This window comes from Podarcis vaucheri (assembly GCF_965113315.1).
Source record: "Podarcis vaucheri genome assembly, chromosome: 17".
Classification (NCBI taxonomy): Eukaryota; Metazoa; Chordata; class Lepidosauria; order Squamata; family Lacertidae; genus Podarcis; species Podarcis vaucheri.
In genome coordinates, this window is record NC_138755.1 from 36,329,164 (window position 1) to 36,401,252 (window position 72,089).

General features: G+C 45.4%; 1 long non-coding RNA gene across 1 annotated transcript; it reads right to left on the reverse strand.

Moving 5' to 3' along the window:
- Window positions 1-16,652: 16,652 nt before the first annotated feature.
- Window positions 16,653-44,054, reverse strand: LOC309522213. Its single transcript, XR_014214985.1, has 2 exons — window positions 43,858-44,054; window positions 16,653-16,815 (listed from the first exon to the last, which is right to left on the reverse strand). It is a non-coding gene; the product is annotated as an uncharacterized lncRNA (long non-coding RNA).
- Between the last annotated feature and the right edge of the window lie 28,035 nt (window positions 44,055-72,089).

A 72,089-nucleotide genomic window follows, 5' to 3' on the forward strand; every position in this document is an offset into this window, starting at 1 on the left:
ACCCACGTCCTGGTTTGAGTGCCACTACACCAATGGGACTCAGCACATATGCCCTCCCCTGTCCTGAGAAAAACACCTAATCCCAATTTTATTTTATATTGTGGTAGATTTGCAAAAAGAAAAGCACATAACAATAAGGAAGTTTCTGAAAGGGGCAAGATTAGACTTGAAACATAGAACTGCAGAGTTGGAAATAACATTTGTGGAAAAACCAGAGGCTTTTTTGTTAGGCATTGTAGGTACAGAGATTCTGAGAGAGCAGAAAAGATTATTCATGTATGTGATGACAGCAGCGAGAATATTACTGGCCCAGAGATGGAAAGAAGACAAAGTTCCAGCCAGAGAGGAATGCCTGGTGAAGATGATGGACTATGCCGAAATGGCGAAACTGACTGGGAAAATCAGAAACTAGGAAGAGGAATTTTTTAAGAAGGAATGGGAAAAAATTATAATGAACTTAAGAGAACACTGCAAACAACTAAAAGCTTTGGCAGGATTTGTGCAATGCTTGTAATGTACAAAAAATAATGGACAAAATGGAAAAATGGACAATATACTTTTAATAACTTAGAGAAAATAAGATAAGCAGATAGAAAATTGGATTGTTAATGATAACCATGGAAGGGCAGAGGGAAGTCATGGGATTCAGAGAATCCTAAATGAGGAGGTGATGGATGGATGTGAATTTAAATTTGTTATGTAAAAACCAAAAAAAGTATTATTTTAAAAAAGAAGGTACCCTGAGGGTCATCTAGTCCAACCCTTTGCAATGGAGGAATATTTTGCTCAAGGTGGGGCTCGAACCCACAACCTTGAGATTAAGAGAAGCATTAAGGGGGGAAAACCAAGACCCCTGCCGCTTAAACTCTGCTCCCTCTTTCTTCTTGCCCACGGAGGCCCTGCCCTCTGTCTGCCCCTCAGAGCTGGCACATCACACAGGGCGGGGTCTTGGTGATGGCAGCCTAACCTCCTCCTCACCCTCCAGCCGCTGCTACAAGCTGCCCAGGTGAATAGGCTGGCAGCAGCAGGCATGGAGAGGCAATGAGGTGGTCCCTCACAGCCACCGTTTTCATCTCAGCTCTGGCAGCCTCCTCTGAATCTTCGACTCTCCAAAGGAGCTCAGATCCTGGTTGAGGACCAAGACCCCTGGAATCCTGTGCATGGCTCACCAGGGATTTGGGGCACATGCTTGTAGCAATACCATGGAATGGTAGGGTTGCCATATGTCTTCTTTTTCTAGGACATGTCCTCTTTGCCATGAGAGTTATCATAGAAATCCACAGTTACCAAAACTTTAACAAAGAATGGGGGGAAATTATAATTTATCTTGGAGACCACAGTAAGCAGATGAAAACATTAGCAGGATTGCAATAACACTTGAGATAATGAGATAATGGAGTCATATAAAATATTGGGAAAGATGCAGTAGAAAAGGTTTAATAATAGGACCCACGGAGGGGAGGGGAAAAGTCCAGAGATTCGGAGGACTCTGTCAATATGGATGTGTATGGTTCTTTTGTTATAATTTGATACTTGTGAAATCAAATAAAAATTATTTCATTAAAAAGAAAAGAACAGAAATCCATAGTTAAAAGTAGAAGTTGGCAAATGTGTCCTCTTTTTTTGCTCTTCAAAATATGGCAGCCCTACCATTGACTATGCTATCCTTGTGGACTGCCTTGCTGGGTTAGGTCTGGAGTTAGCATGGGATAGAAATTCATTTCGGTCGCCTTCATTGCTCTCCTGTCTTCCCAATGCCAGGCATTACTACTGCTTACTGAGCATGGGAGGGGCAAGGCATTCTGACACACCCACTGACGTGCCCATACTGAGGTCCTACTGCATTTTCCCTCCCTCTCTCAGTGACGGGCAGTGACAGAGCCAGTGTGGTGTAGTGGTTAGGAGCAGTAGACTCGTAATCTGGTGAACCGGGTTCGCTTCTCTGCTCCTCCACATGCAGCTGCTGGGTGACCTTGGGTTAGTTACACTTCTCTGAAGTCTCTCGGCCCCACTCACCTCAGAGTGTTTGTTGTGGGGGAGGAAGGGAAAAAGGAGAATGTTAGCTGCTTTGAGACTCCTTAAAGGTAAAGGGATCCCTGAACATTAGGTCCAGTTGTGACCGATTCTGGAGTTGCGGCGCTCATCTTGCTGTATTGGCCGAGGGAGCCAGCGTACAGTTTCCGGGTCATGTGGCCAGCATGACTAAGCTGCTTCTGGCGAACCAGAGCAGCGCACAGAAACACCGTTTACCTTCCCGCTGGAGTGGTACCTATTTATCTACTTGCACTTTGACGTGCTTTCGAACTGCCAGGTTGGCAGGAGCAGGGACCGAGCAACGGGAGCTCACCCCGTAGCGGGGATTTGAACCGCCGACCTTCTGATCAGCAAGTCCTAGGCTCTGTGGTTTAACCCACAGCGCCACCCGTGTCCCTTGAGACTCCTTAGGGTAGTGATAAAGCAGGGTATCAAGTTCAAACTCTTCTTCATTGGGAAGATGGGACAGCAACATAGCCCCACCAGGGCAACCCCATTGGCCCTACTGCTCATGCCCCAAAGAGCTTCTGATCTGAATTTTGCTGCTATGGGAAGACACTGGAGAGGATATTGGATGAAGGTAACAAAAACAGAGAGAGGTGAATGAACAGGAGAGGCAAGAAAGGACCATTGTAAGATAATTCAGTTTCTTGCATTCCAGGAAGGATGTGTGGATATTATCCATGCAAAACACTGCACAGAGACCCAGAGGCAAGGCAGTGCCATCCTTTGGGGTGGGTTGCGGGCAACTGGTGCAAAGGAACCCAAAGTGATTCAGGAAATTAGAAAGGATGGGGAGACAGATGGGCAGATAAGGGATGCAGCTTTGCTAATAATAAGGACCATTTCTCAACTCATCGCTAAAAGTCATAAAGTCTGTTAAAAATGGAGCCTTGGTGCTAGTCAAAAAGCACACACACAAAACAAAACACCAAATTGCTATTCATGGCTTGGAAAGACAAGATTCTCCCATCTGTTAGCCAAAGCAGCCTTAATTAATGCATTTGTACAGAATGTACTCTGCCTGCTCCGCGCAGACAAAGGAAGGCGTGCTAGCCACACAAATCAACCTGTGAATGGGCCGCAGAGAGGGACATGGATTTTATTGTGTCTCGCTAATGAATTTAGATTGCATCTGGTAGCATCAAGTAATAGGTACAAGGCAGCATGGCCAAAGGACTTTTTTGTGTGCTCAGAAGTGGTTAGCAAACACATGTTCCGAGGCTGGGGTAGAGTAGGGAGGGGAGGGGAGGTAAAATGGGTCGCAGGAAAAGCAGCAGCGACAACAAGCAGTTGAGAAAGGCTTGATGCAACTGCAAAGGTTGTTTGGCACTTCAATAAGAGTGGCTGGGAATACTCTGCCTAGGACATGGGTAGGCAAACTAAGGCACGGGGGCCGAATCCGGCCCAATCGCCTTCTCAATCCGGCCCGCAGATGGTCCAGGAATCAGCGTGTTTTTACATGAGTAGAATGTCCTTTTATTTCAAATGCATCTCTGGGTTATTTGTGGGGCCTGCCTGGTGTTTTTACATGAGCAGAATGTGTGCTTTTATTTAAAACACACCTCCGGGTTATTTGTGGGGCTTGGGAATTCGATCTTTTTTTCTTTCTTTTCAAAATATAGTCCAGCCCCCCACAAGGACTGAGGGACAGTGGACCAGCCCACTGCTAGAAAAGTTTGCTGACCCCTGGCCTGGGATTTAGAAAAGGCCCACCACTGCATGATGGAGAGAAGATTGCCCTATATATTTATTAAGGCAGCAGTGGGGAATCTCAGGCCCAGTGGTAAAATGTGGTCATCAGAATTCTCCCCTCTCTGCCTCTGTTTTGTACCCCAACTATTTTTGCCTGGCTGGAATTGAACTCGGACCCTGTTTCCTGTCCGGCTGAGTGGAGGATACAGAGGGGTGTAGGAGTGTGTACAGAAACTAGCCTACTGTACTAAGGTAGCATTTACATCCCTGGCTCCACCCACTTTTGCCTCTGGCTCCACCCACCACTGGCATTTGGCCCCCAGAAGGCTGCTTAGAAGAGATGTGGCCCTTAGGTTGAAAATTGTTGCGCACTCCTGATGTATTGAGGAGCGCAGGGTCATCAGTGCATTTCCATATGTTCCAAACTGGGCTGTTTAATGGGCCCTGAGATAAAAGGAAGCATTAAGAGAGCCAGTGTGGTGTAGTGGTTAAGAGCGATAGACTTGTAATCTGGTGAACTGGGTTCGCTTCCCCGCTCCTCCACATGCAGCTGCTGGGTGACCTTGGGCCAGTCACGCTTCTCTGAAGTCTCTCAGCCTCACTCACTTCACAGAGTGTTTGTTGTGGGGGAGGAAGGGAAAGGAGAATGTTAGCCGCTTTGAGACTCCTTAGGGTAGTGATAAAGCAGGATATCAAATCCAAACTCTTCTTCATTAGCCTAAATGGGAGAAAATAAAGGGGATGGGTGTTGAAACTGCTATGGTGAGCCAGAATGAGCGATGCGTTTAGCAGCCCTTCCAACTGTCCCAAATCGAATTCCCATTCTTTTAATGGTCAGATGGAGAAAGGCAATTCTCAGTGCAATAAACAGCCATTGCCCATTGACAAAGCATAGCTCATTGATTGGCTGGAACCTCATTGGCAAGCCTGTCAGTCCTCTATTGTTTCAAATTTAACTAAGGAACGAATCTGCCTAGTCCGGCCGCCTCTTCTGTTTCATACATACAAGACCCATTCCTCTAAGATGAGGGTCAGTCGCTTCCACTCAACCAAACGTACCTCACAGGGTTGTTGCAAGGGCCACCTTGAGTTTATTAGAGGAAGGGGGAAATGAAAATGAAATAGCTAAAAATAAGCATTTGGATGCAAAACCCATGATACAGGTGTGGGCCTAAGAGAGAGTTTCTTCCCTCCCCTCCTGACAAGGCAGAAATACTGTTTTGGAGGACAGGGGGCGGGCAGGTGTGGAGGGCTCCCTCGTCCTGAATGGGGTAACTGGGCACTGAAGGACCAGGCCCCCAGCCTAGGAGTCATTTTGGACTCACAGCTGTCCATGGAGGTGCAGGTCAATTCTGTGTCCATGGCAGCTGTCTACTAGCTCCATGTGGTATGCGGGCTGAGACCCTCCCTGCCCGCAGACGGTCTTGCCAGAGTGGTGCATGCTCTCGTTATCTCCTGCTTGGACTACTGCAATGCACTCTACGTGGGGCTACCTTTGAAAGTGACCTGGAAACTGCAGTTAATCCAGAATGCGGCAGCTAGACTGGTGACTGAGAGTGGCCGCCAAGACCATATAATACTGGTCCTGAAAGACCTACATTGGCTCCCAGTACGTTTCCAAGCACAATTCAAAGTGTTGGTGCTGACCTTTAAAGCCCTAAGTGGCTTTGGCCCATTATACCTGAAGGAGCGTCTCCACCCCCATCATTCAGCCTGGACACTGAGGTCCAACTCTGAGGGCCTTCTGGAGGTTCCCTCCCTGCAAGAAGTGAAGCTACAGGGAACCAAGCAGAGGGCCTTCTCGGTGGTGGCACCCGCCCTGTGGAACACCCTCCCATCAGACATAAAGGAAATAAACAACTATCTGACTTTTAGAAGACATCTGAAGGCAGCCCTGCTTAGGGACGTTTTTAATTTTTGATGTTTTATGTGTTTTTAGTGTTCTGTTGGGAGCCACCCAGAGTCGCTAGGGAAACCCAGCCAGATGGGCAGGGTATAAATAATAAATTAGTATTACTACTACTACTAGTAGTAGTAGTAGTAGTAGTAGTAGAGTAACAATGAACATATACACTTGGCCCTTAGTGATGTTATAGTGCAGCATTTTTCAAACGGAGACCAGGGACTCCTTGGAAGTTTATCAGGGGATCCTCAGTGATTGGTAATGACAAGCAAGTTCCCCCATATTCCTTCAGGCTCTGTTCAGATTGGGACTGGCATGTACCTTACATATGTCACCAAATAATTCTTGGGGAGAGGAGTGCTTTTTGACAGTTCTAAATATGCTCACAATCATTGGCTGTCATCACCCTGGGTCAGTCTTTATTTCTTTGGCGGGCAAGTCCAAGGACTCAAAGTGGGCAATGGAATTGTCTTCACAACCAGCCCCAGATGTCTATACAGATCGAGAGGCACTGGAGACAGAGGAGTCATTAGAGCAGAGGCTCTCCAGTTCAAAGAGGTTGCCCTGATCTGCTCAGAAACTCAAATGTAACAATAGGGGCCCCCCTATTCTGTTGGAGTCTCTGGACGGGATTCAACTATCTGGTTCCATTAGCAGAAACCAGTACAAAGGCTTCCACTAGCACAGTGAGATTTCTCCACTATCTTCCCTCCCTTATTCCACATTCTGGAAGAACCACCTAGATTAGAAGAGCAGGAAGCAGGAGGAGAGGAGAGATAATTCTGTTGAGCAAGCATTTCTGCTTGCAATGATCTCCATAGCTCTCCATAGCTCTACTCTATGGAGTGATCTCCATAGCTCTACATTGAATTCCACCCCATGACTGTTAAAGCAGACTGGGCCACTTTAAACATAACTTTTCCTCTTACAGTCTACTGCAATGCACTCTACGTGGGGCTACCTTTGAAGGTGACCCGGAAACTACAATTTATCCAGAATGCAGCAGCTAGACTTGTGACTGGGAGTGTCCGCCAAGACCATATAGCACCTGTCCTGAAAGACCTACATTGGCTCCCAGTACGTTTTCGAGCACAGTTCAAAGTGTTGGTGCTGATCTTTAAAGCCTTAAACAGCCTTGGCCCAGTATACCTGAAGGAGCGTCTCCACCCCCATTGTTCTGCACTGAGGTCCACCTCTGAGGCCCTTCTAGTGGTTCCCTCACTGTGAGAAGTGAGGTTACAGGGAACCAGGCAGAGGGCCTTCTCGGTAGTGGTGCCCACCCTGTGGAACACCCTCCCATCAGATGTGAAGGAAATAAACAACTATCTGAATTTTAGAAGACATCTGAAGACAACCCTGTTTAGGGAAGTTTTTAATGTTTGAAGTTCTATTGTGTTTTTAGTGTTCTGTTAGGAGCCACCCAGAGTGGCTGGGAAAACCCAAACTGATTGGCAGGGTATAAATAATAAAATTATGATATTATTATTAAGACAGGGCTAGAACTTCAGCTCCTATTTCAGGCTCCATCTGAGGATACACAGAGATTTATTGTGGTCCATAGACCCAAAATACACATTGCAGCAATGGTATATACTAAGAGTTATTAAGGTGTAAATATATTTTATTGTGTTTTTAGTGTTCTGTTGGGAGCCACCCAGAGTGGCTGGGAAAAAGAGTTATTAAGGTGTAAATATATAAAAGGATGCCACATAGAGGAGGGAGAAAGGTTGTTTTCTGCTGCTCCGGAGAAGCGGACACGGAGCAATGGATCCAAACTACAAGAAAGAAGATTCCACCTAAACATTAGGAAGAACTTCCTGACAGTAAGAGCTGTTTGACAGTGGAATTTGCTGCCAAGGAGTGTGGTGGAGTCTCCTCCTTTGGAGGTCTTTAAGCAGAGGCTTGACATCCATATGTCAGGAGTGCTCTGATGGTGTTTCCTGCTTGGCAGGGGGTTGGACTCGATGGCCCTTGTGGTCTCTTCCAACTCTATGATTCTATGATTCTATGAATGGCTGCTGCTGAACCAACATTTGAGCTCTGCTTCTATGGAGTCTCTAACCTAGAGCCTTGCATGGAGCTGTCCAAGGTGCTACTGAAACTTTGCTACATCTCTATTTATTGCTGAAACCATTGTTCACAGCAGAATGCTAAAGAACTGTTCCCAGTCAGAGGAGATAGGACCATGTATGTCTGAATCAATGTACAGTGGTACCTCGGGGCAAACCACCCGGTAGCACATGTGCAAGTGTCGTACGCACAGTGCATGCATGGCACCGCCACGTAGGCTGCATGCACATGCACTGCCATACGTAGCACTGCTACGCATGCACCGCTGCGTGGTTTGTCAACGGCGCTGCTCAAGTGCCATACAGACAGCAGCAGAGGGTGCAGCCACAAGCAGAGGCTCCTCCACACACGGCTGTGGCGGGGCGATGGTGGCGGCTTCTGCCGCCGTGCCTGGGAGCGGTGGGGCGAGCCCCCCACGGGGTGCCTTCTTGTCACCCCCCCTCAGAGATGGCACCGGGGCGAGCCGCCCCCCTTCCTCTGCCACCGCCTGTGCCTGTAACAACTACAGGCCTGGAAGGATCGGGTTTACAGTGGTGCCTCGGGTTACAGACGCTTCAGGTTACAGAAGCTTCAGGTTACAGACTCTGCTAACCCAGAAATAGTACCTTGGGTTAAGAACTTTGCTTCAGGATGAGAACAGAAATCGCACTGCGGCGGCAGTGGGAGGCCCCATTAGCTAAAGTGGTACCTCAGATTAAGAACAGTTTCAGGTTAAGAACGGACCTCCGGAACAAATTGAGTTCTTAACCAGAGGTATCACAGTAAGGCATAGTCTGCCCTGCTCCAAAATCCTTTGCCACAGGAACAGTGACTCACGGGCTTATTGCATTTAATCCGCTGCTGGTTTCTGAAGGATGTGTGGCTTTTTTCCCCATGCATGGAGGAATAATTGAGCGCAGCCTGCCTAGCCTCTGCTTCCAATCACTTTTTCACACATTATGATTGATAATTGGTTCTCTCTCTTCCAGAGCAGGTGTGGCTTAGCATATTAATTGCTTTCATTCACAGTTTTAGAAAGGTGTTAATTACCTCAAATGAAGACAGGGGTCCTAGTGTCATTCTTTGCCTGCTGTTGGGCAGCTAAGAATACAGCAGTAAGACGTGAAGCGCGGCCCTTAGGGACATTTGAAAGAGACAGATGGAAAAGCATCTTTATGTGTCAGGCGGGGGGCGGGCAGTGTCAATGGTCACTGCAGAGGGAGCGAACAGTTGCTGCATCCAGTCTTAGCACTCCGGAGCGCTGAGCAGACATCAACTTGACATTGAGGCACAGACACATTCAGGCGCATGACAATGTCATGCCCACAGGGTGTTATAGGTGGAAACTCTCGCCTGCACGTTTTTGCTGCAGCATTATATATTAAAAAAACAAAAACCCTTCTCCAAGGAATCCATTTGCCCACAAGGAGAAGATGATGGAGATCTGTTCTGAAAACTTTCACTCCTTTCCTGTCACTCGCTAAATGTGTATCTTGCCATATGTTCGGGGTAACCATTTGTCTCACCCGAGGCCTAAGAATAAGATTGTGGCTTAGAAATGGGTCAGTGAGAATATTGGACCCTGAAGTAATGCTAATTCTGCTAGCCCATGGGAGAGGGGAGTGCTAAAATCCCAACTAGGGCAATACCTTTAAAGGTAAAAGGTAAAGGGACCCCTGACAATTAGGTCCAGTCATGACCGACTCTGGGGTTGCGGCGCTCATCTCGCTTTACTGGCCGAGGGAGCTGGCGTACAGCTTCCGGGTCATGGGGCCAGCATGACTAAGCCGCTTCTGGCGAACCAGAGCAGCACACAGAAATGCCGTTTACCTTCCCGCCGGAATGGTACCTATTTATCTACTTGCACTTTGACGTGCTTTTGAACTGCTAGGTTGGCAGGAGCAGAGACTGAGCAACAGGAGCTCACCCCGTCGCGGGGATTCGAATCACCAACTTTCTGATCGGCAAGTCCTAGGCTCTGTGATTTAACCCACAGCCCCACCCGCGTCCCCGGGCAATACCTTTATTAGGTCACAAAATAGCATGCAAGCTTGCAAACTTCCCAGTACTCTTCATCAGGCAAGATAGTAAACCAAGTGAGTGAGGGGAAACTCGGCAAGTGGTAGAGCTATTGACTAGATGCAGACCACACGGCTTCACCACTAGCTCAGTCCCCCCTCCCCCCACACACTTTTTATACCCTCTACCTGGATGAAGAGTTATGGAGAGCTTGAAAGCTTGTGGATTACCTTGTGGCATTTTGCTTGAACTAACCAAGATATTGCCCAACTGTGGATTTAAGCTCCCATTAAGGAAATCAGCCATGAGTGTTCACTGGAAGGACAGATCGTGAAGCTGAGGCTCCAATACTTTGGCCACCTCATGAGAAGAGAAGACTCCCTGGAAAAGACCCTGGTGTTGGGAAAGATGGAGGGCACAAGGAGAAGGGGACGACGGAGGATGAGATGGTTGGACGGTGTTCTCGAAGCTACCAGCATGAGTTTGACCAAACTGCGGGAGGCAGTGGAAGACAGGAGTGCCTGGCGTGCTCTGGTCCAGGGGGTCATGGAGAGTCAGACACGACTAAATGACTAAACAACAGCAATAATATCTGTGTACCAGGTAATAGGCATAGAAGTAGCGTGGGGAAAGATGGAAAGCCTGCTCCTGTAAGCCCTATTCGGACATGACTAAACGACTAAACAACAAAATGAACAAGCCAGCTCTTGGATCTTTCCTGACATGGTAAACAGAGCTCTAAGGGAAAGCGCTTACGCTACGGAAGGCCTGCAAAGCCATTCTCATTCCCATACAGCTTCATTCCTTTTCCGCGGAATATACCTTTCTGAAGAAACCAGAGGCCTTTCTCCTGGGCATAGTTGGCCAATTGGTGTTAAAGAAGGATAGAACTTTCTTTATGTACGCTACAGCAGCAGCAAGAATTCTCATTGCAAAGCATTGGAAGACACAAGATCTGCCCACCCTGGAAGAATGGCAAATGCAACTAATAGACTATATGGAAATGGCGGAAATGACTGGCAGAATTCGAGATCAGGGAGAAGAGCTCGTGGAGGAAGATTGGAGGAAATATAAAAATTATTTACAGAAACATTGTAAAATTTTTGAATGCTGATGACGTTGAAATGAACTGATGGGGTTCTAGCACCAAGGTAAAATGTAAGATGGGATTGATAATAGATAAATTAAACTGGATATGAATTTGCTGAACTAAATTTTAAGAAAAGGGATTCAAAAAAGGGAGGCATGAGGAAGTCAGGAAAATAAGTTAACTAAAGAGAAATTTAAAAAGAGGGAGTTTTGTTTTCTTTTTTATGTGTTTTTCTTTTCTTTTTTTCTTTTTTCTTGTCTTTTTGTGTTTAATGTTTGTATTTTTGTATTTTTGTATTTTGTAATTTTGTATTTTTCTGTTTTTGTATTCTTTTGAATCTTTTTATTGATAAAACTTAATAAAATATTATTTAAAAAAAAGGAGGGCACAAGGAGAAGGGGACGACAGAGGATGAGATGGTTGGACAGTGTTCTTGAAGAGACCAGCATGAATTTGACCAAACTGCGGGAGGCAGTGGAAGACAGGAGTACCTGGTGTGCTCTGGTCCATGGCGTCACAAAGAGTCGGACACGACTAAATGACTAAACAACAACAACAATATCTGTGTACCAGGTAATAGGCATAGAGTAGCGTGGGGAAAGATGGAAAGCCTGCTCCTGTAAGCCCTATTCAGCCTCATATATGCCACAAGGTCTAGAAACTTTAAACATGAAATATGGAATTCTGAATAATTTTGTAATTTTGTAGATTACTGAATATTGCACAGGAAGCCAGCCATTACCATTCAGGAAACACAAATAGCAATACAGTAAACCAAGATCCCTGTTATGCTCCAGGGTCCCCATAAACTAGGGCTGATATAAACCTACTTGTGATCTTTGTGATCTTTTTTGCTATCAGGAAAGATTACTCACAGCATCCGTGTGTTGGCTCATCATCATTCTCAGTAATGACAGCGGCAGCTTGTTGTGGGCATTTAATGCAGCCTTTACTGGCAACATAAAAATGATTCGCAGGAGGCTTTGACAATACAGTGCAAGAGGCTGCAACAAAAATGTTTCATTTTGTTGCTGTAGGTCTGGTGTGTGTGTGTGTGTGTGTGTGTGTGTGTGTGTGTGTGTGTGTGGTATACAGTGGTATCTCAGGTTAAGTACTTAATTCGTTCCAGAGGTCTGTACTTAACCTGAAACTGTTCTTAACCTAAAGCACCACTTTAGCTAATGGGGCCTCCTGCTGCCGCCGCACCGCTGGAACACAATTTCTGTTCTCATCCTGAAGCAAAGTTCTTAACCTGAAGCACTATTTCTGGGTTAGCAAAGTCCGTAACCTGAAGCGTATGTAACCTGAAGCGTATGTAACCTGAGGTACCACTGTAATAAATTCCTTTGGCACAAAAAATGGTAAGAGTAGAACAGGGAGCAAAATTAGCAGAGTTACCAAACAACCTCTTGTGTCCTTTTTAGCAGCTTGATGTGCAAAAACCAGCAGGCAACACTTTTCACACCATGGAAATAAGCATTAGTATATGCTCTGTCTGAAGATCAAGATGCTATTAAAGTTACAGGAGCACTAGTCACTACAGTGTTGGAAACCACATCAAATCAACTAGACTGGTGACTGGGAGTGGCCACCGAGACCATATAACCCCGGTCCTGAAAGATCTACATTGGCTCCCAGTACTTTTCCGAGCACAATTCAAAGTGTTGGTGCTGACCTTTAAAGCCCTAAACGGCCTCAGCCCAGTATACCTGAAGGATCGTCTCCACCCCCATCGTTCAGTCCAGACACTGAGGTCCAGCTCCGAGGGCCTTCTGGCAGTTCCCTCCATGCGAGAAGTGAAGCTACAGGGAACTAGGCAGAGGGCTTTCTCGTTAGTGGCACCCACCCTGTGGAACACCCTTCCTTCAGATGTCAAGGAAAGAAACAACTATCTGACTTTTAGAAGACATCTGAAGGCAGCCCTGTTTAGGGGAATTTTTAATGTTTGAAGTTTTATTCTGTTTTTAGTGTTCTGTTGGGAGCCAGCCAGATAGACGCTTCAGGTTGCATTTTTTTGGGTTGTGGACAACCAAAACCTGGAAGTACTGGAATGGGTTACTTTTGGGTTTTGGTGGTTGCACATGCGCAGAAGCACTAAATCGTGCATTGCGGATGTGCAGAGGCACCGAATCGCAACCCACGCGTGTGCAGATGCGCCGCTGCGGGTTGCAGATTCTGCGTGTTGCGAACGCGCTTCCTGCATGGATCACGTTCACAACTCGAGCCTCCACTGTAATGCTCTTGTTGTTGTTGTTGTTGTTTAGTCATGTCCGACTCTTCGTGACCCCATGGACCAGAGCACGCCAGGCCCTCCTGTCTTCAACTGCCTCCCGCAGTTTGGTCAAACTCATGCTGGTAGCTTCGAGAACACTGTCCCACCATCTCGTCCTCTGTCGTCCCCTTCTCCTTGTGCCTTCCATCTTTCCCAGCATCAGGGTCTTTTCCAGGGAGTCTTCTCTTCTCACGAGTATTGGAGCCTCAGCTTCACAATCTGTCCTTCCAGTGAGCACTCGGGGCTGATTTCCTTCAGAATGGATAGGTTTGATCTTCCTGCAGTCCATGGGACTCTCAAGAGTCTCCTCCAGCACCAGAATTCAAAAGCATCAATTCTTCAGTGATCAGCCTTCTTTATGGTCCAGCTCTCACTTCTGTACATCACTACTGGGAAAACCATAGCTTTTACTATACTGACCTTTGTTGGCAAGGTGATGTCTCTGCTTTTTAAATGCTGTCTAGGTCTGTCATTGCTTTTCTCCCAAGAAGCAGCCGTTTATATGCCTGTTGTCTTTGTCCATGGAGTTTTCTTGGCAGGGATTCTGGAGTGGCTTGCCGGTTCCTGCTCCAGGTGGATCACGTTTGGTCAAAACTCTCCCCTATGACCTGTCCATCTTGGGTGCCCTGCATGGCATAGTTCATAGCTTCTCTCAGTTATTCAAGCCCCTTCGCCATGGCAGGGCAGTGGTCCATGAAGGGGGGTAATGCTCTTACTCAGTGCTATTTTTTCCAGAGAAAGAGGTGCTGAAACTCACTTATTCTCTTATAATGGCAATGTTGCCCAGTTGAGAGGTGCTGGAACAGAGTTCCAATGAGTTCCAGTTGGGGGGGGGAGCCCTGCTCTTACTGCATCTTACAGCATGCAACATACCGTATTTCTCGCTCTATAAGATGCACCAGACCATAAGACGCACCTAGTTTTTGGAAGAAAAAAAATATTCTGAATCTCAGAAGCCAGAACAACAAGAGGGATCGCTGTGCAGCGAAAGCAGCGATCCCTCTTGCTGTTTTGGCTTCTGGGATAGCTGCGCAGCCTGCATTTGCTCCATAAGACACACACACATTTCCCCTTACTTTTTAGGAGGGGAAAAGTGAGTCATATAGAGCAAAAAATACGGTATGTTTTGCCCCGAGTGTTTCACTTTTTGCCTTCCCATTCCTTCATAAACCCCTACTTCCTTGCATTTTGCATAACTCAGCAGAAGGCCTAGAGAGCAATCTTAACTCCCACCTGGGAGCAGAGCAGCAGGGTTGCACAGAGCGTCAAAGCCACTGCCAGATTTAAGTCCTGCCGTTCACACTGATCAGGGCAGAAGGTGGTTTGGGGGCTGTTTTCTCCCCATTTTTGTGCAACCAGCTCCAGTGAAATAAAGAGACCCAGATAAAGCTCATTGTCAGGAGCTGGACTGCTTTATGAACCAGCTGATTCTCAACCATCTCAGCTCCACCTCAAAAATGTCACAGGGGAGAGAACATCACCAGCAATAGCTTCTGTCTGCCCGTGCTTTTGGTGAATGCAGCAAGGACCTCCGTGGTGGTAAATGTTCCCTGCTGGCAGAGCCAGACAAAGGGACACCCCCACCACATCCAAACCCCCTTCAGTGCAGCAGATTGGAGGTTTCAATATCTCTGCCAGTTTCTCATTCCAAACTCAGACTCATGCTATATTTATTTATCATCCCAACAGAATTAGTGAAGTAACGAGATTTGCACTATTGAAATTGAGCTGCAATGCCTCAACTGATTGCGTCAGGATGACCCTTCCTAATTTAGCTTTCACTGTTTTGCTGCCACTCCAAAGTTGAGGATTAAAACAAACACACACACTTGATTATTTGCTGAGCTTACCTGACCTTTCGTATAGGGTCTGCTTCTTGACCTCCAGAGATTTTAAGACCCCTAAAACTTTAAGATCTAGGCGCCTGCTTAGTCTGCTCCCTGGGAAAGCAAGCTTTGACTTTACCATATAATAGAGCAGGGGTCCGCAAACTTTTTCAGCAGGGGGCCAGTCCACTATCCCTCAGACCTTGTGGGGGGCTGGACTATATTTTGAAAGGGAAAAAATGAATGAGGGATGTTGAGTGGTGTGTGAAAGGGCTCCGGAGGGGGGGGCTGCTTTAAATGGCGGCTGCTCAAGAGGGGCGCTCAGCCAACCGCGGCTCCTGTGTCTTGTGAGTGGCAGGGACTGGCGGTGGCGGCAGGACGATGAGCAGCATGCGAAAGGGCTCCGGAGAGGGGCTGGCACCAACAAAGCCCAGCCCCCTTCCTCCTCTAGGCAGGGCAGGGAGAAGCCAGGAGGTGGGAGGGAGGGAGGAGGTGCCACCACCACCACTGTGTGAGGGAGAGAGAGGGAGAGGGAAAGAATGCACACATTGGAGAGCCATGCGCTGGAGATCCATGCGGCGATTCCTAGACCATCTGTGGGCCGGAATTAGAAGGCAATTGGGCCTGATACAGCCTGCAGGCCTTAGTTTGCTGACCCATGTAATAGAGGGACAGTCTGCTCAGAGATGACCAGCCAAACAGGTTTCCTCTCCATTGAAAGGAAATGGAATAACAGCTGGCTTTAATAGACACCAGATATTGAGCCATCTGTGTTTTGTATTTACAGTGGAGGACTAAGATTGGAAAAGTAAATACATGGCAGAAAAAAAGATTCTCTTAGAAGACTCTCTGCTGAACACAATATACAGATTTTTTTGTGTGTGCATGCACGCACTTGCACACACAGCAGAATTAAAGGAAGCAATAAAAACAATATCACTCGAATAGATTTACAAGGTCAGATGGACTGCTAGCCAACAACCCTTATAAAACAATGAGCAGATATCCCAAACCCATTCACTCAGGCAATTTTCCAAGGGGATATGAAGCCCATTCTGATGAATGACATTAAAAAAAAGAAAAAGAAATGATAAAGCACCAAAAGAAAATGAGAAATTGCGGACCCATGCTTCTGCCTATTGTATTGCAGGAGAAAGACAGCCGTTACCAATGACTTAAAGAAACAACCACCAATATTTTGAACAATTAGTGCATCCAACATTTATAAACACGAGAAAGGAATCGATATAAAACTGGGGGGGGGATTCCTCCCCACTAATGACCACTTTGGAGAAAGAATGGAGGGCTCAGTCCCTTTACCTCCAGGACAATTGGGGGGGGGGATTTGTGGTTCTGAGACCACATCCCAGAGGGCTCCCAATGTCAACTTCCTCATGCGATTATTCCCCATGCAGTCCCCTCTGCCACTGGCCAAGCTAGTGTTTGCACACTAATGCCAGGAGGGTTCAGTGGTGACAAAGCCATGAGCCATTCTTTGCTGGAGTTGGGTGCTGCTTTCCAAAATTTGTGAATCTGCAAGTGAGGCTACTCATGAGGGGCAGTTGTAAACACAGGCTTTGATCAGGCCTGCTAATAGCCAGGAAGGGGTGGAGCCTCCAATCTGAGCTGCTTCACTGCTGAAGCAACATCTTCTTCCAAGCCCCAAGCTCCATTACAAAGATTGGACAAATGGACAAAGAGCTACTAGTGGGGATCCAACATAACTCTCTTGCCCAGTGTGTCTGCACTCTTTGTTGTTTAGTCGTTTAGTCGTGTCCGACTCTTCGTGACCCCCTGGACCAGAGCACGCCAGGCACTCCTGTCTTCCACTGCCTCCTGCAGTTTGGTCAGACTCATGTTTGTAGCTTCAAGAACACTGTCCAACCATCTCATCCTCTGTCGTCCTCTTCTCCTTGTGCCCTCCATCCTTCCCAACATCAGGGTCTTTTCCAGGGAGTCTTCTCTTCTCATGAGGTGGCCAAAGTATTGGAGCCTCAGCTTCAGGATCTGTCCTTCCAGTGAGCACTCAGGGCTGATTTCCTTCAGAATGGAGAGGTTTGATCTTCTTGCAGTCCATGGGACTCTCAAGAGTCTCCTCCAGCACCAGAATTCAAAAGCATCAATTCTTTGGCGATCAGCCTTCTTTATGGTCCAGCTCTCACTTCCATACATCACTACTGGGAAAACCATGACTTTAACTATACGGACCTCTGCACTCTAGGGATCCACTTTATTAAACAGAGTAGTTTATAAAGGCCAGACCTTTATAAACGACTTGACAACAGCAAGCAAAATCACCCTAATTTCCTTGTCACGGGAGATCATCGTTCCCATCTTGTCTTCCTCCATCTTGGCACTGCCAGGCATGTTAAGCATCAAAATTGCTGATGAGCTTAGATCTATTAAAAAAAAAGAACAGAGTTGGGTATCCTCTACATACTGACAGTTCCCTCTATCCTTCAGGCAATCCCCATGCAGCTCTGTCTTTCAGCAGAGGGAAATAGCTGGGAGCTCAGGAGGAATAGCTGGAGCAGGGCTGCCACCAGCCCTCCCTTGCCGTCAAGGTTCGGGGAATCCTTTCCCTCCCCTGGTGGCAGCAAAAAAACCCGGGTAACAAGAGGAGTCTTTACCACTGAATTTATTCAGTATTCAGAGAGAGAGAGAGAAAGGAATGTAGCCCCTATTAAATAATGGCGTCAGGGCCGAATTTACACGGGGGTGCAAGGGGTGTGGGGCACCTGGGCGCTGAATTTGGGGGGGCGCCAAATGTATACCTACTGTATACCGGTCCCTCTCGATTGGCGGAAGTGACAAGCAATGGAGCGAAAGTCCCTGTCCCCCTCTTCCGTTGTTCTGTTAGGTAAAGGGACCCCTGACCATTAGGTCCAGTCGTGACCGACTCTGGGGTTGCAGCGCTCATCTCGCTTTATTGGCCGAGGGAGCTGGCATACAGCTTCCGGGTCATGTGGCCAGCATGACTAAGCTGCTTATGGTGAACCAGAGCAGCACACGGAAATGTCGTTTACCTTCCCGCCAGAGTGGTACCTATTGATCTACTTGCACTTTGACGTGCTTTCGAACTGCTAGGTTGGCAGGAGTAGGGACCGAGCAACGGAAGCTCACCCCGTCACAGGGATTCGAACTGCCAACCTTCTGATTGGCAAGTCCTAGGCTCTGTGGTTCAACCCACAGCGCCACCCGCTGTTGTTCTGTTAATCCGTGTCATTAAAAGCAGTTATTTCTGCTGTGTCGTTGTTACAGGTGAGTGATTTTCTTCCCCCCAAAAAGCTCAACAACTTTGAGTTCGCCCCCCTACAAAAATTGGGGGTGGCTAAACTAAATTTGGGGGCACTGGGCGGATCTTTGCACCCCGGCAACGCATATGCTAAAGACGGTCCTGAATGGTGTTGCTCCGAGTAAAGCCCAACTCCCTCCGTCTCTCTTACCCTACATCATTCCTGTGCTGGCTAATCTGGGCTTTCTGCCTTTGAGCTTTCTGTTCTTCTACTCTCAATGCACACCTAGTCCTTGGAGAGGGGGGCTCAGGAATGCTCTCTAAAGACACTGAGTCTGTCAGCTGTCTCTCCGCTGGTGCTTCTTCTTCCTGTTGTTCCTCTCCCAATATTTCCCAGCTTCTCCCCTCTGCAGACTCTGAACTATGTCCGTCTGCAAACCACTGTTCTAAAACTATTGTCCTCCTGTTCTCGGGAAGGTTCAGGAGAAGGGGGGTGGCCCCCACCATTCCTCCCCAGTCCAACCCCTGACACTTGTACTCCACGGCAACTGGCCACTGTCCTCCTATGCTTAATGGTGGGGCTGGTGAATGGCCCTGCAACTCCACTGGAGCTACTACTGTCTCATAGAGAAAGTAAAGCCCAGTCAAAAAGGGTCCTCATGGTGATGTAGTTTACCCTTTCACCTTCACAGACGGAATGAAATCTGGAGAATCGTTTTGCCTACAAAAAACAAAGAGTTGGTTGTGATCCATATCCTAAGGAAATGCAAATGTTATGTGAATTATTACATATGCAATGTGTGGACATCTCTGTTTACTCCGCAATGCATCATTTTCTCTGGTTGCTATATTCATGCAATCCTTGGGTGGCCAAGAGGCAGAAGCAACCCTAAAGAAAACTGCTGGGCTGGTGAGGAGAGATTGGTCGCTTTCTGACACCTTTCTGGTGCCTTAGGTGGTCTGGCTCACACTGTTGTTTAAGAGGCGGCATAAGATGATGTGTGGATTTGCTAGGTCATTGGAGGAAGGGAAGAAACTGTACAGTGGAACAGGGAACTAGGAAGAACGCTGAGGTCCTCGTCTATTAGAACTCCTGTTCAATGTCTCCTAAGTCACAGGCAGCAAGTCCTGAGATTCTCAAGGCAAAGTTTTGATGTGTCTGATTCCTTACATGACTATAGCCTGAGTGTTACATGAGTTTTCACCCCCAGAATGCTCCTTTGTGCTACTAGTCCCATATGCCTGAGAGATGCTAGATTATAATCATGGATCTCTGGCATCTTGGGGGAAGATAAAGGAATGACTCTGAACATTGCAATGTACACACATCAAAACTTTGCCCTGGAAATCTCAGGACTTGCTGCCTGTTATTTTAGAGGCCCCCAGTGCACTGGGACATAGGCTAGGCCAAGGATGGGGGAACTTGATGCCCTTCAGATGTTATTGGAATCCCATCAGTTCCAGCCAACATGGTCAGTGGTCAGGAATGCTGGGAGGAAGAGTCCAGCAACCTATGGAGGGCCACACAGGTTCCCTGGCATAAAGTGCCACTACAGAAGTTCACTTTCAGTCTTGTTACTCATGAATAGTAGTGATGAGCTTCCCTCAGAATTGGACTCTGCAAACTCAATCTGCCAGCAAAGCAGAATAGAACCTAGTGGATCTTCGGTGGAGCATGGATAACTGAGAGTTGATTGACTTTCCAAACTGCCTATCAAACAAAGAAAGAGAAAGAAATATAAAGTACTGGCTGGTGGCCATCCCTATTCAGATGACCTCTTTGGACTGGACCACTCCCACTCTCCATTCCAGGCTGTGTTAGGCTCTGCTTCCAGATGAACCCTCATGTGCTACATTTATGTGATTGCCCTGACTAGTAGAGACTGTGATCTACTTAAGAATTAAAAACTGGCAGTTATCTACCTTTTGGTAGGGGGTTCAGGTCAAAGTTGTTGAGCATTTTTTAGGGAGGAGGAAAACCCCATTTTTAAGGGTATTGGGGGAGGAAGAAAAACAGCCGATCACCAACAAATCACTGAGGAAAAACAGCCCCACTGAGTAAACTCTGTCTTCCGTTCTGCCCATCGTTGGAGGGCGGGGCCAGATTCGATTTTTACCAACGATCAAGAAAGGGACCCAGCGATCGACCACGATCTACCAAAACCTCGTGGGGATCTACCAGTAGATTGCGATCGACCTGTTGGACATCCCTGGACTAAGGTATGCCTCAAGCCTCCTTTGGGATTCAGTTTCCCAGCATTCAGTTTTAACACTTGTCTGGTCCCAATAGTGCCAGAAGCTGTTCTTGCAGCCAGGGTGCAACCTGAGAGCTAAATGAGAAAATAAGTAAAACTCAGAACTAGCCAGGAAGCCAAATTTTGTACCAGATCCCCAGGAAAAAAAATAATCTGCAGCACTCCTGCATTTCTTCTTAGGATCCCTTCCAAGTCAGAAATCTGAAGCTGGTGCCGACTCCAAAATTAGCTTAGAGTCAATTTACTTTACGGGAAAATATCCAAAAGGACATGGTTACATATTGACATTGCCTCCCATTTGCAGCTTATAATGCAGTAATTTAGATGGGAATTAAATTACAGGCCAATATAAATGAGGCTGCCAAATCTAGTAGAGTGCTCCTTGCAAAATGAACTTTGAAAGACCGCACTGGGCCCATGTATATACAAATATCGTCTGATGAGCAGGGCAGATGTAGGAAAGCATCCCTTCCAGATTTTATAATGACAAAATTGAGTGCTTGGACATTTGGCCTTCTCAGTATTAGTGCCTTCAGTCCCTTGGACTGTTTGGTTGATGCTGCCCATCCTTTGCTGGTTTCTGCCTTAAAAATTACACACTGCTGTTCTTGCTGCACCATGATTGGCTGTCTGAATTATACAGTAAGCCTACTTGGCTTTCCCAGATACTCTCTGTATCAGGGGTCTCAGGGGTTGAAAAAAACAGGTTAGGAGAGCTGCAATGCAGTTACTCATAATAATAATAATAATAATAATAATAATAATTTATTTATACCCTGCCCTCCCCGGCCAGAGCCGGGCTCAGGGCGGCTAACACGAGTAAAATTAAAATAAAAACATAATGGGGGCGGGAACCAATTTAAAATACAGCCTCATTTTAATAGTAGCCCATAGATCAAAACCATAAGGGGAGGGAAACATAAGGGTCAGACTGAGTCCAAACCAAAGGCCAGGCAGAACAGCTCTGTCTTGCAGGCCCTGCAGAAAGATGTCAAGTCCCGCAGGGCCCTAGTCTCTTGTGACAGAGCGTTCCACCAAGTTGGGGCCAGTACTGAAAATATCCTGGCCCTAATTGAGACCAATCTAGTCACCTTGTGACTTGGGACCTCCAAAGTGTTGTCATTTGTAGACCTTAAGGTCCTTCGCGGGGCATACCAGGAGAGGCGGTCCCGTAGGTACATGGGTCCTAGGCCGCATAGGGCTTTGAAGCTCAAAACCAGCACCTTAAACCTGACCCTGTACTCCACCGGGAGCCAGTGCAGTTATTAAGACACAAGCAGAGTCCTGGCAGATCAGGCCAAAAACCCGTAGTGGCAAACACCAATAATGAATGAACCAGTCACACTACAGCGGGTGACACTGTGGTCTAAACCACTGAGCCTCTTGGGCTTGCCGATCGGAAGGTCAGCAGTTTGAATCCCTGCGATGGGGTGAGCTTCCATTGCTCTGTCCCAGCTCCTGCCAACCTAGCAGTTCGAAAGCACACCAGTGCAAGTAGATAATTAGGTGCCACTGCGGCAGGAAGGTAAACGGCGTTTCCGTGTGCTCTGGTTTCCATCACTGTGTCCCATTGCACCAGAAGTGGTTTGTCATGTTGGCCACATGACGCTGAAAGCTGTCCACCTTCCTTGGCCTGAAAGCAAGATGAGTGCAGCAACCCCATAGTTGCCTTTGACTGGACTTAACCGTCCAGGGGTCCTTTTACCTTTTACCACCTCATAGATCTCACTTCTTTTGGCAGCGGAGAGCATTGTTGAATTTTGCTAAGCTTCACTGCACCTGAGTCAAAGGAGACAGCCTTGAGATGAAGGGCAAAGTGTTAAGGCTAGCGTTGGGAACAGATACAGATTAGGGACTAATTGCATTGTCTAGAACTGTGCATGAAATAAACATACTTCAGATTGAATCCAACATATTTTAATGATGTTTGCCAGACACTGTTATGCTGCCAAAGCCCTTGAATATGTCATTTAAAATATTTCTTTATTTCGCGTTTGAAGGACTCCTTTGATTATGTTACTGAGGGAAGAGTTTACATGCACAAAAATACAATTAGGAGTAATTTCTGTTTTATCTCAGCATGACTAGTTTATCATAATGTTTGCAATTTGCTGAGCAATGTCTCTCTTTCATAAGCTCTGGGGCTATTTGCAGCTGATCAAAATATTTTAGAGAAGATTTCATAAACTGGCCCTGCTGTGCCGGCAAACACACACTCACTCACCACCGTTTAAATGAGGATGTACTATAAAGAAACTCTAAATGCTCTCATAAACCCGTTGAGAATGCTCTTGCAATAAAGTTTGCATTTTAAAAGATGACTTTGTTAGAAGCGGGGAAAGTCAGCAAGGTTGAACACAACAAAAAGCCTTCCCAACAGTGTGCTATTGTCAGCGGGACAGAGGACAGCCCCATACTCTCACTTTTGCATAACCCCCCCCCCACACACACACAATCTTTTGGCTAAATTCTGGTTTGTGCTCTTTTGTCAGGCGCTATGGTAGGTTGACAGGAATGAATAATACAAGGAAAGTTCTTACCAATGTTGTTTATTCAATATTCACAGAGAGAGGCTTAGACATGCAGCCTCTTGGAGTAATGGCGTTGCTCCACACACACCCTTCTCTCCTACTTCCTCATTCGTCAATAGCATAACCCCCCTTATGGTTGCCGCTTACGGCTATCTGTCTCCAAGCCCTTTGCTCTCCTACTTTCAATGCTCGCTGGGTTCTGGGAAGGGGAGGTCTGGAAGGCTTTCCAGAGATAATGTGTCAGCCAGCTGCTCTGGCTCTGCCTTCTCCTCCTCCTCCTCCTCCTCCTCCTCCTCCTCTCTCATTAATTCCCAACTTTCCCCCGCACCACTGCTGCAAATCTATACTGTTTCCCTCTTCTCTGGAGGGATCCGGCTGGGGAGGCAATCTCCACCATTGCTCCTCTTTCCAGTCTCTGACATCTTTGCACAATAAGAGTGCATCTTAATAACCCATCACAAATAAAGCATGCACCCTACAATAAATTGTTGTTGTTGTTTAGTTGTGTCCACCTCTTCGTGACCCCCTGGACCAGAGCACGCCAGGCACTCCTGTCTTCCACTGCCTCCTGCAGTTTGGTCAAACTCATGCTGGTAGCTTCAAGAACACTATCCAACCATCTCGTCCTCTGTCGTCCCCTTCTCCTTGTGCCCTCCATCTTTCCCAACATCAGGGTCTTTTCCAGGGAGTCTTCTCTTCTCATGAGGTGGCCAAAGTCTTGGAGTCTCAGCTTCAGGATCTGACCTTCCAGTGAGCGCTCAGGGCTGATTTCCTTAAGAATGGATCGGTTTGATCTTCTTGCAGTCCATGGGACTCTCAAGAGTCTCCTCCAGCACCATAATTCAAAAGCATCAATTCTTTGGCAATCAGCCTTCTTTATGGCCCACCTCTCACTTCCCTGCAATAAATAAGGCTCTGTTTATGTACTCGGAAAAGCATGGATGAGGAACTCCCAGCCTGTGCTAGATTCAGCCCTTGGTGCCTTTGGATCTTAGAATCATAGAATTGTAGAGTTGGAAGGGAACCTGAGGATCACCTCGACCAACCCTCTGCAATGTAGGAATATGCAGCTGTCCCATAAAGGAATCGAACCTGCAACCTTGGCATTATCAGCACCACGCTCCAACCAACTGAGCTACCTGCCTGGGGCCTCTTCATGCCTGCCTTCACTCCATGTGGCAATTAGGCTTAGTAATAAAGGTCCCATTGCTTCTGGGGCAACTGAACACCGTGACTCTCCAGGCTTCAGTGAAAGCAACGTGAAGCCTCCGGAGCACAGAGGGAGCGCTCCCTCTGCACTTCGGGGACTTCGCGTTGCTATCGCTGAAGCCAAGGAGCCTGCATTCGCTCCATAGGACGCACACACATTTCCCCTTAATTTTTGGAGGGGGAAAAGTGCGTCCTATAGAGCGAAAAATACGGTAGTTGTCGGCCTTTGGAAAGCATTCCAAAATTTTATCCAGTACAAAATTCAGCCGGGTCAATTTTGACCAGGATTGGCTTTATGGAGCATTTGACTCCTCTCTTATATCAATTCCACTTACTTCCAGTCCACTTCCCAACTCAGGTCTATTAATTTCAATGCGTCTATTATGAGTAAATTTTAGTTGAGTACAACCCTATGTACCAATACTCCTATGTTTTGAGTTACAACTCCCATCAGCCCCACATAGCACCAGGTTGAAGAAGGCTTGGCTTAGGCAAACATATCATGTTTCCAATAAACACCCCCTTTCCCGAACAATGGTTAAATATAGATTTGAGAAATACCATAACTATGACTTACTGGACAGTAAAGAATGCAATATTTTTTCCTCAGGTCTCCAGTTGCCCCTGATTACTTTTCCAAGCAATGTCCTTTGACTCTGTACCCTCAGGAACACAGTGACTCCTCCGACCTTAAACCAATTAAATTTTATTTGGCACCCTTGAGCAGATCTGTAGTCACAACAGGAACAATTATTCAGCGGCAGGGGACCTGGAATGTTTTTCTTTGCTTGTTGGCTAAGATCCTACTTAATAACTAAAATACAGCAACGCTATGGAAGAGGACAGCCTTCTTCATCTTCTGATAGGAGGGTGGCAAGACTTCAAAGAGGATCACGAATGTCTGTTGAGGTATTAAGAAAAAGAGGTAAGGCAATTATAGCCTGCCATTCGGTGCTATTCAGGCGAGTTTTCTGTTTCCTTTATTGAGAAAACAAAAGGTGCAGGCTTTTGTTCCTATTGGGTGAGCAAATGGGGGATGCTAAAGCATTTTATTTGAGTTACAAATCAGTGAGGTAACAGTTGAAGATGGTGACATATTTTGTGTCCCCTTACAGTTTGCACACAAAGTGAGCCTCTGTAACACACCTCTGGGTGCACTTTCATTCTCACAACCTTGGATACAACCTTCATACAATACACACACACACATTCTTTTTCTACTCAGCTGACCCCAGATCATTGTTGTTGTTTTTCTGAAATCATTTTTATTTCATTTTACAAATATACATTTATAACAATCCAAATGCATATCCATATATGGAGATTATTCTGAATCTCAAGACTTCCTGCCATCTCCTCCGTGGTTCCTATTCTCAACATTTACAACTGCATATTGAGGCTCCAATACTTTGGCCACCTCATGAGAAGAGAAGACTCCCTGGAAAAGACCCTGATGTTGGGAAAGATGGAGGGCACAAGGAGAAGGGGACGACAGAGGATGAGATGGGTGGACAGTGATCTCAAAGCTACCAGCAAGAGTCTGACCAAACTGCGGGAGGCAGTGGAAGACCGGAGTGCCTGGTGTGCTCTGGTCCATGGGGGTCACAAAGAGTCGGACACGACTAAACGACTAAACAACAACAACAACATTATTCCATAATCTATATTTTGTATCCATCCATATTATCCATAGTATTTGTTACATTACAAATGGGATTAAAACCCTGCTAATGTTTTCATCTTCTTACAGCGGTCTCTTAAATTTTCCCCGATTCTTTTAAAAAGTTTTTGTCCTCTTGGTTCCTGAGCTTTCCAGTCAGCTTTGCCATTTTGGCATAGTCCATCAGCTTTGTTTGCCATTCCTCCCTGGTAGTGACTCTTCTTTCCATCCCTGGGCTGGTAGCATCCAAACGGCTGTTGTCACACACACAAAAATTCTGTTCTGCTCCTTTGGAATGTTGGTACCTACAATTCCTAATAGAAAAGCTTCTGGGGTTTTTTAACAAAAGTTATTTTAAACTCTTTTTTTTTCATTTCACTATATATCATCTCCCAGAAAGCTTTTATTACCTTACACAAGCACCACATATGATAAAAAGTACCTTCTTTTTCTTCACATTTCCTGCAGGTATTTGTATAGTGGTACCTCGGGTTAAGTACTTAATTCGTTCCGGAGGTCCGTTCTTAACCTGAAACTGTTCTTAACCTGAAGCACCACTTTAGCTAATGGGGCCTCCCTCTGCTGCCATGCTGCCTGAGCACGATTTCTGTTCTCGTCCTGAAGCAAAGTTCTTAACCTGAAGCACTAGTTCTGGGTTAGCGGAGTCTGTAACCTGAAGCGTATGTAACCTGAAGCGTATGTAACCCGAGGTACCACTGTACTTGTTTTGAGCCCAGACCATTGTTGAAGCAAAGCCTGTCCATCTAGAGCTGTGGGGTGGGTTAAGTCATTCTAACTACGGAAAGTGTCTTCCAGTGCCTGAATAACTGCACCTTATCTACCTAGACTCTGCATCCCTGAATACAGAATGATTAATTTGCTTGTAGACTTTCCCTATCAGGGCTCATCACTGCATTATCAGAGTACCTGAACAAAGGTTGATGGATTTATCTTTGCAGCTCCTCCAGGAAGCTATATCATCCTGTTTCAAAGTGTTGTGATTAAGGTCAAAACACTTCACTCGATTGTTTGGATTGTGGGCCTTTCCTTGCTGTCAGCGTTTTATTCCTTTGCAAAATACTCCACAGAAAAATGCAACAGGGCATGCTGTTGCTAACGGTGCCCTGGGGATCTGGGTTCAAATCCCAACTCTGCCATGAAGCTCACAGAGTACCCCTGAATGAGTCATTCTCAGCCTAAAAGGGGTCACTGTAAAGACAGAATGGGGGGAAACCAAGGAAGTTGCCGTCAGATGAGATGTGCCTCCTTGTCCTAACACCTATCAGATTCAGTTCTTACCATAGTTCTTGTTACATTATAAGTGTTGTTAAAATCCCGCCAATGTTTTTAATTGTTTACAGTGCTCTCCAAGGTAACTTATAAAATTCCCCCATTCTTTATTAAATCTATTGTCTTCTTGATTCCTAATCTTCCCAGTCACTTTCACCATTTAGGCATAGTCCATCATCTTTATCAAATATTCGTCTCTAGTCGGGACTTTATTTCTGGGCAAAACTATTCACGCAGCTGTCATCATGTATATGAATACAGTGGTACCTCGGGTTAAGTACCTTATTCGTTCCGGAGGTCCGTTCTTAACCTGAAACTGTTCTTAACCTGAAGCACCACTTTAGCTAATGGGGCCTCCTGCTGCCGCCGCACCACTGGAGCACAATTTCTGTTCTCATCCTGAAGCAAAGTTCTTAACCTGAAGCACTATTTCTGGGTTAGCAGAGTCTGTAACCTGAAGCGTATGTAACCTGAGGTACCACTGTAGTCTTTTCTGCTCCTTTGGTATTTCTGCACCTAAAATTCCTTAAAAATTTAAAAAAAAAGCTTCTGCTTTTTTCACAAAAGTTATTTTAAACATTTTTTTCAACTCCTGGGAAATGGAGGCCTGTAATTTCCTATACATCCCACTAAAAAGACTTATGAGTGGTCAGGTTTTATTGTAATATAAAGCTGACACTAGCTAGCAACAAGGGCGTCATTGTTATGGACTATCTAACGTTCAGGCACTGCATTATATTCGGACAGCTACATCAAAATATCGCACATACAAGACCCACAGGAAATGAAAATGAGTTGGGGGCCAAAGCAAGTTGGCCATCCCTGCTCAAGGCATTACAATACAGATTTTAAGGAAGAGTCAAAGAGAGAGTGTCCCCAATCTATTAAGGAAGAGTCAAAGAGAGAGTTCCCAAATCTATTAAAAAGCATTCTTCTGTCCTGTAAGAAAGAAACAGGTGTTTATCTGAATTTATTTAATGCATTTGTTTTAGACTGTCTGAAATATTGTTTGTATGTGTGCATTTGTTTAGATCCCGCACGCTGTAAGACATACTGGTATTATGAATTCTGCAGGCACTTGGCTCCGATATCAACAAGGGAGAATCCATTTGCAAGTTATCATTATTCCCTGAAATTGTCTAGCAGGGCTAACAGTTGCCCATCTGTCACCCTTCTCACATTCAAAAAAAAGAAGTTCACTTTAAGATATTATTCCTGCACCACACACCACCCAGAAAAAAACATTAGATACTAGAGACTAACCATAGCTCATTGAAAAGCTGAAGGTGCTTTGAAAGGGAGATTTCTCTTGGTAAACAGGCTTAGTAAGTTTGATGCATTGCTTCAATGTACCCAAAGACTTATGATGCTGGAGAGGACAGTGGGAGAAAATTGAAGTGTGTGTACCTCATTTCCTGGGAAGCAAGGCTGGCACCAAATACAAGGGAACCCTGGGCAAGGCCCCTCCTGCCTCCCATACAGACTTGTAAGCCAGCAGCATCTCTGATCAAAAGTGGATGTAGCTATCCTACAGTCCCACAGGTGGACACACAAAATAGACACACAAGTGGACAAGTCCCATGCAGGACCAATGAGGAGGACTCCTTTTGTCCGGTTTCACCTCATCCAATGATTGATTTGTTGACTCGAAAGGAGGTAATTTGCATCCATAGGATGTTATTCCTGGAAGGAGAACTACCTGAAAATGTTTTATAGATGGTATCTAACTCTGAGTAGACTTGCTAAGATGTATAAGATTGAATCAGATAAGTGTTGGAGATGCAGTGTTCTATCACATGTGGTGGACCTGTAAAAGGGTAAAAGAGTACAGTGGTACCTCTGGTTACATACTTAATTCGTTCCAGAGGTCCGTTCTTAACCTGGAACTGTTCTTAACCTGAAGCAACACTTTAGCTATGGGGCCTCCCACTGCTGCCGTGCCCTCAAGCGATTTCTGTTCTCATCCTGAAGCAAAGTTCTTAACCCGAGGTACTATTTCTGGGTTAGCATAGTCTGTAACCTGAAGCGTATGTAACCCGAGGTACCACTGTATTGGGAAATGATTCATAATGAATTGAAAAAAATGTTTGAGTACTTTTTTTTAAAAAAAAGGAGTCCTTTTGGGGGAAATTCCCAGGTGTCAATAAAGGTTATTTATGTATGGCACTACTACGGCTCATGTTTTGTTAGCCCCAAAATGGCAAACCAGTGAAGTCCCAACTAAAAAAGAATGGCAACTTAAACCGATGGAGCATTCCACAGATGGGGAGCCACTGCAGAGAAGGCCCCGTTCTCATGTGGCCACTCTCCGAACCTCTCGAGGAGGAGGCACATGAAGGAGGGCCTCAGAAGATGATCTCAGGGTCTGGGTAGGTTCATATGGAAAGAGGCGGTCCTTGAGGTATTGCGGTCCTGAGCCATTTAAGGCTTTATAGGTCACAACCATCATCTCCCCTAGTATCAACCATTCAGGATTTTATGGTCCGTAAGGGAGACCCTGTTGTTGGTGCCACTCAGTCGATGGGGACCCAACTCAGCCTTATTCCTTCCCCACTGAGGTGTACCTGTCCTATTCATTATGTCCAGGTGTAATTTTGGCATGTAAGTAGTAGGGGGGTAGATAGATTTGAAACATTGTTCATTAACAAGACCCTTCCTTGCTTCCCTGATGGTTTGTTGTGTTTCGGTTCACCCAAGAAGCACCCTTCACATTTCACTGATCAAAGAAAGAAGGGAAAAGACAGAGGGCCAAGGATATGTATCAGGCTTCTAATTAAAGAACAAGCCGTGTCCTTGCGTTTTTCAGTTCCTTCCTTTGCTTGGCTCCAAGAGAGTTGGCTTCTGCTCGCGATTTGGGCCTCTGAGCCAGCTTTCCATTTACCTGGGTTATATCTGCTTAGTTAATCAGCTTTGCACATTTGCCTAGATGGGCGAATGAAGCCGAGCAGGAATTTGAATATCGGAGTTTGTTTTATCTGCTGATTTACTGCATTAGCCTATCTCTCCCGGCAGTTGGAGATGGATAAGCCCGCTTGCAAAACAAAGACTTTTGCAGAGCAGAAAGTTTCATTGCCACTTTATTATACGCGATAACAGTGGCGTTCTATCACCAGCTGTCACTGTAAGCCTTGCCCTCGTCGGAAACCATGAGATCTTTGAGTTTGAGAGGAGAAGATGAGCTGTGTAATCAAATGGCTTCTCTTGTCAATTGTCACCGAATACTGGAGGGGAAAGCAAATTGTACCCAGCACATTGGCTAGAGAATGGGATAATTCCCACAGGCAGAGGGATAAAGGTCAATAGAATTACAGATTTGCAGAGCCCATCTCCAATACAATCATCATTCCCTTTGATTACTGTTTCTATCTCTCCAGTAATACCATGATCCTGGGCAGACCTAGAGAAGCGCTGGGTTTGTTAACAGATGGCCAGCGGTATAAGATCCTCTCCTAATCATTGGGTCCTTGCAGCTTGCAAACATCCCTGTGGAGCTAAGATCTGTCCGTGTTACACAAAGGAGCCAACCCTTCGCTAGAGGGTCTCAATCAGACTGCAAATAAATGTTATTTCTTCCTCCACAACGGTGGGATTAAAAGGGGGGGGGAATTATTTGGAAGCTATCAGCAACTGAATTTTTTATTCTTCTGCACATTTTCAACACATAACATTTATTCTTAGTAATAGCACGTTTCAAGTGTTCAAAGCACTTTGCATGATGTATTTTACCATTAATCCATACAGGAGACTTGTATGGAGATGGAGGCAAGTATTTTCTCCACGTTGCAGGTGAAAGGGGGAGGCTGAGCTTGGGAAACAGGACAGCAAAATAGCTTGAACCAGTACCATGGTAGGGATGGATCAGTCAGTTGTGGTTCTCTCAGTTTCTCATTTTCTAAATCTTAAATGCAATTTTACACATTGTGGGTTAAACCACAGAGCCTAGGATCAGAAGGTCGGCAGTTCAAATCCCCGTGACGGGGTGAGCTCCTGCTGCTCAGTCCCTGCTCCTGCCAACCTAGCAGTTCGAAAGTAGATAAATAGGTAGCGCTCCAGCGGGAAGGTAAACGGCGTTTCTGTGAGCTGCTCTGGTTCACCAGAAGTGGCTTAGTCATGCTGGCCACATGACCCGGAAGCTGTATCCTGGCTCCCTCAGCCAATAAAGCGAGATGAGCGCGGCAACCCCAGAGTCGGTCACGACTAGACCTAATGGTCAGGGGTCCCTTTACCTTTACAGCAATCTACCATTTAAGAAGAAAATCCTTGTCAAAATTCATCAGTCCTGTGGCCGTTGGATTGGTTTAATGGAATGGGATCTAATTCTTTGGGCTCTTTCTAGAAGTGACACGCCACCATCTATTAGCTGCAGAGTTTCAACTAACCAGATGATAAGAGGTGGCTCTGGGTTCCAGAACTTCTCCCTGAAACAAGGTCCAAGCATCATTGACTGAGGCGTAGGGCAGGTACAGTATCTGATTTCCTCCTCTGATGTTTATAGGACTAGGGTTTCATTGTGTTGGGTTAGCCCCAACTCTATAGCACTGTCTGCCTCTTTGCAGCTCTAATCCTATACCACTTAAGCACAGCAGAACTCAACAGGGTTTGTCTCTGAGTAGACATGTATAGCACTGTTATGTACTAAGCTTGGATCCTAGAGCAATAGGCAAGTAGGATCCTAGAATGCAACAACTGATTGGCTTGCAGGAAAAGACCAATCAGGCTCCAGGAAGAAGTTAATCAGCCTATTAGGCTGGTAGGGTCGTAGAATGCAACAACTGATTGGCCTGCAGGAAAAGACCAATCAGGCTCCAGGAGGGAAGCAGAGTCAGCCAATCAGATGGGACTCATTGTGTAAATAATGTATATAAAGGCCGGAGGTTTGGGGGGCAATTCAATCACTGTTTTACAAGCTGCAATAATGAGCATGAAATCTCTACAGGACTCCAAGTATATTTCAGCACTGTACTTTTAAGGTGGCCTTTATCCCTGCCAACTTGGTGCTCAGTGGCTCAAGGAACTCTATTAAATTAGAAAGCGTACTGTGATTTTTTTTCAAAGGGGAACAGTTAGGTCCTGTCAAAGGTGACTATGGGGTTGTGGCGCTCATCTCTCTTTCAGGCTGAGGGAGCCGGTATTTGTCCACAGACAACTTTTTGGATCACGTGTCCAGCATGACTAAACCGCTTCAGGTGCAACGGGACACCATGACAGAAACCAGAGTACATGGAAACACCATTTACCTTCCCAACATAGCGGTACCTATTTATCTACTTGCGCTGGTGTGCTTTCAAACTGCTAGGTTGGCAGAAGCTGGGACATAGCAACAGGAGCTCACTCCATCTCTGGGATTCGAACTGCTGACCTTCTGATTGGCAAGCCCAAGAGGCTCAGTGGTTTAGACCACAGCGCCACCTGTGCCTCAAAATTAGAAAGCTATCCTGGTATTGACTAAACTCACCCAGAAGCTGCTGGAAGTCCTGTTTAGCTACTGCAACTTTTGGGAGCAGAGAGGGGAATTTGCAAACTTCTCTGCTTTCAGCAGCACTGACCATACCTTGTAGCCTTAACTTCTGCATCCAATGACAGGAAGAAATCTCTTAGGTTTTTGGCTGGAGCAGAGCAGCCCCCAGGTTTACTATGCTCATATTCATAGAATCATAGAATTGTAGAGTTGGAAGGGACCACGAGAGTCATCTAGTCCAACCCCCTGCAATGCATATTTTTTTTACCCAATGCTGGGCTCAAACCCATGACCCTGAGATTAGGAGTCTCAGGCTCTACTGACTGAGCTATCTAAGGTAGGATCTGTAGTCCAACAATGTGAAGCTTTTGTTTTGCAAATTATTATTTTTTTTAAAAAAAATATTGGTTTTCACATTTATCACATAAAAAAGAACACTACAATACACAAAAACAAAGAAAAACACATTAAAAAGAATTTCCAAATCCTAATTTCATTGCATTGATAACTGACTTCCTCGAATCCCCTCTAACTGAATTTCATTATATCACCTCTTTAGCAGTTCTCCAAATTCATGTTTCTAATAATATTAACTACTTCCCCTTTATTAATATTCTGATTCTCAATATTAATTAACAACATATTCTTATTCTACCTGTAAGCCTAATTATTACTTCCAAGAAATTTCTCATTATCTTATGTTACAATATTTAGTCAAATATTCTTTAAAATTCTTCCACTCCTTTTGTGTCTCCTCTTCTTTCTGGTCACGGATTCTTCCAGTCAGGTCAGCCAGCTCCAAAACGTCCATCATCTTCATCTGCCATTCTTCTGTTGTTGGTATCTCTTGCGATTTCCAATTTTTGGCTAATAAAAGTCTCGCCGCTGTAGTGGCATACAAAAACAGTCTAACATCTTTCTGGGGCAATTCCAATCCTGTTATTCCCAATAGAAAGTCTTCCGGCTTTTTAAATAAATGTATTTTCCAACATTTTTTTCAACTCATTATTTATCTTTTCCCAGAAGTCTTTCACCTTAGGACACTGTTTTGCAAATTATTAGCCTTTTAAAAAAAATAAAATGGGTGGGCCAAGATAAATTTGGTGAACAAATTTGTGTACAGCAAGTGCTTTTTTCTTTTAAAAAAAAATGTTTAGGGTTACTCTCATTCCGTCTGAGACTCAGGAAACAGCATGAGAGGAAATGAGGCCGCCATCAGGGAGAGCAATGGAACTGGCGATTCACCATGCTAGAGAAGAAACTAATTTTTTAAAATTAGTTTCACAAAAATGTTAGGGGTATCCCTGTGTGTCTCCCCCCCCCCCGCCCGAAAAAAAGCACTGGGTACAGCAAAGACCGGGACACGGGTGGCGCTGTGGGTTAAACCACAGAGCCTAGGACTTACCAATCAGAAAGTTAGTGGTTCGAATCCTCACAACAGGGTGAGCTCCCGTTGCTCAGTCCCTGCTCCTGCCAACCTAGCAGTTCGAAAGCATGTCAAAGTGCAAGTAGATACATAGGTATCTCTCTGGCGGGAAGGTAAACGGCGTTTCCGTGCGCTGCTCTGGTTTGCCAGAAGTGGCTTAGTCATGCTGGCCACATGACCCGGAAGCTGTACGCCGGCTCCCTCAGCCAATAAAGTGAGATGAGCGCCGCAACCCCAGAGTCGGCCACGACTGGACCTAATGGTCAGGGGTCCCTTTACCTTTACAGCAAAGACCTATTTGTTTGGCAACGGGCAACAATGTCCAGTTGCTATTTACTTTGATGGTTTGCTTTTGAAGCCGGAGCGAATGACACACATACCCCCATCTCCATCCCAGAGTCCTTTGCTTGCGACCTTCTACATGGAAATTAATAGCTTCCCTGTTGTGATTTCGCCCACACCCACAATTACCCCTTTAGTTACTGGTGACCATGAGCTAAATTGGAAATGCTTACAGGAAGCAATCCTCAAATCATATTCTGTGTGGCTGAGATGTGATCCATGTCCCACAGGAAACATTTATCTCATCTCCACTGCATTAATATGTTAATTTTTATTTCTGATGCTGATAGGAAATAGCAGCCTGGCAAAGGCCTTGGGAGGGCCAGCAAGAGCTTGGGTTTCACCCAGCGTGATCTGATAAAAGCTTGTGGTCAGAACCGTCAGCAACACTTTGAAATTAACGAGTTTCAGCGTGGTCTCCCTGGGGGCTCAGGGCTGGATGACTTGTTGCTGACCAACAAGAATAATCTCCCTGCCGCAGCTTTCCTGCTCCTGCTATGCATAAGAAATCTCTCTCTGACCCCCAACCCAAATAGCACGCCCCCCTTCCCAGAAAGAAACAGACATTTACATTTGCTTCTTATATATTACGCTCATTTGTCCCCAAGGGGGAATATTTCCTGCATGATACCAGCATAATCTGCTGAATCTGCAAGCGGGGCAGTGAAGGGGCTTGCATGGAAATTGAAATATTTCACAAACGTCGCCGGGTTCTCTTCTCTTTGCATCTAGAGAGGTCATTATTCCTCTTTAATGTGGGGGCATCATGCGCCCCATTTCGGTTCCATATTTATGAATGGTAAGAAAAGTAAAAACTCAGCATGGAGTGAGAAGGGGGGGGAAGGCTTTGCGTGACAAAGCACTTGAATGGAAAGGGAAGGGCTTTATGGGTAATGGATCAAGCACATAGCCGTCAGGGGAAGCTGGGAAACAAAAAGTCTGGGAAGTGGGAGACGCCATGAGAGAGCAACTCAATCGAGAGGCAATGAGTTGTGCCCAACATTGAGGAGGCCCATGGCGCACATTTGATGTCATGCACGCTCGTGAGTCGTGTGTGTGTGACGTCATGCAAGTCACACACACGGCTGGTTCTAGGATAGAAACAAACAGATAGTTTTAGATTCCATAATAATAATAATTTATACCCCACCCATCTGGCCAACAAAGGTCCGTATAGTAAAAGCTATGGTTTTCCCAGTAGTGATGTATGGAAGTGAAAGCTGGACCATCAAGAAGGCTGATTGCCGAAGAATTGATGCTTTTGAATTATGGTGCTGGAGGAGACTCTTGAGAGTCCCATGGACTGCAAGAAGATCAAACCTCTCCATTCTGAAGGAAATCAGCCCTGAGTGGTCACTGGAAGGACAGATCCTGAAGCTGAGGCTCCAATACTTTGGCCACCTCATGAGAAGAGAGGACTCCCTGGAAAAGACCCTGATGTTGGGAAAGATGGAAAAGGGGACGACAGATGACGAGATGGTTGGATAGTGTTCGCGACGCTACCAGCATGAGTTTGACCAAACTGCGGGAGGCAGTGGAAGACAGGAGTGCCTGGCGTGCTCTGGTCCAGGGGGTCACGAAGAGTCGGACATGACTAAACGACTAAACAACAGCAACAACATCTGGCTGAGTTTCTCCAGCCACTCTGGGCAGCTCCCAATTGAGTGTTAAAAACAATACAGCATTAAGTATTTAAAACTTCCCTAAACAGATGTCTTTTAAAGATAGGATAGCTGCTTATTTCCTTCACATCTGAACATTCCACAGGGCGGGTGCCACTACCAAGAAGGCCCTCTGTCTGGTTCCCTGTAACCTCACTTCTCGCAATGAGGGAACCGCCAGAAGGCCCTCGGCGCTGGATCTCAGTGTCCGGGCTGAACGATGGGGATGGAGACGCTCCTTCAGGTATACAGGACCGAGGCCGTTTAGGGCTTTAAATGGAAAGCAGATGGGCGAGAGATTGACCATCTCTGCAGTATGCTAGAACAATGGACCTCCATAAAGAAACATCTAAGAAGTGCTAAAATTGAGCCCCATGTGATGATTACATTAAACTTCTTATTGCAATGAGTCTTTCAAGGGGAGAGGGGGAAAATGTGGCTTTATTCCTTTCCCCCATTTGTTCTTTGCTAACAATGCTCTTTGGGGATAAAGAGATGGGATCTCTAGTAAATGAACACCAGGCTGTCAAAGTATTTGGAAACAAATGTTATCCTAGCCAATCAGGTGCCATTTGAGAGGTGTGCTGCTTGGTAAATCTTACTCCTGTGTTAGCAAGCCTGGAAGGGTGTCAGTGTTATCACTGACCTTCGAAGTGACATATATATGGTTTCTGCAGACATCTGAGAGATGAAAGGCTCCTGAGGCAGCTCAAAATTATACAAATGAGTTGTAAATGTGCTGTTTACGATGTTGCCTAACAACAGTATTTAAGAATCGTGAAAGAGAACCACCATAGTTCATAGGGCACACATGCATTTTTCTTTTTCCTCACTGTTGTCTCTGGTGATATGAGAATGCTATCTGCAGTCATGTATTTACGTTTGGTGGTTCAAGTGCAAATCATCACTTGATCCTGCAGTCAATGACTGATGAACATTACAGATGTAAGAACTGGCTGAGTCCACCTTTGCAATGCAAAAACTGTGAGGGCTGCATAAGGGGTTACCATGAGGAAAGACCGTCTCTTGACAAAGCCAAGACTCTCCTCCAACTGCACGTTAAGCAAAACCTCCACATAGGTGCCTCTTTTGAGAAACCAAAGGAAATATGAGATAATTTATACCAATAACCTAAAGCTACTACTCATTATTAGAAGGTCATACCCCCCAATTCCTAATTATTGTAACACAAACAAACCAAAACAAACATCCCCCCAAAAAGTAAATCCTTTTTTCTCAATGTACCAATTAAAAAATTGTCTTTGTTATATCAACCAAAATGTTTTTGGTTGATTAATCTACCAAATTAAAGTGATTAAGGCTTGCCACTCTGTAAATTAATCATTCCTTTCTGACTGTGTTCACAACATTTGTACTTGTCTTCTGAGAGATGATTCATTGTCTATATTGTCAACTTTTCTAATGTCACTGAAGGTCTTGTGATTCATCATTCAGAATGTTCAAGTGACTATTTGATCTCCTTGCTTGCAGAGCAAACTCTAGAAATGTTAATGTAGGCTTGGGAACTGAAAGCACATAAAATAAAACTCCCCAAGCTCTGATATTCATGATTCCTGTTATTTCTGATAGCAAATGGCTGGCACGGATTGTTTGCCCTGGAACCATGACCCTGCTTACTGGGGAGTGAATCTCATTGAACTCAGAGGAACTTACTTCTGAGTAGGCCTAGTTACAATTGCACTGTGAGCCCTTTAAGGCTGGCATACACAAACTCTTTCTAAAATGTATATGAACACTGGTACAGGTGACTTGTACTCCGGCAGAGTGTAATGTGAGAACGCCCTTTCCTTGTTGCCCAATATTCTGGTGGAACAAGAAGTTCAGCTTGAATTGTCACATTTGGTGCATTGGGTGGTTGGTTTTTCAAAAAGGTTGGCTTTCTTTTTCCTAGGAGTAAACGATAATATCAAGTAGCCAGTTAGATTTGGCTACTGTGTGGATAATGTCATTATATAATTTAATCACTAGATGGCTTAATTCTATCTGCTGGCTCCCTCACTGGTGTGTTCTCTGCGCCATACATGGCAGATATATAATAATAATTAATATAATAATTGATTATTTATACCCCACCCATCTGGCTGTGTTTCCCCAGCCACTCTGGGCGGCTTGCAACAGAATATTAAAAACACAATAAAACATCAAACATTAAAAACTTCTGCCTTCATGGAGGGGAAATAATGCAAATTCAGAGTGGCTGGTTCCTCGGGAAAGAATATCGATGCAGGAGGGATGTCAGCTGAGCAGCACTCGAAACCAGGCACAAGATAAAGGAGTCATCGCAGGAGGGGACATTTTGGCTGCAAATATTCAACACAACTCTATTTTTAATTATGCTGGTGACTGCTATGTTCATTATGCCATATGTATGGAGTAATGGGTGTGCCTGTGAGCATGATCCTATGCATGCCTGCTCAAAAGGATGTCCTACTGAGCTCAATAAAATTTACTCCCAGGTGTCCCTTAACCTTTACCTTTAAGTGAGCATAGGATCACAGTTCTACTGTTCATTTCCAATACAGTGGTACCTCAGGTTACATACGCTTCAGGTTACATATGCTTCAGGTTACAGACTCCGCTAACCCAGAAATAGTGCTTCAGGTTAAGAACTTTGCTTCAGGATGAGAACAGAAATTGTGCGGCGGCAGCTCAGCAGCAGCAGGAGGCCCCATTAGCTAACGTGGTGCTTCAGGTTAAGAACAGTTTCAGGTTAAGAACGGACCTCCGGAACAAATTAAGTACTTAACCCAAGGTACCACTGTATATACTTTGTAGGAACATTCACACCCAACCAGCTTTCCACTGTGCTGTTTCTGAAGGGCAACGTTGTTCTTACTTAACCAGTTCCGCAAATCTGCTGGTTTCAGGCCTTCTTGACCTATCACGGCAACAGCAGACGGGGGAATCGTTCACTTCCCTCACAGTTCGCTGCGTAGATCTGGGCATTATAAAGAAACCAATCTTCCCCAAGTACATTTTATAGCATCCATTACTGAAATGTGTGACCACTTAAGAGGCAGAGTAGGCAATCTTGTTATTTCTCTTGGGAGTACTCGGGGATTGTATTACCACTGGAAATACAAGGCTACTCTACAAAGCTGCTCTGCGCTGGAGTGAGTCTCTAGCCCTCCAAGAGTCCATTCAGCTATCAGGCCCCATCGGGGTGAAATCACTAGGTGCCTATTTCCTAGCTGCTGAGCTTCTGGCTGGAGGACTGAATGGTAGAGATCTCAGGTCAGGCAACAGCAGAGGTGCTGACTCCTAGGGGCCAAGGCAGTTTTGATCCCCCAGTGTATTTTTTTAGGGGACCAGAGCCCTTCAATTTTCAGAAGGTGCTCTGTTCCACCCCCTGAAGTCAGGACATAGCTCAGTGCCACACATGTGACGTCAGGAAGTGGCACAACGTCATGTTGGGACCCGTCAATCCTCTGGAGAAGCCAGCCCTCTAGGCAACAGACACTGTACATTAGAAAATTCTCCTGAATTTGGGAGTCAGGTGCTCCAGGGCCGACTAATTCAGAGGCAGATTTAGAGGAGTGTGACTGGTTCAGTCACACTGGGCATGGAGACTCAGGGTCACCGTAACTATTATTTAGAATGGAGTGGGAGAGGCAGAGAGCAGCAAATTTTGGCATCACACAGGGCACTGCTGAAGTTTGAGATCCCAAGGTCTGCCACGACCAAATTTGGCCTACCTCAGGTGTGGTGGAGGGTGTTTCTTCCACCACCAGTACAGTGGTACCTCGGGTTAAGTACTCAATTCATTCCGGAGGTCCGTTCTTAACCTGAAACTGTTCTTAACCTGAAGCACCACTTTAGCTAATGGGGCCTCCCGCTGCTGCCGCACTGCCGGAGCACGATTTCTGTTCTCATCCTGAAGCAAAGTTCCTAACCCGAGGTATTATTTCTGGGTTAGTGGAGTCTGTAACCTGAAGCGTATGTAAGCTGAAGCGTATGTAACCCAAGGTACCACTGTACTGCAAGCCCTGTAGACTTTTGTACATGGATTGTGGACGGGAGCAACCTTGTCGCTCACCCCCGACAGCAGATGTCTTGAGACAGTCCTCTGTACCTCATTTGTTTGAATTCTTTCTCAGCTTCTTGATCTCCCATCTGGGGGTCCTCCTGCCTTGTCCTCAGCTGTATGAAGTGTGAATTTTGCTTTGCTCTCCCATGATTTCATGTCTCCACCACTTCAGCGTGGTGTAGTGGTTAAGAGCGGTAGACTCGTAATCTGGTGAACCGGGTTCACTTCCCCGCTCATCCACATGCAGCTGCTGGGTGACCTTGGGCTAGTCACACTTCTCTGAAGTCTCTCTCTCTTTTTTTAAAATGATATTTATTAAAATTTCAGAAGTAAAAAAAAATTACATAGTTAAAAGTAAAAAAGACAAGGAAAAATATAAAAAGAGAAAAAACATACAAAATACAAAGTATAGGGGGAAAAATAGAAAAAACACTTAAAAACAAATTAATCCTTCCGTATCTTACATTTCATTTCATTTCCTTGCTTTCCTGACCTCCTCTCACCTCCCTTTTTTGTATTCCAGTTCAATTGGTTAATTCAGCAATTCCTTTCCCTCTTTGTTTTTGTCTTAGTCCTTTAACTTAATATATTATAGCTTTAGATTCTCATCTATTAACCATCCATTTTTACATACACCTTTATGATATTGCTGCTAAAACCACTTAACTTCATTCTGACATCATTCTAGCATTCATTAATTTTACAATATTTCTGTAAGTAGTCTTTAAATTTCTTCCAATCTTCTTCCACCAACTCTTCTCCCTGGTCTCGGATTCTGCCAGTCATTTCCGCCAATTCCATATAGTCCATCACCTTCATCTGCTATTCTTCCAGAGTGGGTAGATCTTGTGTCTTCCAATACTTTGCAATAAGTATTCTTGCTGCAATTTTCTTGTCCAGATTGTATGCCTCCATTATCTGATAATAATGAAGCCAGTCTCGCACTTTGTTTTTTAATTTCTCAAAACTCTGCAATTTCAGTCTATTTCCCTCTAGTTCCAAAATTTCCCAATATTTCGGCCATTTGACCTCCATATTGAGCTTTTTCTGAGCTTTCGCTTCCATCGGTGACAGCCACCTTGGGGTTTTATTTTCCAGTAGGACCTTATATCTTATCCAGACATTGAACAATGCTTTCCTGACAATATGGTTTTTAAATGCTTTATGTGCTTTGACCTTATCATACCACAAGTATGCATGCCATCCAAATACATTATTAAAACCTTCTAAATCCAAAATGTCTGCGTTTTCAAGAAGCAGCCATTCTTTCAACCAGCAAAAAGCTGCTGATTCATAGTAAAGTTTAAGGTCTGGCAGGGCAAATCCACCTTTTTCCTTTGCATCTGTTAATATTTTAAATTTTATTCTAGGCTTCTTGCCCTGCCAGATAAATCTAGAGATATCTCTCTGCCACTTCTTGAAACAGTCCATTTTGTCCAAAATTTGCAGTGTTTGAAACAGAAACAACATTCTAGGCAATACATTCATTTTTATAGCAGCAATATGGCCTAGCAGTGAAAGCTTCAAATTTGACCAGATTTCTAAGTCTTTTTTCACTTCAGTCCAACATTTTTCATAATTGTCTTTAAACAGATTCCCATTTTTAGCTGTCATGTTAATCCCCAGGTATTTCACTTTCTTAACCACTGTTAAACCTGTCTCATTCTGAAACCTCTCTCTCTCCATTGCAGTTAAATTTTTCTCTAAAACCTTTGTTTTTAACTTATTCAGTTTAAATCCTGCAACCTGACCAAATTCTTGAATCAGTTCCAAAACCCTTTTAGTACTAGATTCTGGCTCCTGTAACGTCAATACTAAGTCATCTGCAAATGCTCTCAACTTGTACTGTTTAGCTCCGACTTGTATACCTTTAACCAACTGGTCCCTTCCACACTTCTCTGAAGTCTCTCAGCCTCACTCACCTCACAGAGTGTTTGTTGTGGGGGAGGAAGGGAAAGGAGAATGTTAGCCGCTTTGAGACTCCTTAGGGTAGTGATAAAGCGGGATATCAAATCCAAACTCCTCTTCTTCTTCTTCTTCTTCTTCTTCTTCTTCTTCTTCTGGTGACCAGGTGCCTTTCTGCACCCTGAGATCTGACCCTTAAAAGACATTCAGGGATGCGCATTAAATCAAATAGGTAAAGGTAAAGGGACCCCTGACCATTTGGTCCAGTTTGTGGCCGACTCTGGGGTTGCGGCGCTCATCTCACTTTATTGGCCAAGGGAGCCGGCGTAAAGCTTCCGGGTCATGTGGTCAGCATGACTAAGCCGCTACTGACGAACCAGAGCAGCACACAGAAACACTGTTTACCTTCCCGCTGGAGCTGTACCTATTTATCTACTTGCACTTTGATGTGCTTTCGAACTGCTAGGTTGGCAGGAGCAGGGACCGAGCAACGGGAGTTCACCCCATCACGGGGATTCGAACCGCCAACCTTCTGATCGGCAAGCCCTAGGCTCTGTGGTTTAACCCACAGCGCCACCTGCGTCCCATAAAAAAATGCAGCAATGCAAAATGGGACCAATCCTATGCAGGTAAGCACTGGGGGAGTTAAGAGGTAAGTACCTCTCTCTATCTCTCTCTTTCTCTCCTTTGGAGAACTGGCTGGCTCTGTGCAGTTTCTGGATATCCCTTTTCCTGGCAAGCACACAGACGCTTTCTGGCTTCTCTCTTCATTACAGTTAAGCACAGTGGCAACATCAGCTTTGATGAGATTGTGAACATTTCCCAGCAACTGGTCCTTGGCCCAGAAACCATTAAAGAGATCCTGACAAGGCCCAGTTTGTTGGCAGCAATATTGCTGGCAGGCACTTCCATGATGTCATTGAAGACATCGGCAAGAGTGGTGCAGCTGAATGCCTAGTGAGTTAAGGCTGCTGCAAAATAAACAACAACCACACAGCAAGTTCTGTAGAGTAAACCTTAGCAATAAAAATGCAGTTTGTCTGATCTCCCCAAAAATGATTTCTAACATCTTAGGGGAGCATTGAGCCAGACACTTAATTAAAAAAAATATTTAAAAAAGCTGGGTTGTAAATAACAGCAAGGAGCTGTATGGTTTAAAAAAATAATGAAGGAGTTGATCCAACTTCAAATCCTCTTCTCAGATAAGGACAGAATGAAATAAATATCAGTCTTTGCTGCAATGAAGCTAAAACATTTGTGCCATTAAATGGGTGGATGCACTTAACACATTTGTTTTCTTTTAAGGATAGTAGCCTCAGGGAAGTGGGAGCAGAACTGAATTAGAACGAAGGCACACAGGGAAGAGATTTTTGAAAACTCTTTACCCAAAACAGTCTTGCCCAAAAGGGAGCTTCCATCTCTGGCCTAATAGCAGCTTTGGGGGTGAGGAGGATTTGAGCAATTAACCCTCTCTGTGCCATGTGCCATGGCTCCAACCTCAGCTACAGGAGAGGCACAGCTACACTTGCTGAAAGAGTAAAAAGGCACATTAACTCACTTTAACATTGCATCCGTTCTGGCCCTAAGGCTTTGATTCCTTAACAATATAATGAAATAGCACGTGCTGTTTGGAGCCAGTCTGATGGTTCTACTGTGCTTTGTTAAGAGAAAACTCTACTTAAAAATAAGTTTGAACATTTCAAAATATTATAGTTAGCGTTGATGTTGTGCCCCTTAGGTAAAGTGCTACCATGAGGCATTAGCTTGTTGTTTAGTCGTTTAGTCACGTCCGACTCTTCGTGACCCCCTGGACCAGAGCACGCCAGGCACTCCTGTCTTCCACAGCCTCCCACAGTTTGGACAAACTCATGCTGGTAGCTTTGAGAACACTGTCCAACCATCTCGTCCTCTGTCGTCCCCTTCTCCTTGTGCCCTCCATCTTTCCCAACATCAGGGTCTTTTCCAGGGAGTCTTCTCTTCTCATGGGGTGGCCAAAGTCTTGGAGCCTCAGCTTCAGGATCTGTCCTTCCAGTGAGCACTCAGGGCTGATTTCCTTCAGAATGGAGAGGTTTGATCTTCTTGCAGTCCATGGGACTCTCAAGAGTCTCCTCCAGCACCAGAATTCAAAAGCATCAATTCTTCAGCAATCAGCCTTCTTTATGGTCCAGCTTTCACTTCCATACATCACTACTGGGAAAACCATACCTTTTACTATACGGACCTTTGTTGGCCAGATGGGTGGGGTATAAATAATAAATTATTATTATTATGCAATCTAAAACTATCTGTTTGTTTCTATCATAGAACCAGCCACGTGTGTGACTTGCATGACTTCACACACACACGACTCACACGCGTGCATGACATCACATGTGCGCCATGGGCCTCCTCAGCTGTTGATAATCCATATTTTTCTCTCCTTAAACGCTCCTTGGTAGTCTGATCATTCACTACATTCCACTGTGTGTGTGTGTGTGTGTGTGTGTGTGTGTGAGAGAGAGAGAGAGAGAGAGAGAGAGAGAGAGAGAGAGAGAGAGAGAGATTTTGCTGCAGAAACTGTTGTGGACCAGGCAAGAGTTCCGACTCTGATCACTGGGATTGACTCCTTAGTCAGATGCCAGTGAGTTAGCTGGGCTCCCACTCTGATTCCCTTTCCTAAACAGGGGCTTTGGAAGTAGGAGATGAGGCTTTTAGGGAACAGGATCAAGGCAAGCCAGTTATAACAAGGTCAAGACACATGCGCCCTCCCTGTGAAATGCCCTCCCATCAGCTGTCAAGCAGATACCCTGTAAATACAGTATTTTTTCCATGCAAAAGACAATGTTTCTTATAGGACGCTCATGTTGCAAACGTGATCCGTGTGGGAGGCACGTTCACAACCCGCAGCATCTGCAACCCTCAGTGCCGTGTCTGCGCATGCACGGGTTGCGATTTGGCACTTCTGCGCATGCGCAAAGCACGATTTAGCGCTTCTGTGCATGCGCGAGCGCCGAAACCCGGAAGTAACCCCTTCCGGGTCCCTTGGCATCTTCAATATATAAATGGGTCCACAGTGTGTAAGTTGCTGCACATCCAGTTATCCTAACTTGAAACACTATGGGCATGAACTGTGACCACCCTCAAACCCCTTGTGATGGCCTGGGATTCGGACTCAGAGGCTGAACTTGAGGAATCCCAGCCTGCACAGGAGTCCCCGCCTCCAGAACCAGCTGAGCCGGGGCTGGGGCATGAGCCCGAAGGGTCACCTCACCTGTGCTGAGTCCTCAGGTGCAGGCACCAGCTGAGTCTGCTCTGGCTCCTGAGGTGATGGAGGACCCATTGCCTGCAGGTGCTCCACTCTCAGCTCCGTCAGGGGAAGGTGAGGTTGCCTCTGGGTCCGGTAACCCTCCAGCCTCTCCTGAGCTGCAGAGGCTCAGGGCAGAGAGGCGGAAGGAACTAAGTTCCCGCAGGAGGAGTGCTCGCCTCCAGGCCAGGAGAAGCGAGTCACCTGTGGACCGGGGCTGCCCTAAGCCTCGGGGGAGATAAAAGCCGGCCAGCCCAGTCCCAGGTTGCGGGAGCAACATTGTTGGTAGCCTGGTCCTGCCTGCACCCTGTTCTGCTCTCCTGCCAGAGTTCCTGACCTCACCCGACTCCCTGCCTTGGACCCAGCTTCAGCCTTGACGGACAGCCTCCATACCGCACCCTTGACCTCGGACTGGACTCGGACCTTGCCTCTCAGTTAGCCCCCAGGACCAGCACACCCCTGTTGTAATTTTGAACTGTATTCTTCTTCTCTGGAAGGGTCAGGCTGCGAAGGCACTCTCCACTGTTCCTCCTCTGCCCAGTCCCTGAATGTAATTTTACTTACCCCCTGATGTGACGTGGTTATCCCAGGTACTTGTATGTTTCTCTCCATCCAAACCCGACATCATTATCTGCCACTGACAGGAGACCAGGAAATGCAGTTTTTGACCGCTATGAAATGTCATTTTGCCCAGAGGCTTTTCTCATCAGCCCACATGGCATCTCACTTAAGGAAGCTGACAACATTCTTCTAAGCCACGCTGGGGACCGAACTTCAGCGGCTCATAGAAGCTCACCTCAAATAAAATTGGTGCCTGAGTTTGATTTTTTCCTCTCCCCTCCCTATCCCTATTCCCTTGTGTGCCATTTTTGGTTAGATCATAAGCCTGCAGACAGGGACTGTTTTGTATTAATTGACTGTATGTAAGCCGCTCTGGGAACCTTTTCGACTGAAGCGCAAGTCACAAATTAATTTATGAATTCACACTTTTCAAAACCTAACCATCCTTCAAAATTCTCACTTCTCTGAATTTTTTTTTCCCCTTGCAGTTCTCCGGTCATGTAATATGTATGAAAATGCATGCTGTAGGTTAAAGACTGGATAAAAAAGCACATGTCACTGAACATGATATTTCAAAATGCATTACATTCAGGAACATGGTTTTGCAAAAAAATAAAATAAGTGTGTGTGCATTAGGCAAAATTGCAAACAGAAGTGGGTATATTAGGAGAAATTCACTGGTGGATTCTCATGAGGACATTTTTTAAACAAATAATAATACTAATACTCCAAATGTTTGGAAATGTAAATACTTTTTTTAAAGAGAAATGCAGAGAAACCACCATTGACAGATTTCCATAAGAGACAGGGAAATAAACAAATGTAGAAGAAATGAACCTCAGAAAGAAAACCTCTTTCTCTGCCTTAGATTATATTACTTGGAGCTTTCAGTGTCACTTCTGGTGCCCTGGCCTCACTCAGTCCTCATGTGCCAGGCCTGCCATCAGCTTCTGTCGCAGGAATCAGCCCCTTTGCTGGTGACATCTTCTGCTACTTAGGTTCTTGCGGTGTAACTTTACACTGCGCAAAAATATGGCTCTTTTCCAAACCTGAAATGGTGAGCCGATTAGATGCACGACAGGTGTTAAGACCTCGCAGCATCTAATGCCAGCGACTGACAAGGCGTGATCTGAAATTAATGAGGCACACGAGGAAGCCAGGATTTTCACACAAGATGGTCTTTAAAAATAATAATAATGCAGTCAAAACCAGTTAGTGCCTAATCTGCCCGTATATTGCAGAAGGCCCTAGGAAGCACAGAAGCGTGGTGTAGAATTAGAAATTTGCCCTCTTAAGTCTCGTCTCCATCAGTGGGAGAGGGAGGGTTTCTGATGACAATCAGCGTCTGCCTTACTGCTTCTCTCTGTCTGTCTCTCTCTCGCTCATAATCCACATGTAAGCCACCGCAGATCTTTCAGACTGCAAAGGTATATATACCAGTGTCACCATTTTGAAAGGTAACTGAGGGTAAAACGGAAAGCCTATGTTGAGCACAGGAAATGAAACCCACCGCCATTCTTAAATTCATCAGGGATTGCATACTTTCCTTATTTATTTACTTCATGCCAGGAGTCACTTTCTGTGAAATATCTCCAAGCAATTTCACAGTGTAAGCATCAAAGGTAAATAAAATCTGTGGCAAGTCAGCATGACATACCAATGATAAATCTAAGATTGGAACTGGCTGAGGACAGGCAAGTGAAATGGTCCCAGTTTTATGGGGGATGAGTTGGGGAAGGGAGGTTTTTGCATGAGGCTCTGGCAGGAATCAAACATTGCCCATAATCTTGCAAGGGGTCACGCTGGAACACTTACTGAAAATGCAAAATCAGTGCATCACAGTAATTGAGATGGTGGTGAAAGCAAATTTGATGTTAGTTATTATAAAGAAAGGGACCGGAAATAAAATCTAAAGTTTGGAATGCTGCTACATTGATCAATACAACCACATTTGCAATATTGGCTTCAGTTGTAACCACTCCCATCTTAAGAAAGAATCTGCAGAATACTGGGGGGAAATGATTATAGATTTCATTTTTATTGTGTATGTGTTTTGGGGGGGCACACTTTATCTATCTCATTAAGCTCATAAGGCAGGGATGGTGAACTTGGGGCAAGTTTGACAGTTGGGAAGGGCCAGCAATTCGTCAATCATCCGACATCACAGTAACATCAAGTGAGACATTTTAATTGTTTTGTCTTTTTCAAAATCGCTTTGAGATTTTCTTTTCTACAATCAAGTGGATACACACACACATAAACACACACATATACACCCACGCCAGTGATCAGCTGATTGTCAGGACCTGACAGCAATATCCACAGAGAATTGATGCTTTTGAGTTATGGTTCTGGAGGAGACTCTTGAGAGTCCCATGGACTGCAAGAAGATCAAACCTATCCATTCTTAAGGAAATCAGCCCTGAGTGCTCACGGGAAGGACAGATCCTGAAGCTGAGGGTCCAGTACTTTGTTGTTGTTGTTTTATAAAATTTTCATTGGTTTTACAAAAAAATTTAAACAGTACAAACAAATAAAAAGACATACAAACATGTATAATTTCATAACCTTTTTTTCATATCCCTCACTTCTCGGACTCCCCCATACCTCCCCTTCGTGCATCCCAATGTCCAAAATTATTTCAGCAACTTCTAAATAATTTTATCAAATATATGTCTTGCTAATCTTTTCTTCAACTTAATCTTATGTTGCTGTAATCTCTTTTTCTTTCTCAAAACCTCGACATTTTAGCATTCATCTGAGGGTCCAGTACTTTGGCCACCTCATGAGAAGAGAAGACTCCCTGGAAAAGACCCTGATGTTGGGAAAGATGGAGGGCACAAGGAGAAGGGGACGACAGAGGACGAGATGGTTGGATAGTGTTCTCAAAGCTACGAACATGAGTTTGACCAAACTGCGGGAGGCAGTGGAAGACAGGAGTGCCTGGCGTGCTCTGGTCCATGGGGTCAGAAGAGTCGGACACGACTAAACGATTAAACAAAAAAACATGCAAGTGGCAATCTGTGGAGCTTAAGATACACACACATACACACACATTTTCTATTTTTCTGTTGTGAACAGTGGACTAGGCTAGTCCTCTAAACGTTCCTCTGGCGTCTCCTTCCCAAAGCTCAGGAAGCTTTTACCTGGATTACTGAGGGAGATGCAATTCTCCGACAGGGTCCAAGAGCTCTCCTGCCACCTTCCCACCCAGCTTGAGAAAGGAGGCAGGAAGGTTCCATTATCTTTTCAGGGACCTGGGACCTCTTTTCCAAAGCTCAGTAAGTTTCTGCCTGACTGGGGGAGGGAGGCATGATGCTAATGTGCAAACATCCCCCACATTGCTCCTTGCAAGCTGGCACCTCTGGCCCTAACTAGGGATGCAGGTGGCACTGTGGTCTAAACCACTGAGCCTCTTGGGCTTGCGGATCAGAAGGTCAGTGGTTTGAATCCACATGATGAAGTGAGCTCCCGTTGCTCTGTCCCAGCTCCTGCCAACCTAACAGTTCGAAAGCACGCCTGTGCAAGTAGATAAATAGGTACCGCTGCAGTGGGAAGGTAAATGGCATTTCCATGCACTCTGGTTTCCATCACTGTGTTCTGCTGCACCAGTAGCGGTTTAGCCATGCTGGCTACATGACCCAGAAAGCTGTCTGTGGACAAACGCCGGCTCCCCCGGCCTGAAAGCAAGATGAGCGCTGCAACCCCATAGTTGCCTTTGACTGGACTTAACTGTCCAGGGGTCCTTTACCTTTACCTTTTACCTCTGGCCCTAAATGTTCCCCTATGACAAAATTAGCAGTACGCCACTGGTTGTGAACTGTCCTTGGATCTTTGGGTGGAGGGTGGTCTACAAATTTAATAAATAATAATAATAACCCCATCCCGCAAATTTCTTGCAAAACTCTACCCATCCGCCACACTTTTTTGGAGTCATCCTGCAAATGGTCAAATGTATTGTAGGTCCAAGGATCAAAGTTTAACATTAACCCCTTATCCCTGATAAAACTGTCATTGACAGCTGTAAACTATATGAGATGATCAAGCAGCTGTTTGTTTGTATCTTCTCCTTTAGGGTCAATTCTCTCGATTATCTTTCGCAATTGTTGTATGTGACCTTTGTCTCCCTTCCAGAATGAAAACAATCTCTTGTGTTCCTGTGTGTTTGGTTTAGGAGTGAGGAAGCAGTTGAACATGCAAATACCACTCTTCCCCCCCCAAAAAAAAAAATTATATTTATTTGATTTTCCATACAGTGGAACCTCGGTTTTCGAGCATCTCGGAAGCCGAACTTTTTGGAACCTGAATGCCAAAAACCTGGAAGTAATTGCTTCTGTTTTCAAAGACGGCTCAGAAGTGTAATGGCTCCCAAGGCATGTTTCTCAATTTTCACCATTGAGATTGCTGACAGCCCTTTGCGACTCGGTTGTCGAACTTTTCAGAAGTCGAACGGTCTTCCGGAATGGATTATGTTTATCAGCCAAGGTTCCACTGCATTAAATTTTACATTCATCGCACATTATTTTATCTACATACAGGATTCCCTTGAATCCCCTTGACTTCCCACCTCCCCTTTGTGGGTCTTACTGTTATGCTTTTCTTACTGCATCTTTTAAGGTAATCTAGAACATGCAAATACCTTTCTGTTACACTGGGCACTACAATTCTGGGGGTTGATATAAAGTGCCTCAGTGTGATCCTACCAGCACACAAGCACAAATATTATGAACTGAGAGAGAGAACTCTTGAAACACTCACAGGGCAAAGTTCATATTTACTGAGTCAATTCAAAATTGAGTCAAGAGGAGTTTGCCCATCAGATTGTAGAAGCGAATGCCTGACATTAGTTCTTGCCTTAAGAGGGTTTTCTCATGTACCTTCTTAAGAGAGCCGTTGGGTTGGAGGACTTGCTTTCCCATGATGTCAACTCGTTTGGCTATCTGAGTAAATGAGGCAACCATGTGACTTGGCAGGTCACACAAGTCCCAGAAAATCAGCACCCACGTAAATACAGCTTCAGGGAAAACTTGCTCCGGTATGACCTTTCATGTGAAAGGCCAATGCAATCTGTTCCGGGATGGATGGTTCCAGCAGAAGCACAGCACCCAGATGTATGGGGCCACTTCATGGAAAAGTAGCTCCAAGTGTCCCTATTTTCCAGGACAGTCCTGAATTTACAGAAACCATCCCAGTTTCTGGTTTGATCCCGCTTTTCCGTAGGACGTCCTTATTTTCATCAGATGTGTTGGAGGGTATGGAATTATGCGACCTCTGAGTCAAGGAAATACCGTAATTTTTGCTCTATAAGACTCACTTTTTCCCTCCTAAAAAGTAAGGGGAAATGTGTGTGTGTCTTATGGAGCAAATGCAGGCTGCGCAGCTATCACAGAAGCCAGAACAGCAAGAGGGATTGCTACTTTCACTGCGCAGCGATCCCTCTTGCTGTTCTGGCTTCTGAGATTCAGAATATATTTTTTGTTTTCCTCCTCCAAAAACTAGGTGCGTCTTGTGGTCTGGTGTGTCTTATAGAGCGAAAAATACGGTAAGTAACTATACAACCTTTAGAAGACATCTGAAGGCAGCCCTGTACAGTGGTACCTCGGGTTATATACACTTCAGGTTACATACGCTTCAGGTTACAGACTCCGCTAACCCAGAAATAGTACCTTGGGTTAAGAACTTTGCTTCAGGATGAGAACAGAAATGCTCCGGCACGGCAGCAGCAGGAGGCCCCATTAGCTAAACCAGTGCTTCAGGTTAAGAACAGTTTCAGGTTGAGAACGGACCTCCGGAACGAATTAAGTTCTTAACCCGAGGTACCACTGTATAGGGAAGGTTTTTAAAAATGTTTAATGCTTTATTATGTTTCTATATATGTTGGAAGCCATCCAGAGTGGCTGGGGCAACTCAGTCAGATGGATAGGGTATAAATATTATTATTACTACTGTTGTTGTTGAATAGGACGTCCCTATTTTCATTGGAGAAATGTTGGGGGGTATGCTTCATTCAGTGGAGTGGATAGCAACCTTGACTCTGGGAGCAACTCCTAAGCTCTCCTCTGCTGCTCAGATTCACTGTGACATCATCCCCTCAGCTTTTGTGACATCATCACTGCCCATCCAGCTGTTGCCTGGGGCTTCATCACTGCCACAAAATCCCTTACCTGTTTGAGCATCTAACATGCAGCTTCACAGAGGCCTGGAAAATCCCATTCAGCAGGACAGGAGGAGGGAACATAGAGATCTGCAAGATGCCAAATTCACAAAGCCGGCAGCTGAAAGAGAACAAGAAGGGTGGGAGCAAAAGAATCTGGGCTACTTGCAACTTTTGCCCCCCAAGCGCAGTGGCGTAGCGTGGGTTGTCAGCACCCGGGGCAAGGCAAGTAATTTAGAATCATAGGATCATAGAGTTGGAAGAGACCACAAGGGCCATCGAGTCCAACCCCCTGCCAAGCAGGAAACAATTTGCGCCCCCTAACCCGTGGATTTGCGCCCCCTAACCCGTGGATTTGCGCCCCCTAACCCTAACCCCCAGATGTTGCGCCCGGTGCGGCCGGCCCCCCCTGCACCCCCCACGCTACGCCACTGCCCAAGCGTCGTCCAAGTGACCTCATGCAGAGTGGCTGGGGCAACCTTGTCAGTTGTTGTTGTTGTTGTTGTTGAATAGGACGTCCCTATTTTCATCAGAGAAATGTTGGAGGGTATGCAGTTATCATTCTTTGGCAATGACAAACTGCTTCCATTTTTGAGATTGTAGCTTCGTATAAGGAGCATCCAGGGCTTTGAAGCCCTCTCCCTCCAGTAAAACGAAACAACAAACCGACTCATTTTTTAATGAAAAATGGTAATAACATCCCAACAAAAGAATGCTTAGGTCATTCGGCTCAAGTATAAATAATTATCATCATTATTGTGCAGCCGCATCCCACCCCCACCCCCCGTTGCACCTGGGAGCTCTAGCCAAAGAGGGATTTAATTAAATCCTCATGCCAGATTGACAGATGAATGGAGCGATCGCTGCTTCATGAATGGCTGGCCAGAAGGCCAGGAGCCAAGCCTCATGAATAGAGCTTTTCACTTGGTGACCTGTAGCTTTAACACCGGGTGCCATGCAGAGGAGGCCAGGAGGAGGAGGACTCGACTGCTGGGCTTTGCGGTAAGGAGATGTAGGGCACTGCCCTGATAACGGACGGATTACATAATCTGGCAAATACGCAAATGTCCAGAAGCCCATATGCTCTCCATTGTCCTGCTGAGGTTTATCCGTGTTTTATGGATGCTGGACAGGAAAGGATTGTCAGATAAGGGACCTGCCTGCTCTGTGTCTGCTGCAAAAGATATTTGAGTGGAAGGTTAATTTGCTGAAGAAATAGTGCAAAAGAATGGGGGGGGAGGGTGAATAAAAATGAGCAAAAAAATATAATTGGTTATATTGATTGATCATAGAATCATAGAATCATAGAGTTGGAAGAGACCACAAGGTCCATCGAGTCCAACCCCCTGCCAAGCAGGAAACACCATCAGAGCACTCCTGACATATGGTTGTCAAGCCTCTGCTTAAAGACCTCAAAAAAAGGAGACTCCACCACACTCCTTGGCAGCAAATTCCACTGTCAAACAGCTCTTACTGTCAGGAAGTTCTTCCTAATGTTTAGGTGGAATCTTCTTTCTTGTAGTTTGGATCCATTGCTCCGTGTCCGCTTCTCTGGAGCAGCAGAAAACAACCTTTCTCCCTCCTCTATGTGACATCCTTTTATATATTTGAACATGGCTATCATATCACCCCTTAACCTCCTCTTCTCCAGGCTAAACATGCCCAGCTCCCTTAGCCGTTCCTCATAAGGCATTGTTTGTTCTGTTGAAATTGTTTAAGAAAATATTTTTTAAAAAAATAATAAGCATGGTATATACGCAGTGCCTGTGACCTAGAACTCCCTCTGCTTCTTGAAAACAAATGGGCATGTCAGGGAGGGAGGTAGACCTCTCTCGAAGGCACCTAGGAATTATGTTGTATTTCATGTCACGAAGGCCACTTCAAAAGAATAGGTCTCTTCGGATATATCTTTTTCGCCTTCACTGTTGCTGTCCAGTCCAACTGCTGCCAAATGAATGGAGAGTAAAGGTTCAGGTGAGGTGAGATCTGAAAAAGTAAAAAAAGGTAAAAGGTAAAGGACCCCTGGATGGTTACGTCCAGTCAAAGGCGACTGGGGTTGCAGTGCTCATCTTGCTTTTAGGCTGAGGGAGCCAGCGTTTGTCCACAGACAGCTTTCTGGGTCATGTGGCCAGCATGACTAAACTGCTTCTGGTACAACGGGACACGGTGACGGAAACCAGAGCGCACGGAAATGCCGTTTACGTTCCTGCCACAATGGTACCTTTTTATCTACTTGCACTGGTGTGCTTTTGAACTGCTAGGTTGGCAGGAGCTGGGACAGAGCAATGGGAGCTCACCGCGAAGCAGGGATTCGAACTGCCAGCCTTCTGATCTGCAAGCCCAAGAGGCTCAGTGGATTAGACCACAGCACCACCCTCATTCCCTATGAAAAAAGTAACACCTGTGGGAAATGGAAGAAGCCATACCAGACAGCAGGCATGACCTGGAAGCTGTTTTTAAGAGGCCAACCTTTTGCCACATGAGCTATCTGGCCTATTAATGTTCAGAACGTTCTTTGCTGATTAGGAGCACAGGAATATCATATCATATCATATCATCTCTTCTCATCTCATCTCATCAATCATATCATACAAGATAGCCAAAGCCCAGTGGAGTGGTGCCTTGTATTAAGGCAGACCATTGGTCAGTCTAGTTCAGTACTGTTTGAAGCTGCTTTGAGGTATAAGCAGTATATTAATTAATTAATTAATTAATTAATTAATTAATTAAATCAACAAAAAGGGGCAAAGCCATAAGGAGCACCATTTGAACTTCCTATGATTTCTACCACTCTCAGCAGTGAGTAGGGTTCCCCTTATCCCTGGCCTTTCTCCCAGCTGTTTCTCATGCACCTGCCTAGTCTTCTTAACCTTTCACCAGCTGTTGTCCAGATCTAATCTCATGGTTTCCATCCCTGGGTGTGTGTACGATGGCCAAGGTGCAATATTTTGCTAGCATCTCCTCAATCCTAATGCCTGTTGAATCCTCCCAGCCCTCAGAAATAACTTTCACCTGTCTCCCTTCGCTATCACAGGTTAACATCCCCTTTCAATGGGAATTGCAGTAGCATTATTCAAGCTAAGGGACACAGGTGGTGCTGTGGGTTAAACCACAGAGCCTAGGACTTGCCGATCAGAAGGTTAGCGGTTCGAATCCCCTTGGCGGGGTGAGCTCCTGTTGCTCGGTCCCTGCTCCTGCCAACCTAGCAGTTCAAAAGCACATCAAAGTGCAAGTAGATAAATAGGTACCGCTCCAGTGGGAAGGTAAACGGCATTTCCGTGCACTGCTCTGGTTCACCAGAAGTGGCTTAGTCATGCTGGCCACATGACCCGGACGCTGTACGCCGGCTCCCTCAGCCAATAAAGTGAGATGAGTGCCGCAACCCCAGAGTCGGTCACGACTTGACCTAATGGTCAGGGGTCCCTTTACCTTTATCTTTATTCAAGCTAAATTTGCCCTCTCATAGGTGCAATTGCATGATTTCCTGGCTGAAGGCTAAGGTGACTGAATGCCACAGTCCATGCAAGTTGAAAAGGACGGTGTGATTTGACTACCGTAGGGACCTTGGATGACACTGTGGCTACCCTTGCCCTGCTGTGAAGCTAGATTTAATCCTGGATGGAGGCTGTGATATAATTTATCAAACTGGTGTCTCCAAGGAAACCTACGGGCCATTAGGCAGGAGCTGTCCATCAATCGCTTTCCAGGTGGCTCATGTGATGTTGACAGCTCTGGCTATAGCTTGATGTTGCTGTTTCCTCCTTCCTGCCTTGCCAACCAAACCATTCGTATGAGAGCCTTCTCCAGTTTGACCTCAGTGGTGCAAATACTGCTGCTTTGTGCACTATTCCATCAGAAGCTGCAGAAAACATGCAATAAGCAGATCAGAATACAGTTAACCACTCCACCAAGAGCGTAACATGTATTTATTTATTTTTAATTTCCCTATTTGTCCTTATATTCTGAAGCAATATTTCTAATGTCAAAACAAACACCAATGGAAATAAGGGACAACCTTGTCTTGTTTCTTTTCTATTTGACATTTGTTTGTCAAATAGAATATTATTTACTAAAAATTTTGCGGATTGGTCAGTATAGATCGCTTTAATTCCAGCCAGAAAAGAATTACCAGTTTCCATTTTCTCTAATATCTTAATCGGAAATGACCAAGAAATATTATCAAAAGCTTTCTCCGCATCTAAAAAGATTAATGAGGCCCATTACATGTATTAAATTTTAAGATGCATCCATATTTTAGGGTAAAATGCATATTTTATTTTTAAATACATACAGAAATAATGTGAATTTTGTGCATTTAAAAAAATGCACAGATAGGTGTGGAAACAGAGCAGCATTGAATTAAAAATAGACACATGGAAAACTGATGTGCAGGGCCATCTTAAGCATATCCGGCGCCATGGTGCAAAGATCCCTCCAGCGCCCCGCCCCCCCCCCCAATTTCCCAGAGTTGTCGACCTTTTCCCAAACCTCTGCAGGGATCGCTCTCCTCCCGCGGAGGCTTGGGAGGCAAGCTGCACACCCGCCAGCCATATGGTTGACAGGGTACAGCTGGTGGGTGGGCAGGGAAAGGGAAGGCCATCAGCAAAGCTGCACAGCTCCCCCACTCACTGGGGCACCCCTGACAGGTCAGTGCCCTGGTGCAACACACCAGTAAGCCCAATAGGAAAGATGGCTCTGCTGATGCGGACCAGAAATAGACAGGTACTCTCTTTTCAACATGGCTTTTGCTCCAGCTCCCAGGAGATGTGAGGTTGCCAGCTCCTCCCACCTTCCCCTGGCTTCCAAAGTTACTGGTAGTGGCCCAGGAAAGAGACACTGCTGCCAAGTCATGGAGGGAGAGGGCCTGGGTGGAAAGAAAGGTCTAGTGTTACTCCTTGCAAAATCTTCCGCGTCTCGTGAAAAGGAAATACTCATTGACAAAGTTTGAGATGCTTGCTTCCTAAGCATTTTGCAGAATAGCTAAGAATTTATTCATGGGAAATTGTTGATGGGAAATGCATCCGAAAACTTAGATCTCATTTCCCCGAGAGCCCCAGATGTGAGAGTAAATGATTACACACCAAGACAGTACTGTGATCTATGCAAAAGGAAAAGGAAGGAGGGGAAATGTAAATTTGTAATGGGTACAGGAAGGTGAATTTAGCCAAGAGGAAGCTGTATTTATGATGGGCTGGAGGGGAAAATAGGCCGCCTGATTTGTGGTAATTTATATATCTGTGATTTATTTCTCTTTTCACTGGCATGTGCTGTATGGCGCTGGAACTTACAGGGTAAGGAAGAAGAGCCAGAAGCGTAAAGAAGCAAAAGCATTCAGAAGTGGAGAATGCATAATGCCTGGCAAGAGCATATATTTCTCTGGTGACAAAGCCAGCAAAAATCCTTTAGGCCAATGGTGGAGCTGAGGAACAGCTATTAATCAGGGTGGAGTTAGTCTATTATCTAGAAGAAAAGGACATTATTGAGGAGGTCTGGCCCCCTTCCACATCTGAGTGAAATTCATATAGCCTCATAACCTGATTGTTGAAGAGAAAATTGGCCATTGACGCCAACTTGGCAGCCTTATTAGTTTGGAAGATGGAGCTGTGATCATATTACACCTGGATTGGTCACCCTTGGCTTCAGCTGAACATTTTTTTGTGGCGGTTCTTTCTCTAGTTGTGTCATAATGGGAGGTGTAAATCAGGACACATAACCTCTTCTTACTGTCTTAGAGCAATGTGCCTCCACTAATTGGACCCACTATCTCGCAGATGCGTTGCTACATAGTGGAATAATAGGTAGGTTTTTAAAATCTCCAGAACCCTATCCTATTTAGGCCTCCTGAACAAAATGATAATAATTAAATGAACAGTCTCTTTCTGGCACGAAAATAAATTGAGGCTTTCAAGGTATTTTACACCTTGTTTCACTTTTATGTCTAGCAGAGCTGATGAGTTACTTCCAAGACAGTATGACATTTCTTGGTATTGCTCATTGCAGGTATTTCTTTAGGTATTGGAACGGAAAATGGACCTGCTCTGAGGATCATCCTGACCAGCACACAAGCACTTGTGTGTGTTTACTTAGAAGTAAATCTTAGTGAGTTCAGTGAGGTTTACTCACATGAGATTTGAGCATAAGGATGGAAAGAGGGTGTGATGAGAAATGGAACAGCAAAAGAACTGTTTCAGGCAACTGTTTGGGCCGGCTCTCTAGTCTCAAGCAAGCCGGCTCTCTAGTCTCAACCTGGAAACAGGTAGTGGTATCAAGTAGCTCGTAAGTGGCAATCTTAAGAAGCTGCATAACAAGGATTAGCAAGGTCAGAGATGGAAGCCAGCTCCTCAGTACCAAGGACAGCTACAGAGCAGCACATGTTGTTGTTTAGTCATTTAGTCGTGTCTGACTCTTCATGACCCCATGGACCAGAGCACGCCAGGCACTCCTGTCTTCCACTGCCTCCTGCAGTTTGGTCAAACTCATGCTGGTAGCTTCGAGAACACTGTCCAGCCATCTTGTCCTCTGTCATCCCCTTCTCCTTGTGCCCTCCATCTTTCCCAACATCACGGTCTTTTCCAGGGAGTCTTCTCTTCTCATGAGGTGGCCAAAGTACTGGAGCCTCAGCTTCAGGATCTGTCCTTCCAGTGAGCACTCAGGGTTGATTTCCTTAAGAATGGATAGGTTTGATCTTCCTGCAGTCCATGGGACTCTCAAGAGTCTCCTCCAGCACCATAATTCAAAAGCATCAATTCTTCGGCGATCAGCCTTCTTGATGGTCCAGCTCTCACTTCCATACATCACTACTGGGAAAACCATGGCTTTAACTATACGGACCTTTGTTGGCAAGGTGATGTCTCTGCTTTTTAAGATGCTGTCTAGGTTTGCCATTGCTTTTCTCCCAAGAAGCAGGCATCTTTTAATTTCGTGACTGCTGTCACCATCTGCAGTGATCATGGAGCCCAAGAAAGTCAAATCTCTCACTGCCTCCATTTCTTCCCCTTCTATTTGCCAGCAGTACATAGGTTGCACCAAAGAGTTGCAGAGTTCAAGAAGCCTTTATGGGGAAGCAGCTCCCGCACAACAACTAGTAAGTGTGACTTGGGCTTCAGTTCATAAACCAGAGCTAGGTAACCTCCAGATGCTGCTGGACTCTAGCTCCCATCAGCCCCAGACAGCATGGCCAATGGTTGGGGATGATAATAATTGTAGTCCAGCAACATGTGAAGGGCAGCAAGATTCCCATCCCTAACACAAGCAAAGAGATGGCACCCAAAAGGCACTAGATGTAAATAAGCCTTTGATAATATATTTACAAATTCTGGAATTGTGCAAGATATAGAAATGGAATAATACTATAGGTAGTCTCTCAATCACTAACTTACTTCCTTTTCTGCACACCTCTTTTCCTTAGCAATTAATGCATTGGAGGAAAATATGCTGGTCCTTCAAATATTTGGGAGGGGAAAATCAATATAAATCTAATTATATTTTCTGTATTCTAGCATTCGCTCACTTTTTGCTGCATGGAAGAGAGCCAAATGCTCCGAGTAGATGCAGATTTGAAACTGTGAAGGGGAAGTTCTGCCGCTCCTTCTACCCTTTTGAAATTGTTAGCACTTTTCAAAACTGTATCATTCACCAAAACACTGTCATAAAGAACTCCTCATAGCTTCAATTTAGAAGCTGTGTAATGGAAGTTAAGGATGGAGATTGTGGGGAAATTGGGGCAGGGGGAGACCAAAAGACTGATTTCCACCTCTAAAATTGGTTAGATGGATGCAAGCTTTAATTGGTTTAATCACTATATTAATAAAGTAAAGCTTTCATCCATTTCTTAGTGAGGACAATTTTTCATTGGTGAAACAGAAATGGAATAATTATTTTGACGCTATTTTGACTTTGGTGCATTATGGAAGCAGGGAATTCTTCCTCTTAAGGATGAATGACAGCTTCTGTTTATTAAACTGCATTCCCTTTCCTTTTAATATCACACTGCAAAAAAAAACATTTATTCTGAGATGTTGCAAACATGCACATTTATTTAAATTTAATTAACTGATTGGTTCAGTCAGCCCCGTAATTAGTGATTCTTGTAGCCAATCAGGTTGACCATCTCTGATATGCCTGGGGCAGAGAGGCTTGGGGCAACTTTAGTGGCAGCAGACCAGAGGCTGGCAGGGGGCGGGTTGCGCATTTCACACACATGCACCAATCTATTGCCATTTAGTGGGGATGCCAACTGGCTACCAGGCCAGATTCATGATACCGGAGCTAATTCACAAAGCTCTAAACAACTTGGGCCTAAGTACCTTAAGGACTATTTGATTCCATATGCTCCATCAGTGAGATCCTCTGATGGGACATGTCTAGCGGTTCCCCATGACCCTGTGGTTGGGTTGACCTTCACTGGGGACACAAGCCTTTAGAAATCAGGTGACTGATCAGTGGGTGGCCTCATGGTGGGTGAGCCAGCTCTGGTTCTGGTCCTCTGGTTGCAAAAGGTCCTCTGCACCAGTACATATGATGGTTTAGGATGGCTTCCTCCATACAATCAACAGCATGGGGGAAGACTAAGGAGAACCAAGCTCTACAGGTTGATAGCCACCTGCATTCTCCATAACTGTGAGGGGTGTGGCCTGGAGAGAGGAGGTGTGTCTGATGAGAGGGGTGTGGCCTGGGAATGGGTCTGAAGGCCAAATAGGCCTAGGAAGCAACATTTGACCCCTGGGCTTAAAGTACGCCCTCCACATAACTTTTTAATTATTATTAAAGATTTCTTAGTTTATAAAAATACGCGTGTTGTCTCGTTTTTCAAGCTGTGTTTTCTACAGATCAGTTTCATTTGTCATGAGACATTAGTGTTGGGTTAGGAAGAGAAGAGGGAGAAAGAGGGGGAGGGGGCATAGTGAGTGGGGTGGGGTCGGGTAGCGATGCCTCTATTACAGTGATACCTTGGGTTAAGAACTTAATTCGTTCTGGAGGTCCATTCTTAACCCGAAACTGTTCTTAACCTGAAGCACCACTTTAGCTAACGGGGCCTCCTGCTGCCGCTGCACGATTTCTGTTCTCATCCTGAAGCAAAGTTCTTAACCCGAGGTACTATTTCCGGGTTAGCGGAGTCAGTAACCTGAAGCGTCTGTAACCTGAAGCGTCTGTAACCCAAGGTACCACTGTATTCTGCTTAGTATATGTGGGGGGTTTTGTGTCAGTGACACTTGTGTGGGTTCTCTCACTATTCACTCATATTTCCTTGGTGGTGAAAGAGGTTGGAGGTGGCCTAGGGGGTAGTTGGTTGTCTTTGGTTGACTGTAGTGAGATTTGATTTTGTGAGTGACTGGGGTTTGAGTGTGTATTTTTGAATCAGGTTAGCCAGATTGATTCGTATGCTGTCAGCAGATTCTTGTTGTTGTCTTGTTGGGCTATGTATGTGCTAAAGGGGAGCCATACCAGGGTGAAGGCATCTTCTGTTTCCCCCCGTGCTTAGTTATACCTGCTTAGTTATTTTGCATATTTCTTGTATGATTGCTGTCTAGAAGAGTTGGACCCCACCCCATAACTGAATGTTGGGCTACCACACTTTGACAGGCACATTCTGGGTGCAGTTCATGAACCCCTTCTCCTAGGCACACAGTGGCTCATCACTAGACCCCACTAAACTGCAGCTCCTCCCTTCCTTGCACACTCCAAATCATCTACACTGGCATTTTGTTGAAGAATTCCCCCTTTCCCCTTTCACTGCTGAGATCTGCACTTTTTTGTACCTTGACCAAATCACACAGGCAAATTCTTGAGTTCCAGCATTTCCTCATTTTAACTGGAGACCCCGGGGGTGGAATATGCTATTTAAAACAAAACAAAACGCTGAAACCAGGTCAAGGAAATTTCTGCATCGGCCATTATGCCGCATAACATTGCAAAACCTTCCTCTCAAAAAGCAGCTTTGCAAAATGCTCCCCGGCAAACATTAAAAAGCAGCGCTTCCGGATATGCGCTTTACATACACCACAAAAAGCAAGGCTAGCTAAAACAAAAGGTGTGTTTTCGCTGCTGAATAAAACCATTTGCATAGGGAGAGAGGTTTGGGCCAACAATTGATACATCTCTCAAGGCAGAGGCACAAGGAAGACAATCGTTTCCAAGTTAAGCAGCTCCTTGTCGTTCCCTGTCTTCAGGGCTTTGTGTATGCACAAAGAATTGTGGGGCAGAATTGTGGGGCAGGGAAGAGACACACAGCTTTGACTTCCTGAAAATCTTGCTTTCCTTTTCTTTTTGAAAGCAAGTTTCCAACCCTTCTGATTGCTCACATTTTCTCGGGTTTTTGAATACTTGGGGGGGTGGGGTATCCTTTTTGATGGGCGATATCCTTTTATGACAACTGAAGTATGCAGTTAATGCCTGCTGATGCTTCAGAAGCCAGAGGGCTGGTTGATTAACATCTCTGGTGCCTGGTTACATAGCTCTTCCTCACTCCCCATGTCTAGCAGAAATGGAATGAATTATGCAAAAAGAGGAACGATCCAAAAATTGCTCAATTTCCATAATGAATGAAGCTTGCGGTTTTTTATTTCTATCGGTGGGGGAGGGGAGCAGTGGCTCCGTGGTGGCGGCAGGGATAAATTCGTTTCCTTTTTCATTTGAATGTGAACCTACCTGGATCACACTTTGGGAAACAATACAAGAATAAAAAAAATTGCGAGCAGGATTTGAGCTATGAGCAACAGAAGTAATTCGATTATAAGATCGTGGTTACCATTTACTAGATAGAAGAAAACATATGAAAAATGACAAAATTGTGTTTTGATCATATATGTTAAAAATGTTGAAACGTAATAAGAGAGGGAGAGAATTTTTTTTCTTGTTCTCCCCCTCTAAAACAAGGTGCGTCCTATGGTCAGGTGCATCCTATAGAGCGAAAAATACGGTAAGTAGAATAGGAAAGATCACTGCACATAATATCAATACTTTCTGCACTAAGAAATGCAAACTATGTGGTTCTGTGCATGGTGGCTTTTCATCCAGGCATTGATTCAAAGGCCTTTCAGAAAGGCTGGTGCATCGCCTTCCGTAAGGCCCAGGAACCATGTCCTCAAATTGTGTATTTAATGTTCTAGTTGTCTTAGGATCCAAGACAAAACAGCTTTATACTTTTCACCAGCTCTCATCAGGTGTGATGGTTCCCTTCCTCTGTTTTCTCCCATTGAGCCTGCTTCTCCCACTGGACAGTTTTTAGTTTGAATTCTGACAGTGCCTCTGCCCCATCCCCCCTGCCTGCATCAACCCCCCTCCCTGGGTTTGGTCATAAAATCACCACAAAGCAAGAAATGCTTCAAATCCCTACAAAATCCAAATTGATGAGGAGGCCTTTTTTTCTGGAGATGTGGAGAGTGGGGGGGGGTTGATATTAAAGATTAAAGTTCTCTGATTTCTCACTGTCTTCTGATCCCATTAGCAGAGAGGCAGCATTTTGGTAATTGCATAACCTTACGAGGTTGTCGCGCCAGCTCCGTGATTCATGCACTCTCTCGACAGCAAGCCAGCCATTAGGTGCTCCCGAGTTAAAGGATGCCTTGGAGTCAGTTTACCTTTCTGACAGATGATACAAACCACAACTTTAGCAGTCCTCTGAAGAATTGGGGGGAAGCAAGAAGCAGTTCCACTGATGTCTGAGCCGGGTCAGTTTCAAAAAGGATGATTCATACCAGCCACAGTATGGCTAGTACAGTGGTACCTCGGGCTATGTACTTAATTCGTTCTGGAGGTTTGTTCTTAACCTGAAGCACCACTTTAGCTAATGGGGCCTCTTGCTGCTGCCGCACCGCCGGAGCACGATTTCTGTTCTTATCCTGAAGCAAAGTTCTTAACCCGAGGTACTATTTCTGGGTTAGAGGAGTCTGTAACCTGAAGCGTATGTAACCTGAAGCGTATGTATCCCCGAGGTACCACTGTAGTGGGATGCTTGCAGCCAGCTGGGCTTGTGCCTGTTTCAGGAAGTATCATCTAAAAAGAACCACAAGCAAACAGCAGCAAGTGAGGCCAAAGTGCCCAGCTGCAAATTGCATGAGAGAGCAGGGGGAACCCAGTGGTGCTGTGGTCTAAACCACTGAGCCTCTTGGGCTTGCCGATCCAAAGGTCAGCGGTTCGAATCCCCACGACGGGGTGAGCTCCTGTTGCTCTGTCCCAGCTCCTGCCAACCTAGCAGTTCGAAAGCACACCAGTGCAAGTAGATAAACAGGTACCACTGCGGCAGGAAGGCAAAACAGCGTTTCTGTTCGCTCTGGTTTCCGTCACGGTGTCCTGTTGTGCCAGAAGCGGTTTAGTCATGCTGGCCACATGACCCGGAAAGCGGTCTGTGGACAAACGCTGGCTCCTTCAGCCTGAAAGCGAGATGTGTGCTGCAACCCCATAGTCACCTTTGACTGGACCTAACCGTCCAGGGGTTTTCCCTTTACAGTATAGCCAGAAGTGGGATGGATGCAGCCTGCTGGGCTTGTGTTATTGAAAAGGCTGGCTCAGGAAATATCATCTAAAAAGAACCACAAGCAAACAGTGGCAGCTGAAGCCAAAGTGCCCAGCTGCAAATTGTGTGTGAGTGCAGGGGGAACACAGCTGGAGGTTCATGAAGAAGGAAGTTGAGGGCAGGTGTCAGAGCTGCCCGAGGTCCCAGCTCACAAAGGACCAACGCCAGTTCGTTGTTATATACAAAAGTCTATATTGAAGTTCAGTTTCGCTTTCATAGCCGCAGCGTGCAGCTCTACGTCTGAAACTCTAGACCGCCGAAGCTCCGTCTGAATCTCCTCCCCCCAGACACCAGTTTAAGACTCTAGCATTGCTCCACCTCTTCCTCTGCTCTTTCCTCCTCTGGTTCCGCCTGTCAGCTGGGGTCTCGCCCTTCCTAGACTCTTCTGACGCTGAGTCCCCTGAGTCTTCCCCCTGCCTCCGGCGGGCTTTAGGACCTGGTTCCCAATCCGGGTTTTCTGCTGTCCCACGCGCCTGTACATTCGAACTTGGCGCGCGCGCCCAGCCGGCAACCTTCCTCCTGACCGTTACACTGCTCGTGTCACTGCTTCCCCCTTCGGGGAGGCTAGCTGGACCTGACCTCCCCTCCGTTCCCCCACTCTCCGATAGAGGCGTGGTCAGCCCTGACTCATCTTCTTTCCCTGCTGGAGGAGACACTGACCCTGACACATGGGACTCTTCCCCCCCACTACGCTCTGGTGGGGAAGCTGGTCCTGATCTCCCGCTGCTGCTTTGGGAGTCCCCGCTGGCCCCTTGTATCTGGTGTGTCTACCCTGGGACCTCCCCCCCCCTTGCCCTGACCATCGGCGCCTCCTTCTGGGAATCTTCTGATTCGCTGGAGAAGCTCATGGAATCTCTCGGGCCACTGTCATACTCCCCTACGCTGCCCTCAGATTCTTCCCCTTCGCTCTCCATTTCCTCTCTCCCCTGTACCTCTGTTCCTGAGCCCCTGACAGCAGGCATCTGGGGTTACCTGTCAAGGACCCATGCTGCAGCCGGGGGCTTCCTTACACGAACTGTCTGGGCATGCCTCTCCTTTTCCCCATGCTTGCTTGTCTGGTCCAGGCAACAGTGGCAGTAAGGAGGAGTCACAGTCGATGCCCCTGCCTGCTTGCTCATTGTGATGGCCTGGGATTCAGACTTGGAGGCTGAACCTGAGGAATCCCAGCCTGCACAGGAGTCCCCGCCTCCAGAACCAGCTGAGCCGGGGCTTGAGCCTGAAGGGCCCGCACCTGTGCCAGATCCTCAGGAGGAGGCACCAGGTGAATCCACTCTGGCTCCAGAGGTGATCGAGGGCCCATTGTCTGCAGGTACTCCTCTCCCAGCCCTGTCAGGGGAAGGTGAGGTTGCCTCTGGGTCCAGTAAACCTCCAGCCTCTCCTGAACTGCAGAGGCTCAGGGCAGAGAGGTGGAGGGAACTAAGTTCCCGCAGGAGGAGTGCTCGCCTCCAGGCCAGGAGAGGTGAGGCACCTGTGGACCGGGGCCGCCCTATGCCTCGGGGCAGATAAAAGCCAGCCAGCCCAGTCCCAGGTTGCGGGAGCAACATTGTTGGTAACCTGTTCCTGCCGGCACCCTGTCCTGCTTTCTGCCAGAGCTCCTAACCACGCCCGACTCCGTGCCTTGGACCCCACTTTAGCCTCGGACCAGACACGGACCACGGCACACAGTAAACCCCCCCCCCGGGACCAGCACACTCATTGGCTCTCCCTTAGCAAGCAAGCAATGGCGAGGAAGAGGCACTGGAGGAGCTGGTGGTCCTAGCAGTGGAGAAGTAGTTAGGGATGGAAAGACTTATCCATTTCAACCCTTCCCATCTCTCAGTTATCCAATCTGAAATGCGGTTCTCCACATTTCTCCAACGAAACGAAACGAAACAAAAAAATGTGAAAATTCATCAATAGTCCACGCTTCTCCTAATAAACACATTTTAAATAATCTTTCATCTCCAGTTGGAAGGTATATAACTGGAGACTGGTATAATATTAAATTAAATTTAAAAATGACCGCCACTAGATTTCACCTTAGGATCGTTCATAACTCCTTGGGCATTTGGAATGTATTTGTTAATGGTATTAGAAGTAATGTTGTGGAATTATTTTGCTTGGCTGTTTTAGGCTTTGGCAAGAACACAGTGACTTACGATGGTCCCTCTTAAATGTATCCTTAGACCAGAGATGCCAAAACATTTGAAATACTTTAAATGCTAGTATTGTTTCCAAGAAAAATTAGAGGAAGATGGAAGCCTGAGTATGAAGAAGGATCAGTTATTTCTTACAAGCAGCAGCACCTGTGGCAGGAGGACAGACCTGATTCTTGACCTCTTCAGACCTTCAGGTGCCCATGACCAGCAATTCTGAGGTACAAGTAGCTACTGGGCCCCTGAGTTGCTGTATCCTTCCTATAGACCTCCTAAACCCACCGCAATTTTTCTGGCTACCCAAACCCCAGCTTTCTCATCTTTCTTCTTACTTAACCAGCCTTGTACATTTAAAAAATGTTCCTAGGTTGTCATTTTGCTGTTAAAAAAAAATTAAAAATTAGCATATGCAACTACAGATGGGCGAAACAGTTGCTCATATCAACACTGGCAAGACCTGTGCAGCAATCCATGAATAATGCAGTGACAAGAGACAACAGTTTGTGCTGCCAGTTACGGTGCTTCCATCTTGGAGTCATTTTGTGCCTTCTGCAAACTTCATTGTCAAACTTTTAAAGGATGGATTTGCTGGCAAGTGTGCCTATACGTGTCAGGGACTGTGCTGAGGAGGGCTGCACAGATGAGGGATGGTGGGAGCCTCCCCCTCTCCCTGCTCCTGATCAGTATCCTGAATCTTCTCAGGAGTAGTGGGACGGTATAGATCTGGAACAGTGGTTTGCAGAGGGACATAGTTCTGAAGACAAAAGTGTTGGGGTGCGTCCAATGAAAGTCTAAACCTTAAAAATATATACAGAAGACAACACCAGAAGGAAAAAAGATAGAAAGCATAGCTGTCAAGTGTCCCTTATTTGAAGGGACAGCCCCTTATTCCAGCGCCATGTCCCGCTGCTGTCCCTTATTGATGGATGTCCCTTAAATGTCCCTTAAATGATGTCCCTTAAATTTCAAAGGAAGCAGCTCCTCTCCCTCCCTCCCTGCCAGCCAGGGAGGAGGGAGGCTCCAACTGTGTTGCTTGGCTGCGTTGCTCACCCAATAAGAAGTCTAAGAACGACTGGGGGGTGGAGCTTGCATGCCTTGTGTGTGGCTAGTTAATGCAAGCTGAGGGGTTTTTTGAATACTGGATGCCATTTTGTTGCACGTGCTGCTGCAAACTTTGCAGTGCAAAGCCAGGCCGGGGAGCCATCTTAAGTTGAGGCTGCATAGGCCTTGTGGTGCATGTGATTCAGATTCTATTCAGTTGAACCTCTGGTTACAAAGTTTGGTTGGACAGTGTTCTCAAAGCTACCCAGCATGAGTTTGACCAGACTGCAGGAGGACAGGAAGATTGGAGTGCCTGGAACAGGTGAGGCTACAGGTCCCTTATTTTGGCTGCTGGCCCCTTATTTTGGCTGCAGGTCCCTTATTTTGGCTACAGGTCCCTTATTTTCAAATCTGTAAGTTGACAGCTATGGATAGAAAGAGAAAGTGAAGCCCAGGCTCCTTCTGTCCCTACTTTTATAGTCAGCATGACCTTGACAGAAGAGATAACAGAACCAGTTTAAACTAGATGCACTCAGCTTCTCGGAAGGAATAACCCAAATATCATGAACCTTTTGCTTGTTTCTTTCACACAGAGAAGCTTCCAGAACCCTCTTGAATTAAGTAGAATAGGAAAGAGTAGAATTTAACAACACAGTGACCATGATGGGATGGTCGGAGTTGTAATATAACAGCATCTGGAGGGCTGCAAGTTTCTCACCCCTAGTTTAAATTCTTTATTTCCCTTATTTCAGAAGCACCACCAATTTCATGATGGCCAGTGAAATATAATTAATCCACCCTTTCATGATTATTTGGTGAGGAGGAAAACAAGCATTTCTTGGATCATATTTTAGACCATTAGAGATCTCCTATATAATGTCTGCTCCCATTTCAATCTCTATGTTGCAAGATTTCATCAAGAAGGCTTAACGAAGAGGATCTGAGAAAGTACCAGCACCCAAGAGACTTGAAATCAATCAAGGAAACTTTGCTGAACCTTTTGCATCACATGATAATGAGGGTTTTTTTCAAGCTATGCTCGGCCTTCAGCCAAACCTTTTAATTGGTTGAAAGCATGATATTGGCTTAAGGGGCGTAGCATCGGCTTAAAGAACACAATATTTGCTTAAGGCTCCCTGGTGCTCGGAATATGACAGTGTAGCTTTGCTTTGCTTCTACGACATAGAGTGCAATTACTATGGCTTTTTGCGTTGCGGCACGTCCCAAGGGAGGCATATTTCACAAAATGCTAGAGACAATATTGATTTCACCGAGCCTCCTGCATTTTCTAAACAGTTGGCCTCCGCCGTGATCAATCCATGAGAAATGACAGAGATGAACATTTGTGTACCCTCTCCATAAACACATCACCCCTCGGTAAAACAAATCCAATAAGCAACACCTCTGAAATAGATCAAATATGAGGGCTGCCTGATAGCCTATGCCTCAGGCCTTCAGTTTATCTTAATACAATTTCATTGATTTACCTGCGCTAATGCACTTTCAAGGAAATATAAAGACTTGAGGGGAAAGAAAGGGGTGGGTGAGCGGCACCTTCCCCTTGGTTTAGTCTGTTTCATTTTATTGGATTCTTCTAGTTGAACTGGTGAGAAAATGGAGGACTGGAAACTGCCTCCAAAACAGTACTGTCCACACTTTGAAAGGACTTCTTCATGCAGTACATGGTTAAATTGTGGAACTCACTCCCACAAGAGGCGATTAGGATCATCAGCCTAGATGCATTAAAAGAAGACTCCTGTCTTGAAAGTAAAACAATGTCCAAACAATTGTCAAACTATTCAAAAGCTTTTACCTGCAGAACATATAGCTAAAGAAGAATGCATGCAAAGTATTTACATTCGCGTGCTTATCCATGCATGGGCTTTCGCCTCCTTTAATTGAAGATGGCAGCTTCTTCGTTAAACATTCAAACATTATATGTGCATCTTCTTAATTACTGAGGGTTCCATCATCTCATCAGTCTGAAATTTGGCATGTCTGGTGCTTAGGAAAGAAGTTGCAGAAGATCGGGAAATCACGTGCCATTGGGATGGGAAGTATCAAATGACAGGCAGTGGCCTTCCACTGAAATGAAGAAATGAAAGGAATAATGGATTCAAACAAATGTAAGATGGGACATATGGAACATTTTTAAATGAAAATGAATGAAAAAACTGAACAATCCCTTTTCCTTTCCATACCCCCAGTCCTCCTACTTGCAGATACTTAGAATCTCTACTACATCCATATGTACGCTAGCAACATTTCATGAAGGAAGCTTCAGAAGGCAAAATAGCAACAGTGTTATATCAGAGACAAGTTGCCGTAAGTAAGGGCCATTTGTGGTAGACAGGATTTTATGAGCTCATACATTCCAAGGCTTCCTATCACTTGCAAAACACATTTCATGTGGATAAAGCATTTGGATAATATGAGAGTCTTCTAAACTGGGTCGCTCAATGAAATCTCTTCTGGATTAGTACACAGCCTTCAAGTCTTTATGGGAGTAGAATGGAAGGGACACTTTTTGTACAACAGCCATCTTTCCAATGAGATTGTTTGTGAGGAGGAGAGGTTCTAGCTATATGCATTCATGAAATCTCCCATGGCGCCTTCTGTAAGACTTGGGGCATTAACTAGAGCAAGCAATAATTTTATTCCACTGTATTTCAATTCCCATGCTATCACTGGCTGGCTTTGATAGAACAGCTTAATATTTATTTTATTTTTTGCTTTCAAACATTTTGCTGAGGGGTTATGTAGCTGGGATTTTGCTGCATGTCAGATGGGTAGGACATGAGTCCTGTATAAATCCAAACAAAAGAAAAAAGGAGCAAGTGCGATGTGGACCCTTGTGATTAAATGTACCCTCTAAAACGCAAGCTATTACAATACAGTCTCCAATGCTTATGCTGGCAATTTCTCTCTTGGCTGCTTCTTCAGATTTGCATGCATGGAGTGGTTGGGTGCCTTCAGGAAATCTAGGCTGCAAAGCCAGAGACAACAATTTTCTGGCTTATTATAATTTTGATGCATAAATTGCTTTGAAGTACAACAATAATTATAAAAATAATGATAACATTAGTCTCTGGAGCTGTGCCAATAGCAGCTGATCTGTGTAGCGTTTTCAGGTGAGTGGATCTAGAGAACTCAATTAATTCCCCCGGCAAAGGGTTTTCTTTTCTTTTAAACTACTTCTTTTAAAGATTTTTCAAACACCGCCATCAACTCTAAAGTAAATGTCAACAAAAGCAAAAACAAATCAAAGAAAAGTTAATAGAGGAAAAGGATAGTATTTGTTAATCCCATTCACAACTAACATACAGAAAATGGAAATTTAAAAACTTGACTTTTCAGGGCCTCAGGCTGCCTGGGTACCAAATTTCAGCTTCCTGGAGGTTCATTTTAAGCCCCCGCCCCATGCTAATCCAAATAAAGGAGCTCCACACAATGAAAAGGTAGCTGTTCTGTGCTGCTGGGTCGACCCGCAATGTTGTGCCTGATAATCTAGATCTGCCTGCAACCTCTCTGCATAGAAAAGGCTTGAATGGGAAGCCAGCTGTGTTAACAGTTCAGAGCCATCTGTGATCAGGGCTCTGTAATTGCCAGGATGAACCTCCACAAGTAGAGGCAGCCCCATCTTCAGGCCGCCTCTCAATCCGAGTGACATAACTCTGGGGTCAGACTCCCTTACTTCTGACCCCAGGAGGCTGAAGATTTGGAGTGGAAGAGAGAATTGCCCTCGGGGTGTACATACCAAACCAGTTGCCCTGGTGGAAGAGGAGCCAATTGTGCCAGTAGCTCTCTGACTTGATGAGGTTGCACCCATCTCCTCTGACTAACAGGAGTCCAGGTTGAGAGGCTCTCATACAACCACAGTCTATCCCACTCTGTCAATAACGTAAGAGTTGCAGCTTTAAATAGAGGCTCAGTCTGATGACTGCTGCTGAAGCAACATCTGAGCTCTTGTTGAATCTCCAGCTTGAGCTCTTCCTGGAGCTGTCCATGGTACCACTTGGAGCCATCACTCAAAACAGGATATTGGGTCAGGTAGGATTAGTGAGGCCCCACTCCCCCTTAATGGTGTGGAGCCCCTTTACATAGAATAGCATGTGAAGAGGGTTCCAATGTCCCCCATATTGAGGGAGATGTGCACACTATCTCTTTTTTCCAGATTTTTATAGAAACTTAGGTGCATGTACCATATTTTCAGGGGCATTTGTTGCTTATTAGGAAAGAATTTAACAATTTCATATCCCCCATGAGAACCGCTGTGTGTGTGTGTGTGTTTATATGAAGATAAAGATAGATAGATAGATAGATAGATAGATAGATGATAGATAGATGATAGATAGATAGATAGATAGATAGATAGATAGATAGATAGATAGATAGATAGATAGATGATAGATAGATAGATATAGATAGATAGATAGATAGATAGATAGATAGATAGATAGATAGATAGATACTAGGTTATATTAAACTGATTG